This window comes from Melospiza melodia, chromosome 7, assembly GCF_035770615.1.
Source record: "Melospiza melodia melodia isolate bMelMel2 chromosome 7, bMelMel2.pri, whole genome shotgun sequence".
In the NCBI taxonomy this organism is placed as follows: Eukaryota; Metazoa; Chordata; class Aves; order Passeriformes; family Passerellidae; genus Melospiza; species Melospiza melodia.
This window is the reverse complement of record NC_086200.1, coordinates 29,861,639-29,929,922: the sequence shown is the minus strand read 5'-3', so window position 1 is coordinate 29,929,922 and position 68,284 is coordinate 29,861,639. Positions and strand designations below refer to the sequence as shown.

General features: G+C 45.5%; 6 protein-coding genes across 13 annotated transcripts; 4 read left to right on the top strand and 2 right to left on the bottom strand.

The window, feature by feature from the left end:
- Positions 1-12,663: 12,663 nt before the first annotated feature.
- Positions 12,664-24,927, bottom strand: TINCR (TINCR ubiquitin domain containing). 5 transcript variants are annotated; one of them, XM_063161102.1, is made up of 5 exons: positions 24,625-24,927; positions 17,484-17,590; positions 17,172-17,379; positions 15,277-15,386; positions 12,664-14,738 (listed from the first exon to the last, which is right to left on the bottom strand). In XM_063161102.1, exons 1-2 carry the CDS (start codon positions 24,882-24,884, stop codon positions 17,587-17,589), a joined length of 264 nt encoding a protein of 87 aa, XP_063017172.1. In that variant the 5' UTR covers positions 24,885-24,927; the 3' UTR covers positions 12,664-14,738; positions 15,277-15,386; positions 17,172-17,379; positions 17,484-17,586. The 5 variants fall into 5 exon arrangements, 2 of the variants coding, with proteins under 2 accessions (XP_063017172.1, XP_063017171.1); XM_063161101.1 differs by having other exon boundaries at positions 17,172-17,590; XR_010028417.1 differs by lacking the exon at positions 24,625-24,927 and having other exon boundaries at positions 12,664-15,008; positions 15,277-15,403; positions 17,172-17,586.
- A 10,404-nt stretch (positions 24,928-35,331) lies between these two features.
- On the top strand, positions 35,332-43,852 carry TPM4 (tropomyosin 4). Of its 4 annotated transcripts, none has more exons than XM_063161104.1 (9): positions 35,332-35,663; positions 37,600-37,725; positions 40,567-40,700; positions 40,966-41,083; positions 41,507-41,577; positions 41,794-41,869; positions 42,155-42,217; positions 42,303-42,372; positions 43,494-43,852. In XM_063161104.1, the coding sequence occupies exons 1-9, from the start codon at positions 35,550-35,552 to the stop codon at positions 43,574-43,576; spliced, it is 855 nt and encodes a 284-aa protein (XP_063017174.1). In that variant the 5' UTR covers positions 35,332-35,549; the 3' UTR covers positions 43,577-43,852. The 4 variants fall into 4 exon arrangements, with proteins under 4 accessions (XP_063017174.1, XP_063017173.1, XP_063017177.1 ...); XM_063161103.1 differs by lacking the exon at positions 43,494-43,852 and adding an exon at positions 42,830-43,046 and having other exon boundaries at positions 35,335-35,663; XM_063161107.1 differs by lacking the exons at positions 35,332-35,663; positions 37,600-37,725 and adding an exon at positions 38,493-38,645.
- Positions 43,853-44,064: 212 nt separating this feature from the next.
- RAB8A (RAB8A, member RAS oncogene family) lies at positions 44,065-52,030 on the top strand. Its single transcript, XM_063161108.1, has 8 exons — positions 44,065-44,224; positions 44,596-44,656; positions 44,841-44,901; positions 45,670-45,747; positions 46,170-46,259; positions 46,851-46,916; positions 47,257-47,307; positions 48,203-52,030. The coding sequence occupies exons 1-8, from the start codon at positions 44,065-44,067 to the stop codon at positions 48,293-48,295; spliced, it is 660 nt and encodes a 219-aa protein (XP_063017178.1). The 3' UTR covers positions 48,296-52,030.
- Positions 52,031-52,192: 162 nt separating this feature from the next.
- Positions 52,193-56,912, bottom strand: CIB3 (calcium and integrin binding family member 3). Its single transcript, XM_063161325.1, has 5 exons — positions 56,632-56,912; positions 54,555-54,654; positions 54,061-54,208; positions 53,130-53,325; positions 52,193-52,653 (listed from the first exon to the last, which is right to left on the bottom strand). Exons 1-5 carry the CDS (start codon positions 56,910-56,912, stop codon positions 52,632-52,634), a joined length of 747 nt encoding a protein of 248 aa, XP_063017395.1. The 3' UTR covers positions 52,193-52,631.
- FAM32A (family with sequence similarity 32 member A) lies at positions 56,881-58,279 on the top strand. Its single transcript, XM_063161100.1, has 4 exons — positions 56,881-56,987; positions 57,109-57,247; positions 57,341-57,394; positions 57,550-58,279. Exons 1-4 carry the CDS (start codon positions 56,911-56,913, stop codon positions 57,616-57,618), a joined length of 339 nt encoding a protein of 112 aa, XP_063017170.1. The 5' UTR covers positions 56,881-56,910; the 3' UTR covers positions 57,619-58,279.
- Positions 58,280-58,821: 542 nt separating this feature from the next.
- AP1M1 (adaptor related protein complex 1 subunit mu 1) lies at positions 58,822-67,171 on the top strand. The gene is made up of 12 exons (XM_063161099.1): positions 58,822-58,926; positions 59,365-59,521; positions 59,888-59,955; positions 60,410-60,540; positions 60,675-60,822; positions 61,202-61,328; positions 61,996-62,138; positions 62,810-62,881; positions 63,141-63,299; positions 63,912-64,037; positions 64,244-64,319; positions 65,069-67,171. Exons 1-12 carry the CDS (start codon positions 58,885-58,887, stop codon positions 65,089-65,091), a joined length of 1,272 nt encoding a protein of 423 aa, XP_063017169.1. The 5' UTR covers positions 58,822-58,884; the 3' UTR covers positions 65,092-67,171.
- The last annotated feature ends 1,113 nt before the right edge of the window (positions 67,172-68,284 follow it).

Here is a 68,284-nt window from a genome sequence, read left to right as displayed (position 1 = left end):
TTAGTTATAAATGGTGGTGGGTGGTGGGGATGGAACAGCCTTGGAAACGTTATTTTTGTTTTAAATTTATTTCAGTGTTTATTTGGTTTGAACATTGGCATTAACGTGATCTCCCCTGGCTGGAGGGATGCACAACCACGTGCACACAGAGATGCCACGTGTGTCAGGGCAAAAATTACAGCAGAGAAGGTGGAAAAGGTGGGATCAGGTCTGCAATTCACTGCACAGGGCAGGGGCTGCTGATTGTGTAAACTGTGCTCACTGTGCCCAGCTGGAATAATCCCTGAATCCATGGAATCCCTAAATCCACCCAGCACTGCAGGCTCAGGAAAGCACAAAAAATGTGTAAGGAAAATTTTATAACTGACCCCATCCTGATGTCTCCTTTCCTCATCCACTCACCTTTGTCCCTTTGGATTTTATTTATTTTTACCATTGGCATTAATGTGATCTCCCCTGGCTGGAGGGATGTGCACACAGAGATGCCACGTGTGTCAGGGCAGAATCACAGCAGAGAAGGTGGAAAAAGTGGGATCAGCTCAGCAATTCACTGCACAGGACACTGCACACTGCTGATTGTCTAAATTGTGTTCCATGTGCCCAGCTAGAATAATCCCTGAATCCACAGCAGGCTCAAGAAAGCACAAAAATGTGTAAGAAAAGCTTTTTTAACTGATGTTTCTTTTCCTGATCCACTCACCTTTGTCCCTTTGCCCTCATGGCTTTGCACTGCCAGAGGGCAGGGTTAGATTGGATATCAGAAATTGGATATCAGGAAGGAATTCTTGGCAGCGAGGGTGGGCAGGCCCTGGCACAGGTGCCCAGAGCAGCTGTGGCTGCCCCTGCATCCCTGGAATGTCCAAGGACGGGGCTGGGAGCACCTGGGACAGTGAAGGTGTCCCTGCCATGGCTGGAGTGGAACAAGATGAGCTTTAAAATCCCTTCCAACCCAAACCCAATTCCATTATCTTTACCCCTGAAGTCACATTTGCCCTTCAAAAGGCAAAATGAGCGTTTGATCTGTGTGACAATCCCTGCCTGAGGAATGGGAGCAGAGAAGCAGCAGAGGTTTCCATCAGTAGAAAGGGGTGCTAAGGTGCTGGAAGGTATCAAACATCAGGTTATACAGCACCTGTGGAGCCTCTGCTCCATCCCCAAAGCTGCACCCACAGCTTGCAGTGCAGTTCCCTTCCCAAACCCAGCCCCAAAGCTGTCCAGGGGCTGCCCCCTGTGCCATCCATCCCCTCTGATGGACCCCAGCACACCCAGACTCTGTTCCAGGTGTCTTAATCAAGTCTTAATTCCCATTTAGGCTCCTTCTCCCAACACCTGATGTTCCAATGGACCCTTCAGAGGGACTGGGTTGGGTTCAGCTCCTAAAACCCCATCACAGCAGCTGAGAAGCATTTTCCCTCCTCTCCTTTCCCCCACAGGGCAGCCAGCAGCTGGCTCAAGGCTCCAGGGTTAATGTCCTTTGCCAACACTTATCTGGCCTAATAGAACTGGGGATATTGCTATCACTCACAGATATTTCAAATCCTTCCTCTTAATCCTGACAGGCTCTTGCCCTTAATAACTTCAGTGGGACTTTTGCCAGAGCAAAGACTGTCAAGTCAGATTCCCAAATTAAATGGAAAGCAAAGCAGGAAGGGAAGTTCAAGGTGAGGGTTTTTTTTTTTCCTTTGTGCTTTTAAGGATGTTCATAGCTGGAAACTGGGGTTTTTTCCTTGTGATTATCTAAATGATGGATGAGTCAAACGTCCTGAGAAATGATTCCAGATCCAGACACAAATGACAGAGGATGAACTGAGCAAAGCCATCAGAGGCTGAGAAAAGACAGAGAAAGAAGACTTGGAGAGATGATAGGGAAATAAAACACTCAGTGGAAAGAAGGAGGTTTCAGAGGAGAGCAGGGATCATGTGCTGTGTGATGCTTACACACAGAAAGAGTTTATACATTTTTAATTAATGGTTATTTAAATACACTGTAATAATCACTTGGGTCAGACGACAAGTTGCTGTAGCCACAATATCTTGGGTGGGAGCTCTTTAAATTCTTTGGAAACTTTTAGCACAGATTATCCCAGTTTTCTTTTAAAATGAGAGGAATATTTCTGTACTCTGCCCATGGCACAAAACCTGGAAAATACGAAGATGAGAGCCAAAAAGCAAATAAAAGCCTGGCTGTTGTTTTAGGATATTCTGTGCTTGCTGGGGATGCTCCTGTGCTGGAGAGGGAAGAGCTCTGATGGATGCCACGGGGCTCAAGCCCTGCTGCTGAGCTCAGGAGCAGCAAGAGCAGGAGATCTGAGCCGCTCTTAGGAAGAATTAAGAGTTAAAGAATTAAATTCTGCACGTTTTTATGAGTGCATTAGGGCTGTGGGATCCCTCTGGGCACCAGAAACAGGAGGGCTCTTTCTCTTCCACAGGTGAAGTTTGACCCTGGCAGCTCAAACCCCTCTCACTCCAATCCAGCCCTGAACTCTTTGTTTCCTCCCAGGGTGCAGAAATTCAGCTTTTCACCCAAGGAAGGAACTGATGTCACCACTGGAAAATCTGTGACATCCCTGGGAGGGTCTGTGTGGCCACAGCAGGGCACTCTGCAGCAATCAGGGTCTTGCCAATAAAAACAGGAGCTGAGCTGCTTTTGGAGTGGCTGTGACCTGGATTTACTCCCCAAGAGATTGCACAGCCACTGCTTCCATTGGAAACTACATAAAATCTGTAAATATTCAGTTAGCCTAACTTAGATCTCAATTATACCTGAAGCCCATAAATCAGGGTGTGGGGTTTTTGGTTTTGTTTGTTTGTTTGTTTGAATTGGCTTTTTGCAAATGCAGCCAAAATCCTGCTATTATTTATTTAGATTCATCTGGGAGTTTACCGATTTGCAGTGATTTTCCAATACAAATATTTTTCAAAGAAAAAGGTTTCCCCCTCTTCTCTGTAAATATTCTGTATCTGGCCTTGTGAGAAAAAGATGTTTCAGCCCAAGTAGGAAAAAAATAAAAATCTATAAGCATTTTATAGAACTCATCAAATCCAACTTTAGTTTCGTTTTACTGAGAATCAGGACTTTCTGTTCTCTTCAGTATCTATGGGAAGGTCAATATCACTCCTGTAAAATCAGCAGCAGCAAGGTTTTCTATTTGGCCATGTCCACTCTCCATGGAAAGTCAATAGAGACACTCAGAGCAATTCCTGAACAGAAGAATAGAGATCGAAAGGGAATTTTTGAGAGGTTGAGCTGTGAACTGAAACAGAATCGAATTCCTGAAAGGCTTGACCCAGCCCCTGCTGAGAAATAGGAAATTGCTCAGAGGAATGGGAAATTTCAGCAGAAACAGGAGCTGGACTTCCCTGAGAGAAAAACCAGGATTTGGAGGAGTCCCAAAAGGCCCAGACAGAGCAGATGCCATCTCCTCACCTGCTCTGCCACCCTCACCTGCTCCATTTGGATCACAGCAGGCCCTGGAGAAAGCAGAGATTCCTCCATGAATGGAGTGGGAGGTTTGGCTCAGCAGCACCACGGAATGGTGATAATCCCTCATCCCAATCCTGTGGTTTATCAGACACCCATGGGGGCAATGCCTTGCTGGCAATGCCATGGTGGCAATGCCAGGGACATGTGGTGGCAGGTGGAGCTCTCAGCTCAGGGGCTCTCAGTGGAAGTTCTGCAGGGAGAGCAGAGCTGGCACCACACAGGTGTGAAAAACAGGTTCCCTCTCCTGTGAAAATGTAAAAAGTTTAATAAAGAAGAATAGGACATGAGGACCATAAGGCAAAGGTTATTACAGCCACTGTCACCTTTGGGGATACCTCTTAAATACCCTTCCCTTTAATATTTGTGAAAAGCATATATAATATATAATATATAATATATAATATATAATATATAATATATAATATATAATATATAATATATAATATATAATATATAATATATAATATATAATATATGGTATATAATATAGTGTATAGTATATGTTGTATATAGTATATTTTATATAGTATGTACTATATAGTATGTTACATATTATATTATATTATATTATATTATATTATATTATATTATATTATATTATATTATATTATATTATATTATATTATATTATATTATATTATATTATATTATATTATATTATATTATATTATATTATATTATATTTCGCTCTGCTCTGCCTGGCACCCACTCTGCAGCCAGGAAAGACAAATCTCATCAAGGCTGGACACAAATCCAGCCATGTCTGCAGCTGCCAACGCCAAGAGCCCCCCTGGAACAACAGCAAAAATCCAATATGGGCAGATGGAAGTGGCTGAAGGAAGCTGCTCACGTCTAGAGGCTCCAGAGGGAAATGCTGCTTCCCTCCCTCCAGCCCCTCCATTTCAGTGCTGCCACTTGGCTCAGATAATTCACTTTTAATAGCCTGCTTACAAATGAGATTGTGAAGGAAGCACGTGGCTGAGAGCAGGGATTTCTGAGTCACATTCTCATTTCCCCCTCGTGCCTCCTAGGCCTTTAATAAACTACAAAGAGACATTAAGAAAACACTAAGAACTCTTTATCTGCTGAGATTTGGGAACTGGTACAGCAAGCAGGCAATAATGGGTTCCGTGTATCTGCAACACAGCCCAGAGGCAGGGGCTGAGCAGGGGGGACAGGGAGCTCAGCTGCTCAGGACAGAGCCTGCCCACATGAGGAGCTGCAGGGGGATGAAGGCAGTGCTGGAACGTGGTTTCCCAGCCCCTCAGGAAGATTTCAGCTCCTCATCCCCCTTGGGAAAGCCAAGGGGGAATTAAGGAGCTGTGCTTGGTGCTTTGAGCATCACCCCCAAGATGTACCTGTGCCACTGGGGCCAGGTGAAATCGCAGCGAAAAGGGGCCACATCCAACCCCTGCCTGCAACAGCTCAGCAGACATCTGAAAATCAGAGGGAAACAACAGGCAAATGTCCCCCCAAGGCAAAGAAATCAATGCCAAAATCAAGTTGGAGTTGAGAACACACACACAGAACTAATTACAGAAAGGGAGCTGAGCTGGAGAGGATGAAAGTCCTTGCTGAAGGAAACGGCTCAAGCAGGTAAATGGAGCAGTTGGCCTCAATGGCTTGGGTTATTTATTTTATTTTTTCTCTTTCTCCATGTAGGTCAGGTGTCTTCCTGAGGGGGTTTCTCTTAACCTCCCTCTTAGGATCTCAATTACACACTCAACACAGATTAACAACAACAGCAGATAATAGAACAGTTAGAGAAAAGAACCTCAGAGGAAAACATAGTGCACTTAGACCAGAACAAATAGGAAGGGTTCAGGAGAAGGAAAATCAATGTGGCTGATATTTATTACACTCTTTATGGAGGGAGATGGGACTCAACCAGAGCCCATTTAGAGTTCTGTTCCACTTGGATTTTGCCATAAACCAAAGTAATGAGTCCAGCTCTTCATTACACTTTTTTTGCCCAGCACATTTTAATTAGGGTTAAGAAAATACACAGGGAAGGGGGGAAAAAAGACAAGTAAAAGTAAGGACAAAGAAAAAAAGTGATAAAAATCTCCAGCTAATTCATAATTTACTATCAGTGCTGCTCAGGCTTCAGCTGGATGTTCCAAAAGCAACATTCCCTTTCATTTGGATTGGGTAGTTTCTCTTCAAACAGCCTTTTTATGCCACACATGAAGAGAAAACAAACAACCAGGAGAAAGGGAAATAAAGAAGGCAAACAATGCAATATGTATGGAACCTAACACAACATAGAATCCCACACTGAGTCACCCATAAAATGAGTTTTCTCTGCTTGAGCCATCCAGTTCCATGACTGACTTTGCCTGGACTCAGTGGGGATTGAAGGTGTTGGAATCAGACTGTGGTCAAGGAATTAATATCTGATTTTAGGTGGGTCCTACTTCAAGTACAGCTCAAATTCAAATTATTTCACTTGTGACAGAGAGAAGGAAGAGAGAGTAGGTGAAATAATAGCTAGTGCTAGCTAAGATAAGCCAGGCAAGACAAAATATTAATTCTGATTCTGTTAGCACACCAAACAGAGAGAGATGTAATTCCATCCACCTGTCCACACCAGAGAACATCCCTGTCACCCACGACGCATAATTCAGGGGGTGATAAATCATTAAAACCAGGAAGAAATGGTAACACTGTGCTGTTAGATGCCACTGATAGCAAGCCTGTCCGAGGAAGGGAGATCTCAGAGTGAGTGGCTCCCACGGCTGTGCAGCTGGAGCTGTGGGCTGGCTCTGGAGCTCTCAGGGTCTCACTGAGAGTGGGGAACTTTTCCAGCACCAGGCTGGATATTCCCCATTCAGCTCACCCTGTCCCGTGCCCATCCCTCTTGGCAAAGATGAAAGTTTGACCAGAAAGTCTCACAGATATGCGTGCTTAGCAGAAATATTTTTGGATATGGAATCTGAAGAGGGGACAGAGATGGAAGCAAGTTTTGATATAGAAGAAAAGAATTGCTGAGCCAGTCTCACTGGATAACCAAGGAGGCAAAGGCTGTGTTAGTTAGAAGGGGTTTTATGGATTAGAGCAAAGGATAAACCCACCCCAAACAAGATGTTTTTACCAAGCAGAAAGACAGGCAAAGCAAATGTTGCAAGTTGAAAAAAGGTCTCAGAATTTTCCACTGCAAGAAAACTGAAAAATATCTTCTAGCTTAAACTGTGATGTACTAACTTTTAGTGATTGGAGAACAGTAACATGAATATGGTAATTACATTAGTTATGATGGGATATAGATAAAAGTTAAGGTATAGATTGGCTCTGCTGTGTTAAGATGCTCAGCAAAGAAAAGTGTAAAATGCATTTGTAGCCAAAATAAAAGTAAATAATTAATTATAACAAAAATAAAAGTATATAATGGATTGTAACCAAAAGAAAAGCATAGAATGCATTACAACAAAAATAAAAGTATATAATGGATTGTAACCAAAAGAAAAGTATAGAATGCATTACAACAAAAATAAAAGTATATAATGGATTGTAACCAAAAGAAAAGTATAGAATGCATTATAACAAAAATAAAAGTATCCAATGCATTGTAACCAAAACCAAAGGGTCTCCAGGCCTGCCTGCAGCTGGAGCTCACAGCTGTGGGCACAGCTCTGTCACCCACAAGCCTGGACTGCTGGAACTCTGGGATGGAATAAACTGCATTTTGGATACAATAAACTGCATTTAGGATACAATACACTGCATTTAGGATACAATAAACTGCATTTTGGAGAGCCCCTGGAGTCCCACATCCCTCGTTTCGGCTCTCACCCCTCCCCTTGCTCCAGAGATGGCTCAGAGCTGGAGCTGTGCCCTGCTGGGCTCTGCCAGGCCCTGGCTGTGTCACCCTGAGCAATCACCAGGGCCAGACACAGCCCCTGCCTATCAGATGGCTCCTACAGGTGTTCTCATTAACCTCATTAGCTAATGAGCCAAGCCAGGCTGCAGATGAGACTCCCTTGGAGTCCTGGAACACGAGGGTTTCTCCTCCAGCCCTCAGTGCTCCATCCAACACCAGCAAAAGTCTCTTCCTGAGGCTTGCCAGCACAGCAAGGGCTGAGAGGAAATTGGGCTGGGCTCGGTGCTTGGAAAGCAGAGGTTCTGCAGGTGAAACACGAGGGGTTCAAATCAGGATGGAGATGAAACTGTTCCCCACTCTGTGAAATCAGTGCATTTTGGAAAAAGGGCACAGCCAGTTTATGGAGCATCCCCGGCTTGACATTTCCCCCTGCTGCTCCAATCACTTTGGGCTACCCTGAAGAAGTATAATCACCACCAGACACAAAAGAAAGCCAGGGGGGAAAAAAAACCCTCCTGGCTCAGGGAAGTAGGGAAACCTGGGACTCAAGCTGTGTCCTTGCAGGAGCTGGAGAAAGCTGCAGCTTTCTGCAGCCACCTGGAGCTTAATTGCCACTTAAAGGAATTATCTTCTGCCTTTATCCCTCAGAAAAAAAAAAACAAAAAAACAATTATTTGTAGGGAGCAGACAGACAGGGAAGCGCATTGGAAATTGCTGTGTAGACCAGCTTCCTCTCCTTTCCCCTCGCTCAAAGTGACAGAAAATAGAAACAATAATTCAGTCACCAGGAAGAAGGAGGGCTGGGAAGAGCATGAGCTTCCAGAAGCTGGAATAGGAAAGGCCACTTGCATCTCCTGGTCTCATGTTCCTTCCTCAGCTGTTCCATGGCCTGGCCCTGCACCTCAGCAAGGGCACCCTCCTGTGTCCTTTCCCAGCGGCATTATCACAATCAATCACAATTAACCACAATTAATCACAATCAATCACAATCAATCACAATTAATCACAATTAATCACAATTAATCACAATTAATCACAATCAATCACAATCAATCACAATTAATCACAATTAATCACAATCAATCACAATCAATCACAATCAATGTGTGACATTGCTCACGGGGTCTCAGGTTGAGGGAATAGATGAGGATCTGACTCCATGTTTCAGAAGGGCTTGATTTATTATTTTATGATGTATATTACATTAAAACTATACTGAAAGAATAGAAGAAAGGATTTCATCAGAAGGCTGGCTAAGAATAGAAAAAGAAAGAATGATAACAAAGGTTTGTGTCTCGGACAGAGAGTCCAAGCCAGCTGACTGTGATTGGCCATTAATTACAGACAACCACATGAGACCAATCCCAGATGCACCTGTTGCATTAACAGCAGATAATCAATGTTTGCATTTTGTTCCTGAGGCCTCTCAGCTTCTCAGGAGGAAAAAAGTTATCAACTATTACAAACTCTAAAATAACAATTCAATGTTATAATACTTAATAATTATATATTTTAATATATATTAATTATGTACTTAATGTAATTAATTCCTAAGTATTATCAATTTCTTTTTGACAATTATTATTACCAAGGCTTCAGTTCAACCATTTTCCCCTTTTTTCTCCTTTTATTCCCCATGTTAGTGTCTCATCAGTCTATGGGTTGTTCTCCTTACTCCCACATCTGCCTCGTGTCCCTGTCTCTTCTTGATCTGAGCACATCTGTACACACCAATCCAAAAAACATCATCTCATTTGCTTTTAGAAGCACTAAAATAATTTAAAATAATCCAGATTCTTCCACAGCACCACATTACCCAGTTTGCTATCAGCAAAACTTCCTATTTAATTTTTTTTTAAACTTTCCACAGTGGAACGTTTTAATTCAAACCACCCAGCATTTCCTGCACACGCCCTGGGAGGCAGAGCAGGAAATCAGTGGGAGAGGCTTCAAATTAACAGCATTAAAAGGGATTGATAGAAGAAAAGCACTGGGTCAGGAAGACTTGTTCTAGGCATCCATATCCCAAAGAATGAGCTTGTATTTTAGAAAAATCAATTTGTAAAATTTTTGGGGGTTTTTTTTAGGAAATAATATCTTTTCTGCAGTAACTACTCCCCTGGTCAAAAAGCTTCATTTCCTAGCAGTTTCTTTCTTTCATTTTCTTGCCCCTGATCCTCAGCTTGGGTAAATCAGGCAATAGAGATGCATCTGTTTATGTGAGCTAAAGATCTGGCCCAAACCTCAGTCTACATCACAAATAACATTCAAAGAGATTCTTGGCAAATGAAGAAGGGAAAAATAAAAGTCTTTTTGTACTGTGAAATTTCCCAGGAATAAAACAAAAGCGCAGTCAAAACTATTCAAATGACATTTCAGGAGATCAGTCACAGTATCCATTAATGCATTTCTTTTTGACAAAAGCAGCTTGCAAATTTACTCTGGCTTTACAGGCTAACCTGTTCCATTGCCACCATGGGCAAACCTGATTCCTGCTGTAAGCCCCAGCTCAGTGCTCAGAGTCTGTGAGGAAATGGACAGAATTCTTCCCTACTAATAGGGTTTAATTAGGATAATGAGTTAAATAAGAATCTTATCAAGGTTGTATCAGCTCTTGGAGGCACGTTACATGCATATGCAAGCAAGTCAAGCATATACCCAGCAAAAATCACTCTGTTTTTTCAGAACATCAGATCAGAATCAAGTGTAGGGTCTCACAAGCGTACTGGAATAAAACAGTGCCATTCCCTGGGGGAAGCAGCTCTGAAATCAATGTGACTCAGTAAATCTCTGTACAGCACAGTCAGTCCTCAGCATTTACAGCTGAATCTTGTAGCTACAAGCTTGGGCCTGATTCCCCACTGCATGGTGCGAGCAGTAAATTATAATTATTCCCACTTTTAAGCTCCTTGCCCAAAGAGTTTTACTCCTATAAGCACAAAAAAAAAAACCTGCCCCCCATCTTATTGTATTGCTGGAGCAGAAAATGCCTCTGCAGTTGTGATTGTCCCTTGACTGTGCTTGGTGGCCCCATTACATCCACCTCAATATCAGCTTTGTTCTCGTGTGCACTTGGATCATTTGCAGGCAGTGAGTAAAGAGCAGTGATGCAGCTGAGAGTCTCCAAGGAGGCTGGAAAATTGACTTTAGCTGGTTCTCCAGCTTTGTGGATATTTGCAGTGCAGTGCAAGCCCGGTGGAGCAGAGACAGAGGGGAGACACAGGGACAGGGACAGGAGTCCCAGCCTTTGGGGTTTCCCTCTTTTGGGGAAAAGAAGGAAACCAAAATGGTTTTGTCAGGATCTGACCGCCCTGAGCTCAGCAGGAGAAGTTTAAGTGACTCTAAACCCAAGCTCAGCACTTCATACTCATCATTTAGATTCTGCAAATGCTGGTGAGAGCAAGGCTTATTTGTTGATGCCTGTTTGCAGGGGTTTATTTGTTTGAAAAGGCTAATCAGCCAACTGCTTAAATATAAAGGGAAAAGGGAGAAAATATTCAAAGCTATTCAGATGACGTGCCATGGTTTGAGTTTTGATGTCAGTGTGCAGCCAACTGACAAATGCTGAGCCACAGTCTGGTGCAAATCCAGATGAATTCCACTGGAATCAACAGACTTCCTTCCAATTTATTCTGATGTAACAGAGACCATGATATTTCCATTCAGATTTACATTAGATTTGTTTCCTGTTTTCCATAATTCAGTCAGTTTCCATTGTGCACAAAAGCAGCTTGGGCCAGATCTTGATTTTATTTGCATCAGATGAAAACAGTTGTTTCAAATGGAGCTACACTGAATTTATAATTGCATAAATAAGAGCAGAATCTGATCTATCCCAAGAGAGAATTTCCCAGGGCGTTGCTGTGTGAGAACACTCCTGTGGTGATCAGGTGCTTTGCCATTGATTCCAATGGAGAAATTCCATCTAAATCCTGCATGAAGCCTTGAGCTTGAGCTGCTTTGCACACCCAAGGCCTAGAAATCCCTCTTTTCTCCAGAAGATCAACCAAAAAGCCAACACCTCCATCAACTCATGGCCTGACACACAAACACCATGGATGGCCTGAGGAGAGCATCAGGATGGAAAGAAATCCTGGCAGAAATCCTCCTCCAGAGATAGATTTCATTTCTCACACACATTATTTATAACCCACGTTGACTTTTTGCTTCCTGCTGAGTTTCCTCCCTTGAGGCCCTTCTGAGTCCCCTTGTTCCAGTGTAATTGGAATTTTAGGAGCAGTTGCAGTTGTTCCCTGGCAGATCAGACTGCCTGTGTCAGCAGCCACACTACCAGTAACAGATTGGGTTATTAGTAATAACCAATAAGAGTGCTATTCCCAGCAACATGTGTAATCAAGTGGATTTACTCCTCCCCATTGAAGCTGCTTATTCCGCTGCTTGCAGGAAAATAAGGCCATTTAAAGTCATTTATGGTGGTTGCAAAGGCTTTTCTGAGTAGATATACAAGTTATGTTGCCATAGCTTCCAGGAGGAGCTTGAACTCAGCTCATCCATCTGCCTTCACCACGCCTCACACTCGTTCCTTGCTGAGTTTCCATGAGATGTGCAAATTCTCATTCTCAGCTCGGGGTATTCCATGATTCATCATCAATCAATCAATCAATCAATGCCTGCATTGTTCTCACCCTGGATCTCTCAGGTAGGGCACAAACTCAGGTAACCCTGAAGCACTGACCTGCAGCTCTAACAACACAGATATTCCACCTCAAGGGTGAGAAAACCTTCAGCTTCATTCTCTGTTCCCCACGGCCTGGGGAAATGCAAAGCAGATCTGCAGTAAAAGCAGTTTTATCAACAAAATATCACTTTACTTGCCATTTGACATGAACAAATACCTCTTCCACTTGGCTTTTCAGGCTCCTGCGTGTTTAATCCCACAGTAAATTTAGATTCCGTTACAAATCTAAATATTTCTCTTCATTTACAGCATTTAGCACCAAACATGGGAAAAAACAGTGACAAGAACAAGAACAACAGCAACGACACCAGTGGCAGCACCACAGCCACAAGGCCATCGGGATTAGGAGCACATTTTGTGGCAGATTGAAATTTCAGCACCTCAGCCCCTGTGCAGAGATTGGAAATTACCCCGTGGGTTTGGCCCGTGGTGTATGAAACAGAAAAACAAAAAAAAACAAGGCAATCATTGAATTTCCAGAGTGGGTGGAATCTGTCTGTTAGGTTTGCACACACACACACTATCAGGGCTGCCAGTGCCTAAAGGCAGCCTGATATCGAGTTTGTGCCTATAAAACACAACAGACTCTCCCCTCCTGATCCCTCACAGAGCAGGAGCAGAGCTGAAGCCATCACACCATAACAAAGGCTGGCAAAACTGTTTATTTATAGGGGATGTTGTTCCCCACAGCTTTTATTCCTCGGTGTGATTTGCATTACAACTGGATCCTAATTGTCCAGCCAGGTATACACTTTATATACAGATATATACAATATATATATTAGTATACACTTTATATATTACAGAAAGTTTATTAATATATTTTTATTAAGAAATTCAGAGACTACTTCACTACAGGTTGACTTAATTGGTTTTTTTTTTACTTAAAACACTATAACTATTGGTTAATAAAGAAACTCCTTATTGGTAAACAAATATTTATAACACATTTCACATGTTTACAGTACTAGGTGCAGCAAGTGAAGATAAGAATTGTTTCTCATTCTTTTCTCTGATCTTCTGAGACTTTTCACAGAATGATGCCTGGGAAAGTTGTGTTTGTGTGCACCATTGTTAGAAGACTTCCACCTGCCAGGAAAGTGAAATATCCTCCACAGAATATTTCTTTAAGCCCCTTGAAGAACCTGGGGCTTGCCTGCCCAGCTCTCCCAGCTGCTTGCTTGCAGAATGTAGATTTTTCTATATGAAAAATATAGAAGAAACAGCTCCCCTCAAATCAGAAATGCAAAGTTCACCCTCATATTTTAGGCACATCCTCTGTCACATTGACCTGCACTCCTCTGACCTGAGCTGGGCTTGCAGAAGCAAAGTTGTTGTTGCTACTCCTGGTGTAGCTCAGAGATCTCTTGGGGTCCATGTTTATTACATGAGTTGTTACTATTAATATTTTTTTGTTATGAGGAAACATTAGAGTAAAAATAATGTATGTAGTGACAAGAAAGAAATTGATAATAATAATAATTATCAAGAAGAAATTGATAATACTTAGGAATTAATTAGGTTATGTACATAATTAATATATATTAAAATATATAATTATTAAGTATTATAACATTGAATTGTTGTTTTAGAGTTTGTAATAGTTGATAATTTTTTTCCTCCTGAGAAGCTGAGAGGCCTCAGGAACAAAATGCAAACATTGATTATCTGCTGCTGTGGAATGCAACAGGTACATCTGTGATTGGTCTCATGTGGTTGTTGCTAATTAATGGCCAATCACAGTCAGCTGGCCATTTGTTATCATTCTTTCTTTTTCTATCCTTAACCAGCCTTCTGATGAAATCCATTCTTCTATTTTTTTAGTATAGTTTTAATGTAATATATATCATAAAATAATAAATCAAGCCTTCTGAAACATGGAGTTAGATCCTCATCTCTTCCCTCATCCTTGGGCCCCTGTGAACACCCTCACAGAGAACATTTCCAGTGTTGTATTGCACTCACATTCCAGGGGAAAATGCCACCAGGCTGGGGGGACAATGGGGGACAATGGCCCAGAGCTGCCCCTGTGCCCTGCAAGGGAATGAGCAGCAGCTGGAGAGGGTCTGCGAGGGTTCTGGGGGAGGGAAATCCAAAATGAAGGGGCCCAAAGGACAGGGACAGCCTGCCTGAGACCCTGGCAGCTCAGCCACCGTGCTGAATTCCCCTGGATGCAGAAAAACCCGTGGTATTCCCAGAGCTGCCAGCGCAGACTCATTGATCAGCAGGCAGGGCAGGAAATTCAATGTTGTGGGTGAATTAAAGCCAGACTGCACAAGCTGCATCTGTTCCCCCGTTCCCTCTGGATACAACGCTGATGGAACTTTAAAAAGCAAATTTAGCCAGGAAAGCTGCCAGGCTGATGGGCCTGTGAGCTGAACCATTTGATGCACGCCTGTCTCAGGTGCAGGAGGAGCACAGAGGAGCCACTGAGACACGTCCCAACCTGAGATGCCTGCCTGGAGCTCAGCTGCTGCTGGGGATGACCTGCCTGGGCTTGTCTTCTGCTCAGCAGGAGGAGGAGGAGCTGCTCTGGCTGCAGCTCCAAGGAGGAGGAGGTGGACAGCAGTCCAATATTTGGGTATTCCCACGTCTGTGATGCTCCATCAGCAGCAGGATCCCAGAGTTCAGCAGTCCCGGGCACAGAGCAGCACTGTGAGGGTGCAAACTTCTCCATCCTGCAGCACACACCTTCCTAACACACCTCCAGTGCTGCTCCTTGGGCTCGTCCACACCTGTGTTCACAGACAAGGGAAACATCCATTTCACAGCAGCTCTCACTGGCAGCATCCTTCCTGGTGCCCAGGCAGCTCCCCACAGCAGCAGAGTTAATTTGGTCATTACAGATATCCCCCTGAGCTGCACAGAGCCTTCCAGAGCTGCCCAGAGCTGCCAGCCACAGGCAGGAGGTGTCAGAGTAGAGCCTGGAGCTAATCCAGCTCAGGCCAGCTTGCCTTTTCTGCAGAAAGGCAAAACTCCAAGGAGCCTGGCTGGTTTGGAAGGACCTAGGAAAGCAAGGAGAGACAGGACACCTCAAATAAAACTTATTTTTCATCTAGGTGTGTCCAGAAGAGGATTGGAAGCATCCCTCTGCCCATTTGGTGATCCAGCCTTCTTGGCCAGACTCAATTAAACCCCCAACATCTAAATTCCACTTTAAAAAGTGGCTTCCACCTACTCAGAGCACAGCCCCTGTTCCCAAGTGTCCTGCACTGGGTTGTGGCACAGAGGAAAAAAGCAGAAATACCTCAAATAGATCCAGTTGGTTTTTACCTCTTTTTATGCTGGTCCTGTGGCTCTTTCTAGGTGGTTTTTGCCTACTCCTTGCCACGTGATGAGATGCATCATTTGAAGGACAGCAACCCAAACCAGCTCTTCCTGCTCTGAAGAAAGGCAGCAACTGCACTTAGAATGAAAGATTGTCAGGCAGATTTGAGGCGTCAGTCAAAGCCTATCTCTGAAAAAAACATTAGTCCAGGCAGCTCCCCACACCAGCACAGTTAATTTAGTCTTCCCAGATATCCCCCTGAGCTGCAGAAAGGTTCCAGAGCTGACCAGAGCTGCCAGCTGCAGGCAGGAGGTGTTAGAGGAGATATTGGACCTAATTCAGCTCAGGTCAGTTTGCCTTTTGCAGAGTAAAAGACTGTGATTATCAAGCAAATCCTGTCTCCCAGGCTTTGTGAAGCAAACTGAACCTTTTACTGGATGAGGGGCACAGATTTAGAACTCTGTTGTTCAGGTCGTCCCATCTCCAGCGGCACACATCCACTTTAATATTATTATTCTAATTTTAATTATTATTTATGGCTGCACACAGGGCTGTGTGAGGCACTTCCCAAGCACTCAGGAAAGTACTGGCTCTGCTCCAGGAAATTCATTATTTCAGGACAGACAGACATGCAGAGGCACTGCATGGTCCAGTGGCAGAACTGCTGACCCAACAGTCAGTACCTGCCTTGCTGGTTGACCTTGGAAAACTCACATTCCTTCTTCCCACACTTGGTCCCATCCCACCCTTTGTCCATCCCATTTGCTTTAAAAAAAATGTTCAGCTGGGACTGTGTTCATGTTTTTGTCTCAGAATCTCTTTCTGTGCAAGTTCTTAGGGGGGTTGTTTTTGTTCTTTGGGGAAAAAAAAAAGAAAATTAAAAATTCTGTTTTCCATAGAATTTTCCCAAATGCTTGTGTGGGGAAAAAAAAAAAAAAAGCATCAAGTGTTTTCTCATGGCCAAAAAACCCCAGAAAATTCAGATTTGGCAAGTTTGCTAACAGTTGCCAGTCACTGGAATTTTCTGGGGAAAGCACTGTAGAGATGAGTGAAACATCCATTTTCTTTTCCTGAAAATAAGTTTGAACCTAAAAATCAACTTGTCCTGTGAGTAAGGAACTGGGGAAACCCGTTCTTCCGCTGATTTGTATTACAACTGCTTTTTATTTCTTCCTTTCTTGGTGCTCCCAGCTTACTGCAACATCCTCGGGGCCCCTGATGCCCTCCAGACCTTCCCAGCAAAATCTTGGCTGTTCCAGCAGGTTTTTTTTGCTTTGCAGGGGCTGGTTTGAAGCTGGGCAGGAACTGGTTGACCATCATATCTAAATGCCAGCTGGTCACCTGGCTGCTGCATCCCAAACCAGGCGGGGAGCCAGAGGTGGAATTACCTCTCCTTCAATAGAATATTAACTTAAATGTCTCTCCTCTACCCAGCTGCTGTTTGCTCATGAAAATTGCAGGAATCCTGGGTCTGTGAGACCTCTCCTTTTCCATCAGGTTGGGCTGAATCAGGTCAGCTGGTTCAGGAGTTATTGCAGCAGGGGAAAGCAGGGGACCAGCTGCACATAGAAGAACACGAGGAGGGTCATTGCTGCATAAACCTGGCTCTAAAATGAGGCAGTTTTGGGGTACCTGTGGGTCTCCCTGAGCTCAGGTGAGTGGTGGCTGTAGCAGAAATCAGCCTTTGGAGAGGCTGCCAGGCTCCAGGACTGTCTCTAGTGCACTCACCACTTTTTGCTGTGCAAAGCCTGTAACCTGGAAATGGGGCTCCACTGTGCACAGAGTGTTCTGGAGCCCAGACAGTCCATAACCTGAGTTATTTACACCTGGATGGACAGGCTGAAAGGGAAAAATCATTATTCCACATATAGGAAAACAAAAGCCAAGAGCAGCAACTTACTGCAGAATCCTGAGGAGGAGTCAGGAGGAGGCTCAGATGTCCCATGTCCCATCTGGGGCCCTAAGCAAAGCCCACCTCAGCTCCATTGCCCAGAAATTCCCTTTTCCTGGGCATTTCACTGATTCGCTGCTCTCAGGAGCTGAGTCAGTCTCACCACACTCCTCCTCCGTTGGCAGCTGGGTCCACATGGCACGCTGATGAGGGAACACTGTTGGTTGTTTTGTTTGGGTTAATTATTCATGGGCACCATGCTGGAAACACTCGGAGCTGCTTTCTGAACGGTCCTTGAGCTGGCTTGCAGGAGGGACTTACCAACACTGGTGGCCAGGCTGCCTTTCCATGGGCCAGCTCTCTTCCATCTGCTTCCTTCAGCCCTTGTCACACTCCCTCATGGCTTGGGCTCTGCTCTTTGGCATTATCTGAGTAAAGAAAGAGGCAAATACTTGGAGATGCAATCAAAAATGGCATTTCACCAAGCAGGCACTGACCCTGACGTGTGGAGGATGTAAAGCTCACCCTCTGGCTGGTTTTGGTCTTCAATCACACTAAATAACTCAGAATAAGCCACTTGCAGGGTTTCCAACCCGTTTATCCTTCCACAGAAGATGCCTTCACCCTCCTTCAGATAATCCACAACTGTCTGGAAGCCTTTTTCTCACAAGCAAGGCTCTCCCTCTTTAGTGCCTGCCCCTGGAAATCCATTTTTCATCTTAGAACAAGGGTGGTCTGTAGCTTTAGGAGCACTTTGAGAATGTTTGCAGCAAGACAGAGCTTGAACTGCTCTCAACACATTCACCCTCAGGCATTAGCACTGAAGGCAGCTTTCAGGGGCTGTGGGTCTATCAACATCTTCTGACAGGGGTCCAGACCCTCCACAGAAGGCCTAAACTTAGCAAAGTAGAATTATTTTCTGTTATTCTTCTGAAAACCCTTAGAAATCACCCAGTGCTATCCCCTGGGGTCTCCAGAACAGAACCTAAAGCTCTTCCAAGTTTGTTGGGGCTGGGATTTGCTTGGAGGGCTCATTATCTCGCCTTGGACTGCAACTAAGAGCAGGGCTGAGTCTTTTGACTCCTGTGAATTGCTGTTTGCAATTATGTTTTCATTTTATGACCAGAAACTGAGCCTGTGCTGCAAATATTTCATCAGATCTTAGAGAATTTCAAAGTCTGTGGGATGGGAGTTTTTGGCTGTGTTCTAGCAAAGGATCAGTCTAGTGAGGCTGAGATCAATCTCTGGTTGGGTTTTCTGTAAAACACAGAGCAGGATTCATATTTCAGCACTTTCTTTTTCACTTGAAATTTCAGGGGGTTTTGACAGCCAAGGGTTTGCTGTGAGCCCACCCTGTAGCATATCTGTCCCATAAAACACCATGACAGAGGAGGGGGGATTTATCCCAACTGGGCAAAACCCTCACCTGAAATAAATCAGCACAACCACAGAGCAGTCCAGTGAGCTGGGCCACATCACACCAGAAAGAAACCCACGTCAGGATGTGCTTCCCATTCATTAACTCTTTGCCTAGAACCCCCTGGGGATGTGTCAGCTCAGCTTCATCTGCTGCAACCCCATGCAACTGCACAGGGAGGAATCCAAGCCCTGTGCACCACGTTCTCCATCACTGCAACCCTGTGTTTTTGTCAAATGAGCTTCTTGGGCTGAACAACGAGTAAATGAGCTAAACACAGGTGTGACTCTCTGACCTGGGTGCTGTGAGGTGCCAGCAGAGGTAACTGCACTAATGCTGTCAGAACTTAAAAATCACTTAACTGAGGACACCAGGAGAGAGCTTGGCCCGTGAATAACACACATAAATACCAGAGATGCAGCCAGCCCCCCACCTGGCTGTTGCCTCAGTAACACATCCCTGGGAGGATATTTTTAAGCCAGTATTATTTATCTGGTAGGTGGAAGCAGGCCCGTTAAGGCCACACCAGGTCAGCATATGTCTAAGCATGCACTGAAGAACTTAATTAGTTCTCCCTGAGTAGAGAGACTCCCAGCGCTATTTAGAGGATCGTTATCCCACCGTGAGGTGCCTCAGAGCCTGCTGCCAGGCCTCAGCTTAACAGGGCAAGGCTGGAAGAGCTGGATGGGGGTGAAGAGTCTCCCCCTCCATGCTGAGGAGTAATTGCTGAGCGGCCGCAGGAGCGGGAGGGTCAGTGCAAAGAGCAGGCATCACAAAAGCACTCTGAAACTCGGAGTAAAAAACTTATTTCAGGGTCGAATTGCGTAGACCCCATTACTTTTTTTTGCTGTTTCTAGAGGTCCAACATCACTTGCTGTGCTTGGTGACTGTGTCCCAGGCAATTCCAGGGACAGGACAGTGATGTAGGTGTGCAGTGAGCCACTGCTGAGTGCTGTCTTTATGTCCTTACGTCACCACAGAGCCAAACTCCATAGGCAGGAGTTCAGCACCAGCTAAACTGGACCCCGTGCAAGTGGCTCAGTCACAGTTTTCATTTACAGTTCCAAAAAATCAGATAGTCTAAACAATGCCAAGAAGGGAATGCAATGGGCTCCCTGAGGATGGATGGGTTTGTTATTCTGGCAGGAGGTAAAATATCCATCCTGGAGCGAATGGACCTTTGGAAAACCAGACTGAGCAGCCTCTGGAGGATAAAACAGCTTCCCAAGCATGTCAAAGCTTCTGTAAGGACTGGCACTCACAGGGGACACTGAGGCTGGATTGCAGGAGAGGGAGGAACCTGGACATGCTTATTTTGACCTGAGAGTGGCTGCGATACACAACGTGGGACCTTGGTGTGCTCTTGGAGCTGTCAGGAGTTTTTCCTGGATGAGTTGTTATGGTAACTGGGCTAATGCCCTGAGATAGATGCTTTCAGGTGGCTCCAGGCCAGAAAATCAACACCAATAGATTCCAGATAATAGACTTCTGCTGCACTCAGCGCTGGCGTCGACTTTATTTAACCTGTTCACCAACGACTTCCTGAACTCCACTCTCCAGGCAGGCCATGGATGATGAGAAAAGCTGCCTGGCCTCAATGAACCCCAGCTTCCAAAAGGCTGAGGGGACCCATGTCCTGCATGGCTGAGTCTGTGCCAGTAAATCAAATGTGCCTGGGACGTTCTCCTGCCTTTAGAGCACAGCTGGCACAGAATGGCCAAGGATTTCCTATTAAATTCTCACTCTGCAAATCTGTGTGGACACATCCAGGCATCCCATAAGGAGCAGTCCCTGGCCCATGCTGGATCCTGAAATCCACCTGGACTGAGCCAAAAATTGCATTGTAACAGAGAGAAGTCCAGGCACTGCTTAATTTATCAGCACAGACCTTGCCTGGGTGACTGCTAGAGGAGCCTGGAACCAAGAGCAAAGGCTCTGTCAGTGTGCTTGTGCTTACACCACACACAGACCCAGCTGGAACTGCACATCCCCAGGAGCAGGCAGTGAGAGGCACAGTGGGCATGTCTGGGGATTGCTCTGGATCAGCCACTGACATCCTCTGCTTGAAACAGCTCATGGGTTACACAGAGGATTCACCAGTTCAAGGGAGTATTCCTCCACCTCCCACTGAACACCCAAACACAGCCAAGAAACGATCAGCAAGGAGCAGCTGATTCCCTGTGCCCACTACCCAGCCCAGGTCAGGCTGTGCCACTAATCACACACTCTGGGCCAGAAGGCTGAGAGGCCAAAAGCCCCAACTTGACTGAAACTGCTTCTTTTGTACCCTGATCCCATACAGGTGGACCTGACTGGCCACTTAATCAACACATTTCACATGACTGGCGACAAGACGCGTGACAATTAACAAGACACCATTTGTAAACAGCCTTATGGGCAAAACAGCTTATTACAAAGCGCCAGATTTTCTAGAATTCTTTCTCTCCAGCTCCCTGAAGTCTCCCAGGTTGATTCATGGGAAAACTTATCTGCCTTTGTCTCTCTCTCTGACCAGACTATTGCGTCCACCTCCAGGGGTGCCCCGTTCAGTGGTGCTCCAACACCAGCAAGGAGCCAGAAAAGAGCTCCAAGGAGTTCCAAGGAGTTCCAAGGAGCTCCAAGGAGCTCCAAGGAGTTCCAAGGAGTTCCAAGGAGCTCCAAGGAGTTCCAAGGAGCTTCAAGGAGTTTCAAGGAGCCCCAAGGAGTTCCAAGGAGTTCCAAGGAGTTCCAAAGAGTTCCAAGGAGTTCCAAGGAGTTCCAAGGAGTTCCAAGGAGCCCCAAGGAGTTCCAAGGAGCTCCAAGGAGTTCCAAGGAGTTCCAAGGAGTTCCAAGGAGCTCGCTGCACCTGACAAAATTGAGGAAGAGTCATGCCAGCCTCAGAACTCCCACGTCACCACCAGACCAGCTGAGCAGCTCCCTGGCCCTGCCTCCAGAGCCAGCCAAACGGGTTCTGCCGTGGTGTGGCCCACAGTGCCAGCACTGAGCACGCCTTGGGCGTTTGGGACAGCCCATTGCATGCCCAGGGATGCTTTTGTACCATGCTGGGTGGTTCTGCTCATGCCAAGACACACTGCTGGTCTCCTGTTGGGCACTGATGGCTTCAACACCACATGCTGGCCCATGGCCACTGAGCTGGGGCATTTCTCTGCTTGTTCATTCCCATTTCAACTGTTGCTTTGCTTGTTTCACCCACTGGCAAACCATGTTATTGTAATGTGTCACTCTGTAGGGCAGAAACTGGTTTTGAGTGAGTTCTTTTCTCAGGCTCCACTGCAACAGGACTGCAATTTCAGTCAGCACAGCAGTAGTGTGATTAACAGGCTCTGCACAAAGGGGAATTGCATCCTAGGTGGATGTGGTATTTGCAGCTCTGGCCAGCCCATGTGTTTTCCCAGGGCGAGAGGTCATGTTGACTGATCTCCAAAACGGCTTGCTCCAACTTTTAAACATTAAGGTCTAAATAAATTTTCAGCATTAGCTGGTATGCTGATCCCTTTCCTGCCAAGCTACCGCCTTAAGTGAATTTTTATGACTAAGTTACAAACCCCAGAAAGTACGAGCAAGAAGTGGAATTGCTGACTTGGCCTTTGCTAAATGCCAATTATCTACAAAGGCATTAGGCAGGGAGGGGAGGATGAAAAACAGGGTCATTTTCATGTTTTCTCTGGTTCAAAGCAAACTGTCCCGTGAGCCCACTGCAGGAACACACAGCATGCAGAGTGACCATTAATATTTATAGGCACGACACTGAGCTGCAGACCTTGGCAATCACAGCAACTCCACTTCTGGGATGAATAGTGCTCTGTTGGGCTGGTACCTCGGTGCACAAGAGCAAGGAGGAGACATCAAGATTTTCAGGGAGAACTGAAGAAGTAGCTGGGCAGGGATCCATACTTCACTGAGTTGGTGAAACACTAAAAACAACTCTTAAATCCTCAGGACTGCTGGCCAAATGCAGCACCATGTTTTCACTATCCTCTCTGCTCCTAGACAATCCCAACAGAACAGAGCTACTCTTGTAATAGTCCCCATGGTTATTCACTGCTTATTGCCCAGCTGATACAGACCACTGTATTTCCAAAGCCACTATTGGTGCAACATGGATTTATAATACCTAAAGATCTGCCTGAGTGATCTTGAGACTCAAACTGGTGCTGTAATCTCAGTTACAATGCAGCCTTCTCCCACTTCATATTTCCTAAGTCCCAGTGGCAGCGAGAGACAGGCATCTAAAATCCTCTAAACCTCTCTGTGCTGAACACCTGGCAAGGTGCTGAGTCACAGCCTGCCCTCAGCCCCACATCTCAGAAAAATCTCGGGGAACTATCCTCCCATAGCTCAGCCACCCCATGAACCTTTAGAGAAACTTGTCCCCAGTATCTGGACATTTATAAAAATGCCTTTGGGAGTGGGTGAGGTTGGCACAACCCAATAATCCTTTATGTCAAAAAAAAAAAATCAAGGGGATATGACTTCAGGTAGACACTGGGCACTCCCCACATTGCAGCCAGGCCTGGAAAAGCAATAGGAGATTTGCCAAGGGCGCCAGTTTAGGAACCAGGTAAGTTAGCAGGAAATCCATGGAGAAAAATATTAGAAATACCACTTTGTTTTTAATGTACTCACAAAAATTGAGCTGGGACTTGGAGCAACAGGCTCTAGATTTTCAAAAATGGCCAGTGACTGCAGCTGTGCCCTCGGGACTCGGCACACCAGGGCAGGATCTCCTGGTGAGTTTTGCATTGCTGCAGCATGTGGGAAGGTGCACAGCACCTTATGGAAAGGTTTCCTTTTTATGGAAACCAGGCATCTACCAAACAAGCATGAGTATGTGCACTCCATCAACTCAGACCCTCCAAATCCTTTTTTGCTTTCAAAAATTCAGACTGTAAAAAGTAGGAAAATAAATACTGGAAACAACAACAAATAGAAGTGCTTCTGCCATTAAAAACCAGGTGAAAAGGAGGAGCTGAGCCAAGTTAATCAGAGAACTGAAATGAGATGTTGGAGAAAAGGGCCGTGGGTGACTTGGGGCTTGCAGTTAGCTGAGTGATGTGAAATCTCCTGTGTCTGGCTGAGCTCTGAAAGGAAATGCTTTATTAAATCTTCTTTGTGTGAGATTTCAAGCTGCCTCTGGACTGGAAAATAGGACCATTGCAGTGTGTGGGATATAATCAGGAACTCAAGTCTTTAGTGCAGAGTTTTCTGCAGAGGAAACTCTGATCAGCATAGACACATAACTCAGAGGGCTCAGGATTTAGAAAGATGAATTAGACACCACATGCCCACAACATACCTCTTCAGCCCAGTATCCCCAAAATGCTCCACAGAATTAATCATGCTGGCAGCAACAACCCAGCATTAGGAAAGACAGTGCAGGTGGGCATAAATTCACCACACTGAATCAAAACTGTCCTGTGGGCCAGTGAGTCCAAGGTCCATTATCTCAGCTTTCATCCCCACTAGAACACAGTGCTTGCTGTGATTGATCTGCCATGCCCTGGCTCTCCTGGGAGTCTCCAGGCTCACTGTACTTTCTGCTGTGATTCAGACACATTTTGGGCAGCTGCAGCCCTTGCCATCCCTGTCCACACTGCTCGTGCTCTGCTGTAAGCTGGCAGCACCCCTCCTGTCACAAGGACCGTGCCGCCCCCAAAAACCTGCAGAAAGCATTTCCTACAGAGAAGCAGGGAGACACAGGCACAACAGGACAAGAAAGAGGTTCCCAAACACTCTCCCACGTCTCACAACCTCCCCTGCCTTTTTCTTGTCATGTTTCTCTCTCTGTGCTTGGCTGCATATCCAGGAAAACGAGACCTGACCAGAGACAGGACAGGCAGCAGCAACCTCCCATGAGCTGCTTATTCCACAGCACATGTCTGGATTTGAAGAGCCTGGGGCCTCAATCCTGCTGGAAATGGCAGGATCTGAGTTCCTGGTCTGCTTTCTACAAACCCTGACAATAAACTGTCCCAAGGGGCTGAGACACATCGAGCATTCCCCTTCCTCTGCACCACCCCCAGGGCAGACGAGCTCCTCGCCTACCTTTTATTGCTGACAAGGAGCAGGACAGAACCATTCTGGATATTGGCTTCCTTGAGGGTCTCATGCTCCTCGAGCTGCCTGGAGTTGTAATAAAACGTCTTCTTCCAGGAGGTGATGCCCTCCCGGACCAGGAGAGCCCGCAAGTCCATCACGGTGTCCCTGGGCCGCACCGTCAGGGGCATCATCAGGTCCTCATCGGCCAGGTGCACCTTGATGTGGTACCTCTTCCACCGGGACAGGCTCCTGCGCAGCGTGTCCATCCTCCCCAGCTCAGCAGGGCCTCTGTGGCAGAGCAGAGCATCGGAGGACGTGGCTCTGAGGAGGACTGGCTGCTGCAAACAGCTTAAAAACGTCCTGCCAAACCTGTTCCTCCCAGTTGCCACGCTGCGTGCTTCACATTCCAGGGAAGAGCTCACCTGGCTCCATGAGCCTGCCGGCTGGGAAACGTCTCCATGAATCATTTCCACACACCCCTAAATCCCAGGGTAATTACAGCGTCTTCACCAAGTGCTCTTCATTCCAATGGCTGGCAGAGGACTTTTAAAGGCAGAATCCCACAGACATTAGAAACGTGGGTGCATGTGAGAAATGAATGGGTTTAGCAACCTCGTGTCTCCTGCTCTACAAAGCTGCCAGCTGGGGAGAAGATCAGTTAGCAAAGCAGGCATTTAGCAACCTCACAGCTATTTAACATGGCCACTTTAATGAAGAGAAGTACAGCTGCATGGTGACAAATTCCTCACAGAGGAGAGCCACAGCAACCTGATGAGCCAGAGCCTGGCTGTGTGCACAACTCTCGTGTTGCAGGGCAGAATCCCCCAGGAGATTTGCACTGTTACTGCTCCCCAACAATCTGGGACCCTCCAGAAGGGCAGGACTCATTCACTCCTCATCATACATCTGATGTTGGCTCACATGAGCTCCTCTGATGGTTCATTGTCTTGATTTCCTTTCAGACCGCTGTCTAATTGCAGGGCTGGGTATCCTGTGCAGCAGTGGGGCAGCACATGGGGCTGCAGGCACAACCAGGTGGCACAGAGGCCTCGAAGTGCCAAGAGGAACCAGCCACACTTTGGGAAATCCAATGGCACCTCTGAGAGGAAGGAGTTGATGTCAGCCACAGGCTGTAATTGAGTGATACTGCAAGGCAGACTCTGGCAGTCACAAGATGATACTTCAGAGCAAACACTATGAAGATAAGGAAGCCTTTCTTGCTCTTTTTGAGAAAAAGATCAAGTCACCCTCTTATCTAGTAGGTAACTTTTCTGCAGCCCATATTACAGGCTTTAATTCCCTCGTCCATTCTTCTCAACACAGACCAGTATTTTCAGACCAAAGTACTGCAAGACTGTTGAGTTCAGGGTCTGCTCTTCACTAAAAAGGAGCTGCTCTTGCCCAGCAGATAACAAAACAGTCTGATTTTCAGATAAAGCAGCAGTCAGCTCCCATTGAGAATGAGAGAAGTGCCCACTCTCCCATGGGGGAACAAGGAGGTTTCCACCTTTCCTCCTCACCTCCCTTTTCCTTCCCCAGCACAGGAACAGCAGCAAATATCTTCACTAGCACCACAACCACGGGCAGTGGAGATTTCCCTGTGCAGCTGAGAAGAACTGAAGCTTCCATTGCAGCATTCCTTTTCAGCTTGGGTCATTCCAAAGGTATGATTGCTTTGGTGGGGCCTGGGATTCTTGGGTCCTTGCTGTGCCACTGAGTCGCTGCAAAGGCGTGAGATGAGTCATGTCGTGCCTTGGTGTTTGTGTTTGCTCACCTCGTGACTGCAGGATGCTGTAACACATGTTCATTAAGCACCTTGTGAGAAACAGGAACTGCGTTTAGCGCTGTCATGGCTTGGGAGCATTCAAGGATGCCTGGATTTACAAATATGCCAATAACCTTGAAGACAGAACATCGCTACCCCTGTTGGAGATGGAGATGAGGGATAAAGCTGTTAAAGCCAAGAAAAGGCAAAAGGTCAGGCTCTGGTCCCCATATCCAGGTACCTCAGTGAGGGGTCTCATTTTCAGACACCTGCAGAACCCCTCAAGCCCAGGGCCGGGTAATTCCTTCCCCATCGGGGTGACATTCACTCAGGGAGCCAAAGTCATCCCTGGTGTAAAGCCAGAGTCTCGGGGGTAAAGCAAGGGTCTGATCCAGCTCCCAGAGCCATCCAAGGGCAGCCTCTCATTGACAGCAGCCAGACCTGGCACGGGCCCCAGCCTCACCGTGCTCTGATGGCTCTGGCCAACAGAATGTGCCCAGCGAGTGCCAAGGGGAGCATAAGGCATTCTCACTTCAGCAGAGCCTGTCTGGTGTCAGCGAGTCCATCAGCTCCATCCTTCAGCATACGTGACAGCCTGACAGTTGCCAAATACCTCCCTCAGACACCTTTCAGACAGATCCTGTTTATTTTTAGGACAGCTCTTTCCCATCAAGGCTCGGATGCAAATCGTTATAGAAAAAGGGGGGATGGTGGCAGGAAGAAAGCAGCTATTATTTTTATTTCTTTGCCTATGATGTGGTTGCAAACTTGCCTCATGTCCCCCCCATCTGCCCACACTGGGACCCTTCATTTTATGAAAAGGGATGATATGCTGGCCTGTGAAAGCAGCATAAGGAGAAGCACAGCAGTGAAGTCAGCTTATGAAATATTGAAGCAATGAAATCCTCACGGAACACGTGAATGCCTAATGCCAGTTTCAATTAATTCTGGATTTTTCATTAAACCACTATTAAAAGCAAAAGGACAGCAGAAATAAGGGAAATTGACTTGAGCAGTATATTAAATACCTTAGTTTTGCTTGAGGATGTTTTATTATCTGTCCAAAGCAATTATTTCTCCAGCTCCTGATGGTTTGTAGGCTAAACAGAGGTACAGGATAAAGTTCTAGATGGTCTTTCCTTAAAATTATTTTAATTTCTGTCCCCTACCATGCACCTGGCAGCCTGTCTCTGGTGATGTCTCTGGTATGTCATGTCTGCAGGATAAGACATGGAGTTCTGGGAATCTGTAATATAGTGTCACTCTGGCATTATTTACAAATCAAATAAAAACTTGTTGACTTAAGCTTTTCCCCATATTGAAGGCAAACAAAAGACATGCAAATATTCCGAGACATTCATTAGGAAAGCCTGAAAAGCAATTTAAAACCCAGGTGGGCTGTGATTTTTTTTATGGACAGAAGAAATAAAGCAACAGCATTTATAAAATGTCACTTCTTCTGTTCTCAGAGCTTCCTTACTCCATTGACTAGAGCAAAAGAGAAACACCTGCCTGAATTAGGTGCTTTGTTAAGATGTCTCAAGATGGTTGAGATGATCTTGGGCCTTACAACTTCTTCTCATCATGACAGAATAGAGACATTCATTCCTAGGCAGGTGGATTTTGGTGGGGTTGGTGGTTTGACAGTGGCTGTTTTACTGCTTGCTGTGCTGCTCTCCTTGAAAAGGGCAATAGAGAAGTGAGATGCTGCTCAATAAGAAAATAAAGGTTTTGATAAGGAAATAAAGGTTTCAATATAGAAATAAAGGTTTCTTTATTTTCTGGTAGCAATCACAGGGAAACTGAAACATCGGGGAGAAATCTGATTGCCCTGGAAGAACCTGTAAGTCTGAGGAAATCAAAGTGCTGCCATTGTGCCAATGCAGACCCTTTGCTGTTCCCTGAAGCCCTGTGATCCCAGGACCTGTGGTCAGCAGTGCTGAACACTCAGGACTCTCCTCTGATGTCTCTTTGGGGATATGTTGTGTTTGGAAGCAGAGAGAGAGCAAGGGATGAAGCACGAGAGGCTGCTCAGGCTGACCAGACTCTACCCACACTTCTATAACACTAAAGGGGTACTAAAGGGTACTAAAGAGGGGCTTCTTGTCAGATTCCCAAAAGACTCACATTCTCAACCCAAACACCGCTCTCCTGCTCCATCAACCACAGGTGCAGAGTGAGCACTGTGAGCTCTGACACCCAAACTCTGGGGAGCAGGAGGTTGGGAAAGGTTCACTCATAGAATAAATGGCTGTGCAGGCTTAACAGTGCTAAAACAAGGTTATAATCCAGTCCAACATGCAGCTGTCACCTGATCATTCAGTGCCTCAGATATCTCAGGTGATGGGGCACTTAAGGCAGTGGTATTTATATTTTTGTAGTACCAGAGGCCCCAGCTAGAGCTGTACCACCACGTGCCAAGATGAGTAAGGCCCTTCCTATCACTCAGTGCTTCTCCCCTCCTGAGATGTGCTTGGTTATGAAATGGCTGGGCTCACTCTACATGTCAAGTTACATCTCCAGCAAATGAACAAAGAGATAATAAATGATTAATAAAAGCTTTGAGAAATGAGTAATTAAATGCAACAGCTTTTTAAAGAGTCCAACGGATAAGGACCAAATATGTAAGCCCAAGTGATAAGGCTTTCTCCTGATCCAACTTATCTGCAGCACACTGCAAGAGGGCTTAGGAACACTGGTAACTTCTTGTGCACCAGGAAAAAAAGAGCCTTTCTGTGATAGAGGAGCACTTCTCCTGGGGATTAAGACAAAATCCTCTTTGTTTAGACATTTTAAATCCAGACAAGCTGGAAGGTGCTTACTTTAATGTGTGGGGTATGACTGTCAAGCAGAGCCCCAAGCTCCCATCCTTGCCTGGCATGGGGGAAAGTGTCAACATCTTCCTGCCCTGTTCTAAGCCACGGTCAGGAGCTCTCCATCTGCTCCACCAGTAAAATAGATTATTTTTTTAAAGATGGGACTGTCATTCTTTCTGCTGCAAATGAGGATTTCTGCCAGTAACACAACTGAAGTCACCAAGTAAAGCAGATCCTGCTGCAAGTACCCAAATCAGATTCCAAAAGGCCCCACAACTGCTCTGGCCAGCTGCCCAGCAAAAAAAATATTGCACTACTGGGAGTTGGTGGACTGTTTGGCATGGAATTGAACTTCAAACAGGCTCCAGAAAAACAAAAAAAAAAAAGGTATTTATATTTAGTTTTGAAGGGAAAACCTGCCTGGGTTTGGAACACAAATGAACCTGCAAGTTTTCTGAGCAAAAGTTGGATGTGAGTTGGTGACATTTTCTGGTGGAAAAGGCAATGTGAAGGAAAAAAAAAAAATCCTGGTAATGCACATGTTAAATGAACCAGTCAAGTGCAGACAATGGAAAAGCTGAAAAATTGATATGGAGGAAAGCATTTTGTGGTGGTAGCTATTTCTCACTTCTTTATAACTTCCCAGATGGGAGATTCATGACCCTCAGAAGAAGTCTGTATCCTTGGGCTTTGGCCTGAGGCAGCCCATGACTCACTCACCCCAGAGGGTTGGCTATAAGCTGAGAAGCAAGCAAGACAACAAAATGGTGGTGGAAACAGCAAAACAAAAGACAAATGAGTTAACGGATGGAAGAGCAAAAAAAAAACCCCAAACGCCTGCGCACAAAGGAGGGCCTGGATGGAGAGAGAGAGAAGGTTTGTGCCACTGAGGACTCAGAGGCAGCCAGCTCCTTTTCTTTTAGGCAAAACAAATTCAGGTGCCTCAGTCTCCCAAAGTGAGATGGGCAGAAATAGAAGATCTGAGGCTCTGTGAGCCATTCCAGCTGCAGCAGCATCATTTTCCAGAGGCTCAGGGAAGCAGAGGGAGGATCTGTGGATCTGCATTGCCATCTAACGGCAAGGCAGAGCTTGAAGCATTGGCTGGGGCCCAGCAACGGGCTGGAACACTAAAAACAAGGAGGAGATGGCCCTCAGGGATAGTCCCGTGCTCTAAATGCAAATCCTGCCTCTGCAGCTGAAAGGTCTCACCGGTGAACACCAGTCCAGAGAAAAGCAGGGCAGCCAAAATCTTCTGGTAAATGCTGCTGATTCCTTCTTTTCTAGGATCCTCTCCATTCTGTATTAGCCAGAAATATTAGCATGGGTTCAGGGTGGCATTTGCTTTCTTCTGCTGTTCTCCTAATGCTGGCAGTGAGGCTTCCCAAGCAGGTGTGTATTTCAGGTATCGAGTGTATTCTACCATCCTGTTCAAAACAGTGCAAAATTCATTATCTCAGGTGTTCCAAGATCCTGCTGGGAAATGCAGGTAACTGGGATTATTAAAGAAAAGAGGTAGATTTTGCTTGGATCGAGGCACAGGAAAAGCAGATTTACTATTTTCATCACACTCAGCCCAGTGTTCATCCATGGTCAGTAATGGATATTTAATAGGAATGTATTTCAGGCTGGTACTGGCACACACACCGAGATGGGTGGAGGGAGAACCCACAGAGCAAAAAAATTCACTGAGATGTGAGGGTTTACACATTGTGTCATTTAAGAGGAAATGTCAGGAAAAGACAAGTTTGATATTCAGTCTAGTGCCACCTTTTCTACTGATGCACCATGTTATATAGTTCCTACAACAGAAAATTTACAAGAGTAGATTGTTAGGAGATACTCATGGTAGTAAAATTTGGTAAAGGGTTGACAACAGCTTCTTTCTTCTGCTTTGAATTGCTTCTACCCTTGAAACATGCAGCTCTGTATATGAGGAGTTGGAGCTCAATCCGTGGGAAAGAGAGGAAGATCTTCTATGACCAAAGTTTGGAGCAGAGAAGGAGCTGCAGGAGAAACTGAGGGATATAAAGTGTCTGGTTTTCCTAGCTAGGGAAATGGGCCATGTTGTGGGTCTCAGCAAACTGCTGGGCCACAAAAAAAGGAGTAGGGATTGACAGCAGAGAAAATGTTGAGACCTGCCAGACTTCGGGCCACTGGTCTGACCACCCCCAGTCTGCTCAGATGCCTGCTGTGACAAGCTTCCCATGCAGCCTGCTGCCAAAGGAATGAGCACACTCTCCAACAATCCAACTTCATTTCCTTCTGGTATCCTCTCATATTTACACACCGACCTTGCCAAGCTTTGCTCAGCCCAAACAATCCCTCAGAAAGAAAAGGAAAAACAAAGGAACTCTTACAGCCTGCAAAGCACCTTCCGGCCTGCCTGAAACAAATAATTAAAAAAAAAGAAATGGTTCAGAGTGCTCTTCTTTCTCTCTTGGTTGCTCACTGTTTCCCAAGCTAATGAAAACCAGAGGCTGTGGGACTGACAGGATTATCATCACTGAATTCTCCAGGTGTTTCTCTCCAGTTCGTGAAGCAGGGAAGGGAAGAAGGGCATGTACCTGGTTGAAGAGCTGCAGAGGGTGACATGTTTCTTGATGTTCCTTTCTAAATGTGGCTCTGAGTCATGCAACAGTGTTGATTAGAAAAATTATCTTCCTGCAGTTGAAGTAGAAAGGAAAAAGAATCTTGTTTGGTGTTTGCTTCCCTAGCTCTGAATCCAAGCCTGCCTGAGCCTGTGGCAGAAAGGGGGCTGGTGAGCTGACTGGAAAACCACTTGTGCTTTTCTCAATCATAGAAATTATGAAGAGGCTGAGAGAGCTACCATAGGAACAGTTCAAAATGCACACCTAAGGGTACAAGCAGCTGTTGTCCCAAGGAGCAGCACGCACAGCCTTATATCAGCCTCCATTCCACAAGTTCCTACATGTGCTGGGTCAAACAGGGCTAACACAGTCCTTCCCACTCCATTGCCCTCTCTTGTATCTTCAAACTACACCCCAAAACTTGTTCCTGTGAGTCAGAGATGCTGTGGCACATCCAGCCTCATGGCATGCAGGACCATGAGGTGAAACAGCTCTGAAGGCAGGATGGCATGACTGAGGGAAAGGAGCCCTGAAGGAGCCATAAAACACAAACAGCAGAGTGTGAGCTGGACCGTGGGGCTGCAGCCAGCTGAGAAAAGTTATTAAAGGTGTATCTTGTCCCCAAGAAATCTGGTGGGGGTCCCAAAGATGCATCTTGTCCCAAAGAAACCTGGTGGGGGTCCCAAAGATGCATCTTGTCCCAAAGAAACCTGGTGGGGGTCCCAAAGATGCATTTTGTCCCCAAGAAATCTTGTGGGGGTCCCAAAGAAGTATCTTGTCCTCAGGAAATCTGATGGTGGTCCCAAAGATGCATCTTGTCCCCAGGAAATCTGGTAGGGTCCCAAAGATGCATCTTGTCCCCAGGAAATCCGGTGGGGGTCCCAAAGATGCATCTTGTCCCCAGGAAATCTGGTGGTGGTCCCAAAGATGCATCTTGTGCCCAGGAAATCCGGTGGGGGTCCCAAAGATGCATCTTGTGCCCAGGAAATCTGGTGGGGGTCCTGCACTCCCCTGTGCCCAGCCTTGCTCAGCTCTCAGGGTTTTCACCCCAAACCCCTGAGGAGCCTCTGCTGCCCTCCACCAGCAAACTCCCACACAAGAGGGCGAGGAGAAGGGCAAATGACTGTGACTAACATGGTTTATGGGGCTGCCATGTCATTTCTCAAGGTTTGGAAACACTGATAACACAGCGCTTCACCCCTACGCCTTAAACCCGCTCCGGACTGAGGTCCTGTGTGATTTCACCTTCCACTGCTCAAATCACAGAATAGCTTAAAAGTCAGTGGAATTGGACTTAAAAAAAAACATGCCCGGGGACCACCTTGCTGCAGAGGTACCTGGAAAAAACACATTTAATTTTGTGAGGTGTTCAGAGGGATACAGGCACATACCAAGTGCCAGCACTGGTTTCCAAGCAAACACTGAACCTAGAGCTGTTAAAAAATCCGATTTTTATTTTTAATATTCAAACAAAAACAAACAAACAAAGAAGAAGACAAAGAAAGGGTAAAACAAGCACACAAAAGAAGCAGATCCCCCGCTGCCGCTGACGGTGCCGGGCCGGGCGGGGCAGGCCCATCCCCACAGCCCGCCGGGAGCCGCAGTCCGGGCCGCCGCCATCTTGGCGCCGCCTCAGCACCGCCCCTGAGGGCTCCCGGCAGCCATCTTGGGGCGCGGGGCGGGCTGGGTTTTCGTAAAATTAATTCCTTTTGATTTAAACAACCACAAGTCGTTGTCGTGTTTTAACCCCAGCTGGCTGCCGAGGACCACGTAGCCACTCATTTGCTCGCCCACGAGCGGAATCAGAGAGAATCAGAAGGGTAAAAGCTGGAGAACTCCTGGGTTGAAAGAAAGTTTAATAGGGAAAACAAAGGAGAAAAGGGCCCCATCTCATGGAATGGTGACATGGGAAGACAAATGCCATCACTCCAAAAGTCCCCCATTTGTGCCTCCTTCTCCCCGTTCATGTCCTGAGTGATGTCAGATGGTCTGGAATATCCTGGCTGTGTCCCCTCCAATATCTCAGGCACCCCCAGGCCCCTCCCCAGCTTGGTCCTGTAAGAGGCAGGAAAGGCCTTGGCTCTGTGCAAGCTCAGCAATAACAAAAGCATCACTATATTCTCAACCCTGTGCTCACAACAAATCCAAAACACAGCCCCGTACCAGCCACTGGGAAGGAAATTAACTCTATCACAGCCACAAGCATTGTGCTGGTGTCAGCTTTGTGTCCACTGTAGCATCATATTTAGCTCAATAAAGGGCCGATTTTCCCTTAAAAGTCTCTCCCAAAGGCCTTTCAGTGCTGTGCCAGCTGAGCCCCAGAGGATGGGGAAGCTCTGGGTCCTGTGCCATGTCCGGGTGCCCTCATGGCTGGGATGCTTGGGCAGAGGGGCTGTGAGTGAGGGGCTGCCGAGAGCACAGCACGGCAGAACTGGGCAGGGAAGGGACACCGTGGGGTCAGCGGGACCTGGATCGGGAAAGAACCAGGGTGGACATCAAGAAAAGGTTCTTCTTTCCCCAGAGGGTGGTTGGGCACTGGACATATTCCTCAGGGAACGGGCCCAAGGCTGCCAGACCTCCACAAGTGTTTGGGCAACGCTCTCAGGCACAGGGTGGGATTGTTGGGCTACCTGTGCACAGCCAGGAGTTGGAGTCTGTGACCCATCTCAGTATATTCCATGGCTCTGTGCAGGTGCCAGGGCAGCAAAGTCAGAAAGTGCTGCCAGGCTGCCCTGGAAGGTGCCGTACATCCGAAGATCAGAACATAAGAGCAGTCAGGACAAGGCTGTATGCGGCTCTGAGGCTCAGCAAGAAGGGTGAAGGGATGGAATGGTTTTGGGGACGTGTTTAATCAAGCTGCAAAAGGAAGCAGAGCTCATTCTGGGGCTGTTGGATGCTCTCTCTGTCACTGGAGATACTCCTGCTCACCCCAGAGCCTGCTCTTCCCTTCACACAGCAGAAGGAATAATTTACAGTGCTCATCAGACTGCAACTTCAGGTGTTGTTCAGTTCCCCAAGTGAGGGAAATTTCAAGGACAGGCACTCAAACTCACTGAGTTTGCCTTGAGCCTGAACTTGACATCTAAATTTGAGTTCTGCTATGCGTTGTACTATCACACATTATAGCTAGTTCCTTAACACCAGCGCTTATTTTTACAGCAAAAAACTCTGCTGTCTCATATCCTGCATCTTTTTATAACTTAAATTTAGCCACCTCTTAGGCATAGATTTGTTAAAAAATATTTATTTATTTTATGTCTGGATTTATTTTGGAGTAACGTAAAGAGATCCTTCCCTCGATCAGCCTCATGCCTTTTTTCCAGGAAGGCAGGCCATCCCCAAGATCTGCTGGGTTGGTTAATTGCTCTGCACACACAAAGGGGAGCTAATCAGCTTCTCTTCAAGCATGTGTTCATATGTCAACACTTGTGCTTCTGTCAGAAGCTTAAAAATGGAAACAGTTTTCTCTTTAAGAAAACAGGACCCAAATAAGGAGATGGAGTGGTGAAGATTCCTCTAGTGAGTCTGTTCCAGCTCATTCCTTAGAAAGGCTGTGGATGGAGCACCGGAGAAGGGGCCAATAGATCTGGGTTTTGTCCAGGGGGCTCTGGCTTTAAAGCTCTCTAAAACCACTTGTAGCTCATTTTCCCTGTGACTTGCCTGGGTACAACTTCTTTCTCTGTCCAAGCTGTTAAAAATCTAAAATTTTAATCATAAGATTCTTTTAGTTGCGTGACAGATCCAGCCTGTCCTTGAGCAAAAATGGAAGCTATCAAGAAAAAGATGCAGATGTTGAAGTTGGACAAGGAGAATGCCATTGACAGAGCAGAGCAGGCTGAGACGGATAAGAAGGCAGCTGAGGACAAATGCAAGCAGGTAAGAGGAAACAAAATCACTGGCTTTGTGTGTGCTGTGGAAATAAGTGTAACAAAATAGCGTGTGGCAATGTTCTGATTCAGAAAGCAAAATAATTTGAAGTTGGTTTTCTGTTAATCTTCTTTTGAAGTTTTTTGCCTTTTTGTTATGCTTCTACAGCCAGGACTAGGCTGTAACTTCTCAGCCATCTCAGTCTTTCCAAAATTAACATCATCCACAGATTATTAACAGTACTTTGTCTAAGTTTTCTTGAATCTTACATTATTCTCCTAAATTTCTCATGCTTTGATTCCATGCAAAAGGCCTTTACATATTTAAAATCAAAGCTGTAAACCCTGACACCTGTAAGACTAGTGCTAATAGAGTCGGCTGTGTCTAAACATTAATTAAGCCTCTCCTTGAAATGAATTAATAAAGTTCACTTCAAGTTTTTGGTGCAGAGAGTGCCCCTTAGAGGTACCAGCTGAGACTCAACAGGAGATAGGTTCTCTTATTTTTTGTGTCAAGAATAATGGAAAATATCTTAATTTGAATGCTGTTCTTTTAACTGAATTCTAACAATAACATTTTCATATTCTTTTGCTTTTCAATGTCTTTATTCTGGTGTCTGTCTCCTATTTGAGCTTTAGTATTTTCAGAATGATCTTGAAATGTTAGCTGAGTGCATTCAAGTTTTTACAGCACTTCTTGTAAAAGTACCACATATTTCCCTTTTGTGTTCCCTCAATCTGCTGCATCTTCCACACTGCTCTATGTTATAAGCATTCATCTGGCCTAATATTTCTTCTTCCTTAGAAAAACAAATCTTTGATCTTATTCCTCTTTTCTGAATTGTCTCAAAATTTTCAGCTTCTTTTTTAATGTGGGCACAATACTCAAATAGTTACTTTATTATTCATGCACAAAGTCAGCATCTGCTTCATGCTGCTCAGTGTCCCTCTGTCAGAACACCCGAGCAAGGTTTGCAGCTCTCTCACACTCTCTGGTTATTCTCTGCAACACACCAACATTCCAGAACAGCACACTCCCAAAAATGTCTTTAAAACTATCAGTGGAACTAAAATGAAGGAACTACACCAAAACACAAACTGTTTTCATAGAGTAAACTTCTGTGAAGGTGGAGCTAAATGGATAAATCACTGTCTGAACAGGCTGAGCTGATTTGTGTCGCAAATGAAAGGATGGAGCAGATGGGTTTGCAGGCCCACCCTTATCAGCAGCAGGCCTCTGATAACGTGAATTCTTCGGGGAGCATGAGACAGTTTATCACTAACCAGCCTCCCAGCAGGTTTTAAATAGCACAATTCTAGTGAACAATATGGATTTATATGGTATGGAGGAGTCTGAGCCTCATATCGTGTCGGGCCACAGTTGGGGAATAATCCAGGCTGGAAGGGACCTCCCGAGGTCAGCGAGTCCCACCCCGAGCAGGGCCAGCCCTGGTCCCTCCCACACCCAGAGTCTGGGCTGAAGTGTCCTGAAGCACACACAAAGATCATTCATTCTTTTCAGCTGTACAGAAATGGAATAGTTTCCTGAAAAATCACCAGGTAATAGTGTTACAACAAACACTAAAATGACACAATTTAAAAACATCTATAATCATGCTACAAAATTGCTGCATGGTGTGAAAAAAAAAAAAAAAAAAAAAGTGAGGTGAGAAAGGGCTTATAAATTCTGAATTAAACCAGATGCTGTGTGTGTGGTGCAGGCAGTGTTGTTCAAGGATGACACGTTTTTAATGACTCTTCCCTGGCAATTGCTCCCAGTCATTCTCAGACTACTGTCACCAGCAGAACTTTGTTTGATCTGGTCTTTTGTGGCTTTTTGTATGCTGTAATGGGTTAAAACTAATAGTAAAGAGTAGTTTTATCATATTAAACTGTAACTGATACTACATCAGTATGCTCACTTTGGGGATTTTTTCTCTTGGAAGGTAGAGGATGAGCTGGTAGCTCTGCAGAAGAAGCTGAAAGGAACTGAAGATGAACTGGATAAATACTCAGAGGCTCTTAAAGATGCCCAGGAAAAACTGGAGCAGGCTGAGAAGAAGGCCACTGATGTACGTACCCATGCCAGTAACTCTGCTCGCTGTATTTTCTACGCACTTCACTGGTTGTTTGCATTTCTGCCGGGGGATAGAAAGGCGGGATTGCAGTTTTAGAGGGTGCAGGGTTTCAGTCTCCTCTCCCCTCTGCTAAAGGGAGTGGGGCTGTTCTGCACCGAGCCCATTTGAGCCTCCAGGGGTACCCGGAGGGGACTTCGGGGCCCTGCTGGCAATTCTTAGGGAAAGGAGAAATCTCCTTTGACAGAACTAAACAAAATGGTGCCTTTTGAGGAAAAGCGGGACAGCAGCAGGATTATGCCGTGGCATAAAGCTGCCCTTTGCCTTCATCCCGGCACCAGGGCTAAAGGCCAGTCCAGGCTCCGCGCCACACCCGCGCCGTCGTGGCAGCGGCGTGAAAACCTCGCCTTTTGGGGGGCCGGGGAGCGCGGCTGCGGGGCGGCATCCCCCGGGCCGAACCGGGCCGGGCCGAGCGGGGCGGGGCTGCATCCCCCAGGCCAGGCCGAACCGGGCCGAGCGGGGCGGCATCCCCCAGGCCGAGTGGGGCGGGGCGGGGCGGGGCGGCATCCCCCGGAGCGGAACGAGCCGGGCAGCATCCCCCGAGCCGAACCGGGTCGATCCGAGCGGGGCGGCCCCGGACGCGCCCGTCCCGTCCCGGCCGAGCCCGCGCCGCTCCTCAGGCTACGTCACCACCTCCACCTCCAGGCGCGTGACGTCAGCGGGCCATTGAAAGGCGCGGGCCCGCCACGTGCAGCACCTCCGCGCCCAGCCCGCCGCCCGCGCCCATGGCCGCGCCGAGCTCCCTGGAAGCCGTCAAGAGGAAGATCCAGTGCCTGCAGCAACAGGCGGATGAGGCGGAGGACCGCGCGCAGGTCCTCCAGCGGGAGCTGGACCTGGAACGGGACCTGCGGGAGAAAGTGAGACCGCCCGGGCTGCCTGCTCGCCTCTCTCGGTCGCTCTCTCCCGGGCTGCTCCTTCCTTCCTGTCTCTGGCTCTCTCTCGCTGGGGCGCGCCCGGCTCTCCCCCGCTGCGGGAGGACGGCTTGGCCGCCGGCTGCCTCCATCCCCGGGCTGTCCCCGCTCCGCTCCGCACTCACCGCCCGCGCTGCCGCAGCGCCGCGCCCGCCCCGGCCCGGCCCGAGCCGCGCGGAACCGGGCGCGGCGGCCGCGGCTCCTCGCCCGCCGCTTATCGCGCTTTGGGGCCCGTTCCTGCGGAAAAGGCGCTCGAGCACCGATCGGCACTGGGGAGCGGTTGAGCGTTTAGTAGGAAATGGCTGTTTAATTAGGCAAAAGCGCTGCATGACACGGAGCGGGGAGTTCCCGCCTCTCGGCGCCGCACCGCTGGCTTCAGCACAGCTGGGAAATGTCCGAACTGCTGAAAAATAACTTTCCGTCGTGGTTTTCACAGAGAAACGCGAAAATCTCCGCTAGCGTGCGGCTCTCCCGGGGTTGGACAGCTGGTTTCACTTAGATTTGTGTGCGATCAGCCTTCCCGGCATCTTCCTGCTATTTTATCACATGTCAGCGAGTTAGTTTTACCGTATAAGGACTGCGGGCTGCTGCTGGGAGAGGTGGAGCCAGGCTCACCCCAGATTCCCAGTGGCCCCGGCTCCATAACTTTGGAATCTTGCTGAATTAAAAAGTGACTTAAAAGCGCCCTGTCTAGTGGAAGGAGTTGCTGCCGCAGAACAGATGCCAGTTTTGTACATGATCGATGCCTTGTGTATAAATCGGGAAGTTAAACACTGCACTGGGTAAAAACAGATGAAACGTTGGATAATTTATGACTAGAGGAATCCTGGGTCAGCTTCCATTTGGATCAGCCACTGAACTCCTTTCCAAGATGGCTCAGAAGTGAATGGAAACCACTTCCTCCAGCTTAGGAGTGGTCAGTGACCAAATTTGCTAAGCTGCAGAAAAACGCTTTTCTTTTTTTTTTTTTTTTTCCAAAGTGTTTTAACATAAAGCATAAAACATTCGCCCCTCCAGGGTCTATATTCTGTAAAAGTGAGGGGAAAAAAAAGTTAATCTTGTATATGGCAATCCTCCTCAGAATGGGGGACAAAACAGTGCACAATTCTGGCAGTTACTAAGCAGGGTTCCATTTTCCTTCAAAAACAAGCAATTAAAGGAGCTGAATCTTAATAAACACATATTTATGGACAGCAGTTTGTCCATGTTATCTGTATCGAGCATTTCTCCCATCAATCTCTTCCATTTATTAACTAGTCTATTTTTTATACACTAATGGTGTTCCAATTACTGTGCAGTTTGTTCAATAATACACAAACAGATCTTATTACTGAGAAATGCATCCTGCCTAATTCCTTAAGTACTGCAGGAAGCAAAATTAACTTATTTTAAGAATCTATCTAATTTTGTCCCAAAAAAAGCCTGACTGCCATGCCGAGGCCACTGTCTGTGCCCAGCTGAGCCTGTAGATTCTCCAGCATCCAGGATGGATCAGGACCTGGCTCCAGGGTGTCACTGAAACCAAGGGCACAGAAACCCACGGTGAAGGTTTTGGAACTAAGCCATCATGGAAACGGTTCATTTTTAAAGTTTGGATAGATGCAGCCCTGTGAAGTGCTCCAAAAATACCCCGACCCAGCAGTCCTGTAGAGTTCCTTTTTGTGTGGCAGGAATGATAAGTGCCATTAAAAAAAAGAAAGAACAAGCACACACTCCATACCTTGACATTCCTGAGATGCCGGAGTTTAAGCAAACAAAAAGCAGCGGCAGAAGGGCCCCTGAGCTGCCCTGCAGCCCCAGGAGATGCTGCTGTGGCTTTAGGGACACTGAGGGCTGTGTAACCCTGCTCTGGGCATTGTTCACACAGGCTGAGGGCGAGGTGGCAGCTCTGAACAGACGCATCCAGCTCGTGGAAGAGGAGTTGGACCGTGCCCAGGAGCGACTGGCCACAGCCCTGCAGAAACTGGAGGAGGCTGAGAAAGCAGCAGATGAGAGCGAGAGGTACGCTCCTTTTTTATTTTCTGGTGTTAAACAAAATGAATGTATATAAATGAAATACTCCTGTGTAATTTAGTATCTGCATGTGCTGCTGCAGGTCAGAGACTTGAAACTTTCTTACAAGCCAGATTGGGTAATTCCATTACCCTTGATAACCACTGTGGTCATAACGGGCCATTTTTAGGTTACAAATATCAAATTGCACTTTGTGAAGTTGGGATACAAGTGCCAAAATGCTTCTACATTAAAAATGCTTTGACTTCTGCAGAGGAATGAAGGTTATTGAGAACAGAGCAATGAAAGATGAAGAGAAAATGGAAATTCAGGAAATGCAGTTGAAGGAGGCCAAGCACATTGCTGAAGAAGCCGACCGCAAGTATGAGGAGGTAAAAGGGAGAAGGAAATGGTGAAATGTACAGGAGAGCCATGAGCAATAACAACACTGCTCTTCAGTTTTGTCCCTCTGTTCAGTTGGCACTGGCTGATGCCTCAGCCTTGGAACACTGCCAGCAAAGAGGAATTTTAATAGTGATTTGCAGCATCCTCAGTACCCAATGCTAAAAATACTGCAAAATCCAACTGGGGAGGGCTGTTACATCTGTGGCTGGATGCTTCAGCCTAATTTCCTCACTCCAGAGGAAGCAGGAGCAGAGTACTTCTGAGTGCCTGTTGAAATCTGTAAAGAGTGTCCCAGCCTGTAGCAGGGGATGGAAATGGATGATTTTGAGGTCCCTCCCAGCCTCCCCAGCCCTGTGCTGTGATTCTGTGAGCTGCACACTGACTGATAACTGGCTGTTCTCTTTTTACAGGTTGCCCGTAAACTGGTTATTCTGGAGGGTGAACTGGAAAGAGCTGAGGAGCGTGCAGAGGTGTCTGAAGTGTGAGTAACTGTTCAGAATATAGGAAATATCAACACTGCATTGCATTAAAAGTAATCTCCTGATAGGCAGGCATGTAGTTAGTACTCATAGAAAAGTTTATTTGCACACTATATACCTGGTTTTCTTCTTCCAGACTTAATTACTTCCTCCCTTCCTCCCTCCTCCAAATCATAACAGGAACACTAATAATTCATACTTCTATTTTCCCTTTCTAGTAAGTGTAGTGACCTTGAAGAGGAGTTAAAGAACGTCACAAACAACCTGAAATCTTTGGAAGCTCAATCTGAAAAGGTTGGTTCTTTCAGTAAACTAAAGGATATGGGCAAAGCCAAAACTTGTAAATAGAATTCATAGAAATAAACCAGAAATACAAAGCAAATGAGAGGTTTTACCTGCCTGCCTGTGGATACCACTCCATCAGTTCTGCCCAAACAATGCTGAAGCTCTGCAGGAGAGCATGGAAATGGTTTTTGCAGCTGTTTTAAAAGGAAGAGTGCTTATAAATAGGTCAGAGTTTTATAAACATTTATTATTGTTGCTACAACTTCCCTTCAAGAGCATTTATTGTTTTCACAGTACTCGGAAAAAGAAGATAAATATGAAGAAGAAATCAAGATTCTCTCTGACAAGCTGAAAGAAGTAAGTTTGGCCATCCCCAAGCTGGATGCATCTTTGGGCATAATCTTTCTAGGAGCACCCAGTGATGCTATTTCACCTTTTTTAGGCTGAAACTCGTGCAGAATTTGCAGAGAGAACTGTTGCCAAACTGGAAAAGTCTATTGATGACCTGGAAGGTATGGAATGAGTCAAATTTCTTTAAAAGTGATCAGTTTCAAATCAGATGACAAATTCTATGAGTGGGTGGTGGATTTAGTGGGAAAGAACAGCAGCATATTGGTAGATGGGTGTGACGTGTCCACTGGTGGAAGTTCTCCTGAAAAAGGTTTTCTTCCATAAAGTTGGTAACAATTCCCTGATTTTGGCCAACTGACAGATGGAGGGACTCAAGGGCTCACCATACTTAATCTGTTTGCTTGAAAACAGTTATGGGATTACAAAAAGTTCACATAGGAGGAACTTCTGACCAGGCAGCTTTGTGGGTGTTTTGCTTTCCTTCTGATACTCAACTACTCTGTTTTCTTCTTTTGTTTTCCTCCCAACTGCTTTGGCTGCTGTTGCCTTTTGCCTCTCCGCTCTCCTCCTGTGGCCTCTCCTCCTCCCTGCATTTCTTGCTGCCCTGGTGCCTGACAGATGAGCTCTACGCTCAGAAGCTCAAGTACAAAGCCATCAGCGAGGAGCTCGACCATGCCCTCAACGACATGACCTCTTTGTGACGTGCCCCCGTGTGGGGACACGGGGAACTGCCTCTCACTGTGTTCTCTCAAGCTTTTCCTGCCTGCAATCCCTGTCACTCCTGTGCTGCCTGCACCTCTGTGGGAAATGAGCTCAATAAAACGTGATACCTCTACCTGTCACCTTGCAGGGTTTAATTCTGGATAGATCAGCTCAAAGTCACTGGTGATGGCACCAAAAACACATTCAGCTCCTCAGGTGGGGTTGGGCCAGACACGGTCAGGATGGGGCTGCACCTGACAATTGAACGATTGAATTTTGGTGTTCCTTTAGTCAGTGAAAAGCTTTGAGTGTACTCAGTGTCTACTGGTTAAAAACCTCCCAGTCCAAGGAGAACCCAGCAGGATGTGGCCCATAAATGACACATTAAAACACAGCCCTTTCACACTCCATGACAAGTGTCCAAAAACCTCTCTTAAGCACAGCAATTACAAAAAATTGGCCCAGTTTTGATGATAAAGGTGTCTTAAATATGAAGGTAAGCTACCCCAGGTTTTATTTAAAGAGAAAAGGCTGTGAAATAATGTTATTTCAATCTTGTGGTTTTCTTCTTTCTCACCAGAAAAACTCGCTCAAGCCAAAGAGGAGAACCTGGGCTTGCACCAGACACTGGACCAGACACTAAATGAACTGAACTGTATATGAGGGGCTCAGAGCTGCCAGCAGCCACGGGAGCCAGCCCTGGCCCTGCCCCGCCCCTCTCCTTTCTCTCTCTGTATCCTGGAAAAGCCAATTAAGTTATGACCGGCACAGCCACCCCGTGGCTCCGGGGAGCCCCGCCGGGCCGGGCCGGGCCGGGCGTGGCCGTGCCCTGGCTGTTCTCACGGTTCCCTGCTCCTCCCCTGTACCCCCGGTAGAAGCTGCACCCGAGCGGCGGCGCCGCCTCCGCTGCCGTTTCTTATTAAAGGATTTCTCACAGTACCGAGGCCTCTTGGGGGTTTTTGTGTCGCTCGGGGGTGTGACGTCACGGTGCGGGCAGGTACGGGAGTGACGTCACTATGTCACAGCCCAGCCCCGGAAATGACGAAGCACCGGCGGTGGGGCCGACAGCCAATCGCAGCGCTGTTCGCAACCGTGTCAAACGGCCCACCAATGGCGTGCCGGCTCCGTGCGCTCTCCGCCGGGCTGGACCAATGAGCGTGTGGTGGGCGGGGCCGGTGCCCACCAACATGGCGAAGACCTACGACTACCTGTTCAAGCTGCTGCTGATCGGCGACTCGGGCGTGGGCAAGACCTGCGCGCTGTTCCGCTTCTCCGAGGACGCCTTCAACGCCACCTTCATCTCCACCATCGGTGAGCGCCGCCCGCACCGCGCTGTGCTGTGCTGTGCTGTGCTGTGCTGTGTACCGGGGGGGATCGCCCGCGGCACCGGCACCGGCGCGGCTTCGCTGCCGTGGCGGGCCCGGTTCGCTGCTATGCGGGGCCGGGTTGGCTGCCATGCGGGGTCACTTCGCTGCCATGCGGGGTCACTTCACTGCCATGCGGGGCCACTTCACTGCCATGCGGGGCTGGGCTCGCTGCCGTTCCCTGGCGGGATCTCCGTGCGGGGCCGCTCCGGGCAGCGAGCGCTGAGGACGGGACATTGAGCAGCGGAACTGAGGGCAAAGCTGCTGGGTCCGGCCTTCGGCGGGAGCTGTGGGTAAAGGAATTGGTTCTCCTTTCAGGAATCGACTTTAAAATCAGAACGATAGAACTCGATGGCAAGAGAATCAAGCTGCAGATCTGGTAAGGCTCCTCTGCCGCTCCGTGCTGGGCGTGTGGATGCGGTCGGTTCTCATCCGCTTGTGCTGCTCGGTGGTTCATGGGATTTAGAACCCAAAGGGCAGTTTTAAGGCTGGTTTATTTATTTATTTCTGTAAGGCTCGTGGTGGTGCTGGCGGGAGCTGAGGCAGTGTTGTGTGTGTTGCAGGGACACGGCCGGGCAGGAGCGGTTCCGGACCATCACCACCGCCTACTACAGGGGAGCCATGGTAGGGGCACAGCCGGGATCCTGCGCCGGGTAAACGCAGCTGCCTCTGGAGCCCTCCCAGCGTGGGGCTCTGCCAGGCTGCAGCTCACAGCTCTGCTGCTGCTCCGGGTGCTGCTGGAGCTGTGCTGGGATGCTGGATAACACCCTTTGCTTGGCTTAGACTTGGGGTAACTGAGAGGTGTTTTAAAAACTTCAGTTTTCAGTCTCATGAGAAGGGCGAGACAATACAGATGTTACAATTCATGCCATCAGAATCAGAAGCCAACTATTTCCTAATTACAGTACACTATAAGTGTTTCTTGGTTTATCAACTTTTTACCACACTATGTTGTAGATACATTACTAAAACTACCCCTCATAGGTCCCACTACAATATACCTTTCATAATTCTATTCCTCCAGTGTATCTAGTCTTATTTACAAGACCATCTGTTCAAACTTTTTTCTAGTTCCATTTCTCTCTCCACAATATCTGTTCTATTCTATAGTATTTCTAAGTCAGCATTTCTTGTCTCAAAGTTCACACAGGGATGCACACTGTGTGTGACTCCTGTCAGGTCCTGAGAACTCTCTGTAAATCCATTTCCCACATTGGGACGATCTGGGACTTTGCAAAGGCAGCTTCCCTGTGTTTCACTCTATAAATCCATGTCCTGCACACCTTATCTCACTGCCATTAGCTGGGATCCAGTTGTTAAAAATAGCCACTGTTAAACTGCTCCTCTCTGCTATAAACTTTTAACTAATAAACAATTTTTCTTTACCTTTAGGGCATCATGCTAGTGTATGACATCACCAATGAAAAATCTTTTGAAAATATTCGGAACTGGGTGAGGAATATTGAAGAGGTAATTTCTCTTTTTACTCATTACTGACTGTTAAGGTGTAATTTCTTCCTCTGAAAGGAATTAAAGCTGAACTGCTTCGGGAGAGTTACATTTTGTCGTGTGCTGCAGGGCACTTGGAAGATAAGTGGGATGGAAGTCAGTAATAGTTCTGGAATGCCTTGGCTGATGGGGATTTGTTGTTTGGCTGTAGCTCCTGTATTTTTGGGGGCACCAAATGTGCGAATTTCCTGCCACAACAATTGATCCAAGAACTGTCGTGGTGCAGGTGACATGCTGGGAAGAAGGGTTGGAGGGGGCTGGAAATCTGTGGAAGATGCTCAGGACTGGCATCTCTGTGTTGGGTACTCAGTGGGTGCCTCTCCTGCCTGACAATGTGTGTCTGCAAAAGCCAAGCCCAAGTTTCTGCTCTGTGTTTGTCTCAGCACGCCTCTCCTGATGTTGAAAAAATGATCCTGGGGAACAAATGTGATGCAAATGACAAAAGACAGGTGTCTAGAGAGCAAGGGGAGAAGGTGAGTGCTGTGGTTTCCATGTGTTTTGATTTGGGCTTTTCAGAGTGTAAAACCTGCCCTGCTGAGTGTGTGCACGTGGTGCCCCAGGGGTGTCCCTGAGTGACTGAACTGTCCCCAAGCTGCCATGGCAAAGCTTCCCCCACAACCTGTGTTAAGGATTCCTGTCAATTTTCTGGCATGCATGGGACTTCTCTAAAAGGATCTAGAGTTGGACATGGAGAAAACTTGTTTTGGCTGAAAGCCCCTGAGACAAGGTGGATGGGGTTGTCTTTTCTCATCTCAGATGTTACTGAGTCTAGGCAGAGTTTTTCTCTGCACTGTGGTTGTTATGACAGTGACAAGGTATCTATGCAAGAAACAAATAAAAAAGAGCAAGTTAAAATGTGTGCAGAGTGTAAAAGAGCAGAGCAAAGCCAGTGAGAACAGATGCCAGTGGCAGTGGGATTTAGTTCCTCATTTTTGCAGATTGTTCTGTCTGTAAATGCCCAGCTCCACTGGCTGGTGGCAGCAGGGACAGATGCTGTGCCCAGGGCTGTGTTTTGGAGCTGTTCCTGCAATTGTTCAACTAATGTGCAATCTGCTTTTGTTCAGCTTGCTGCAAGTTTCGGGATTAAATTCATGGAGACCAGTGCAAAAGCAAATATAAACATAGAGAATGTGAGTACTGATGCCTTTCTCCTGTATTTGTTTATTCTCTCTGTGCAGAGCAGCAGTGTGGGCAGCTGTCCATGCTGGTGGGGTGCAGAACCCACAGATGGCTTGTTCTGCATTTCCTGCAGCACAGACCCTGCCTGGGGGTGCCACTGTGGCTTTGGGGCTCACAAAGAAGGTTGTGGAGCTGGAGAAGGAGCATTAAAACCTGGAGCAGAGGGAAAAATACTGAAAAGCTAATGTTCTTATGTAGCATGTTAAAACTTGGGAGGGCAGCTTATTGCTATACAAAACTGTTAGAAAGTATTTTATACCCTGTAACACTGAACTGTTTGACTTGTCACAGGCATTTTTCACTCTTGCAAGAGATATCAAAGCAAAAATGGACAAGAAGTTGGTGAGTAACTTTGATTTCATCCATGCTGGATTTAAATAGGAAAAAAAAAAGCAAACCAAAAGCCACATTGCAAGAACTGTTTCACACTGTATAAAAAATGTGTCATAGTCTCTTTTATGAAGGATTCCTGAAAGTTCTAGAAATTTATTTTTAGTTTGTCAAGCTGGGCTTTGATGTTGGCCATCTCTGCATTTCAGGAATTAGCTGTAATGGTTGGGGTTTTCTAAATAAAATTATCTGTTATTTGTTTTATCAAAAGTCAGTTAGGGGTAGAGCAGTTTAATGATACTTCTCACTCTTGCAGTCTGAAAATCATATAAATTAGAGATAGAGGAGGCAGACATCATACTTCAGGGTAGAAACTTCAAACTGTTTAAGAAGAGGTAAAGAATCAATGGTTTTGGATAATCTTTGCATGAATATCCTGGGTTGTGTTTTTACAACAAATAAATGCACAGTGATGTTGGATTGTTCCTTAAGGAATATGAAATTAAGCTAATGAAGGCTCTTCCTCTCTTAGTGATATTTCCACCTTCATGTGACCAGACATAAACTGATGCCATGGGATATCTTGGGTCTTGCTGATGATTCCTAAGCCTTCCAACAAGAGCCAGCCATGCCCTGTAATTTGTTGGGTTTTAGTCTCAGCTGTCTTTGGGTTGATGGAAGCTGAGGCCTAGGCACAGTGTGAGCTGGTTGAAGCCAAAAGCTGCAGATGAAGTTCTCCAGTTTTTTATCGTGGCTGGTGTAAGACTGAGATAAATGAGTGAAGCCTCTTACTGATTGTGGGAAAGGCTCTTGTGTATGTCAGGCTTGGTTAAGAGTGACCAGATAAGTGTGGATGGAAGAATCTGTTAAGGATAAATCAGTAACTGGATATTCTTTCCACCTTCAGGAAGGCAATAGCCCTCAAGGCAGCAACCAGGGAGTCAAAATCACACAAGAGCAGCAAAAGAAAAGCAGCTTTTTCCGATGTGTTCTTCTGTGAGGGACACGGCCTTAATCCGAGCTGGACTGTGCCTGTGCTAAGTGAGGTCTCCTCTTTCTGTGGACTTAGTGCTCCCAACATACCTTGTCACTCTGTGACCATCTGAATAAGAAATGGCTTATTTTGGTAATTGTCTGACTCTTCAGTTTTGGAGATGAAACAAGTTTATTTTTGTCAGATTGCCACTGGGCATGTGTATTGTCTAGCAGAGGAAGAACAGATCACGTGTGACCTGGGATGCAGCACCATTGCTTCAGTCTTCATTCGTATCTGTCATATATGCAGTTTAGAAAGATGAGGTTGTGATCAAAATAAGAAACTTAAATGCCACTGTTAATGAAGTACAGGTGTGCAGTGATGGTACATGAGCTGCACACTGAGCAGTGGCATGAGAACATCCCAGAAATGCACCCAGGTGAGCAGTGCAGGCCGATGCCTTCCCAGGAGGTACCAGGGAGCTTTCTGCAGCTCCACCTCTTTACTGCTACAGAGAAACTCCTTTATCTGCCTGTCTCTTACTCAGCTGTGTTACTCTAGACAATCCACAAGTACAATTGATGTTTTAAAAAAATTCTCCTCAAAGGAATCTATTTTTTTAAGAAAAGAATGTGTGCTGTACATAGAAAGGGTCCTTACCATTGGTAATTCATCCATGTTAGACTTGACTGTGCTTAATTAAGTACTCCAGACATTCAGACATGTTTAACAGGAGCTGATGGCTACACTGAGTCCTGTCCAGATGATCTGTCATCTGTCCTTGGAGCACCAGAGTCAGGCAGGGACACTTACACAAAACCTGTCACCTTACAATGGGTGGCTTTACCACTCTGCAGCTGGGAATGACTCCAGACCTATCATGACAGAGTTGGCAGTTTTAAATCATGACACAGAAATGCACTGCGCTGCTGCCAGTCACGTGTTCCCATGCACACCTGCTCACACATGCAGATCAGTGTTGCACACCAGAACACTTTGTGAGTGAGGCTCTCTTGTGCTGGCTGTTGGTCACTGCAGCATCAGGCTGCTCACAGCTTGTGCCAGAGCACAGCCAGCCCTCCCAGAACAGGCTGTGTCACCATCCCACAAACCCAGGCTAGGACATTGCCACGTGTGCAAGGCCAGGGCCAAGCACAGCTCCTGCAGGGGCTGCAGGGCTGGCTCTGGGTTACACCAACAGGAGGAGACAGCAGGAGCATCAGCGTCCCAGGGACTGCAGGGATGGTGTGCCTGACCAGAGAACACACCAGCTGTGTCCTGCAGCTCCCTGGAACTGAAACAGCCTTTGTTTACATTGACAACTGCACTTAAGGGTAAAATCCAAGTTGATTTTGAAGTTGTGGAATTTACTCACCAGTTTGGTTTTCTTTGAGTTTGTGGTATTGAACTCTGGGCCTCAGAGTAGTGCTAATAAGTGTTGCTGTGGTTAAATATCTGTTGGATTCACAATTAAAACTCTATAAATCTGCAGCATGCAATTGGGCCCAACAGGAACACTGCCTGTTCCAAAATGGAAAAAGATTTCACTCTGTAAGTTGCTGGTTTATAGAAATGCATTTTAGATGCATTTAGATGATCTCTGTCCTGATTAAAGCTTTCCTCTAACCAAAACCTTATGATGGTTTGGTTCTTTGTTTACTTGTGGCTTTTTAGCATGAGGACTTGATGAACATGCCCTGTAGGGGATTTATGCATAGATGTAATTGTAGGATAAAACCATGTTAAGTTACTGAGGAGGCTTCTAGACAGAGTGTAGTTAACACAGACCTGTAGACTGGACAAGCAGCACCTCTGTCTTGAGCTAAGGATGTTTTTTAAAGATTTTTTGTGTGCTTCAAGTAATGATTGAGGCACAACTGGGGTGGTGATAAGACAGGCTGAATTTCCTACATAACTCTGCAACAATTTGCTTCTGGCTTAGTCATAACTGTGGATTGTCTTGCATCTGTATTGTCCTTTATACAGCCAGATGCTGAGCCTGATTTATTTTTCAGAGTGACTGGAAAAATTGGTGTTTATCTGACTTGATACCATGGCTCTGCCATGATGCTGGTTCTTGCCTGTGGACTGTATCAATAACTCATCCCAAGATGGGAAAACAAACCATATTCATTTACAAGTGGGTAAAACCTGAAGGATGGTATTGTGATTTTTCACTCATTTTCTAAACCTGAAGTTACTCTTGCATTTGTATGTGAATACCTTCTGTTTAAACTTATGCTGGTTGTTGCATGTGTTTATGCACCTAATTATGACATTATTTCTTTTGAAATGGTTGGGTTTATGAACAACAACATTATTGCTTGATCTCAGGAAGTCTCATGCAGTTACTGTGACTACAGTCATCACTGTACTTCTCTACACAGACATTAAATCTGTGTAAGCAACAGGAAACCTAAAATGCAAGTGTAAGAGAGGAAAAGGTTAAAGACACTGCACTGCACATGGGCTTAGCTGTGTGTCACTAAACACAGGCAGCAAATCTAGAAGTACAGTGTGTTTCCATCACATCATTCAGTTACTGTGTTTATTAAGTATGAATGTAATGGAAAATGCAATTGTCAGAGAGGTACTCTGTAAATACATACTTAATCTACTTGTGTCTAAGCTTTCTTTAACTAAGGAGGAAAAAATCAGAAATTTGGTACAAAACCTGTAAAACTGAGGAACTGAAGTAGGTCTGCAAAACTAACTGTGCTTACTACACATTCTCAGTGTCTGAATACCACTAAAATGTCAAGTAATTGATTAACATTTGTTTTGTAGAGAAACAAACCCATTTTTGAGCATGTCCTCAAATTCCCTTATTTCAGTGAGTATCATGGAATTCTGTGGTCGACCTTATGTTTGAGGCTGGTTGCAGTACACTGCATAGTTGTCAGAGACCTGTCAGTCAGTCTGTCAATAAATGGTGGAGCTGCTTTTAACACTTATGTAACACCTGTGTTATCTTTGTCCTGTGCTGACAGGCACAGCTCATGTTTCCTGCCATCAGAACCTTCTGCCAGCTTCAGACTTCCAGCCTCAGATTTATAAATCCTATGGATTATTGTAAGTCTCTTTACTGCTGCTGAAAATTCTTTGGTTTCTCCTTTCCTGTGAGATGCTGATCATCTCCCTGATGATTGCTGAGGGGTTTTTGTGGTGGTGTGTTTGGCTGATGATCATGCTCAAAACTGCCATGATTTCTTCTTCTCTTGGACTTGCCAGGGGATTGCACAAACAGCTGTGTGAGGATGGGCTCCTTTGTGCTTGGGGAAGAATGATGACTAACATGTGTCTTCATTTCTAGCTTAACTAAAGATCTGTTCAAAGGAATGTGAGTGGTAACTGCAGCCTGAGTGTTCCAGGCTGCCTTATTCCCATCCTTACTGATCCTGAGTTTCTGTGGTTAATAAAGGTAATTAACTGGCTGGTTAACTGGTTAACTCCAGCCTTTCTGCAGGAATCATCTGCTCTACATTGAGTATGAGTTGGGACTTAAAACTTTGTTTGAAGGGAATTTAACACATCCCAAAATTTGTAAAAATAACTGTAAATTGTATTTTTCCAATGATCACTTTTGGCTGCCACCCTTCCCACATTACAACTGCTTTCTTAAACACTTCTCATTGATTTTCATGTTTGTATTAAAACAAAACTGTTGTTTATTACAGTATGTCTGTTTTTACTCTCTTGTACAGGACCCTAAGCACTGCATAAATAAACTTCTTATGAAAAGACAATTTTACAAACTCAGGTTTTCAGTCCTGTTCATCATTTGTGCACAGGGACCCTGGTGGGTGTGGAAAATAGGGGATTTCTGAAAATGGAGAAGAGGGACAGGACCTGGGGTAGACTTGTCTAAACTGCTGAGTTTTTCACTGTAAATCCTGAACTATGGGAGAATACTTCAGGAACTGATTTATTGGACCGTTTATTAAGACCATAAATTATCAGGAGTTACTTATGTCTTTGAAACTAAAGGGATTTTTTCACTGGTTAAGGCATTTTTGGGTGAATTTTTAGAGGTTATAGTTTGATACAAGTTTCTTTACTTCCTGGTAGTATCTGAACTTTAGGAAAAATATTTCCCTTCTGACTGTCCAGGCCAGGTTTGCTCCAGCTGAGGGTGGGTAGACATTTTGCTAAATTACTGGGAAATCCTGATGGAGAGCTTAATGAATTGTTCCTTTTAAAGAGAAAAATTCAAGATAGTGCTTCAGTGAACCTCTGAGTGGTTCAGTTACCAGAAGTTGTCCTCTCTGCCTCTCTCATCTTGTGCTCTCATGGTAATCTCAGGTGAAGTAATGGTTGTTGTAAGTCCCAGAAGCTCCCCCATCCCCGAGGTTGATGAGATTCAGATTCGAATATGAAAGGTGCTGATAAAAAAAGGAAATCATGATCACTTATGCATCACTGTTTAAAGGGTTTACTACAGTTAATTGTAGGGCTCTGTGATAAACTGGAAACTTTATTTTTTAAAGATGTGGTACATTAAATAAATCCAAGATTTGAGTGCTGGTTTGTGTAAGAAACCACATTAACACTATGTTAAACACTGAGTGAGCAAATCTCATGTATTTATCAATGCAGCCTAAGTGCTAATACTAACTTTTTAAGTTACAAGGACCTTCTATCATGTAAAAAGTACTTTGGAAGTTCAAAAGCAAGTCAAGAAGCCTCCAGGCTTTTTCAAGCATCTCTTTTTGCAGTGTTTGCAGTGGGCAGCTCTGCTAGAACCTGCCACAGAAGAGTGGTGATCTGCAAACACTGAGGAGATATAAACACACACTTCAGAGGCTTCTGACAAGGAAACAGAGAGAATTTTGTGCTAGAAATTCAAAGCAAATATTACCTGAGGAAATCTGGAGCTCGTACAATCATATGCTGAAAGTCTGCCAAGGACAGTTTGCCATCATTGTCCACATCAGCCTCATAAATCACCTTCTCACACACGAGGCTGACTTCTTCTGGGGTCAGTTCATTTCGGGTTAATTTGTTAACAGTTTTCTCTAGGTCTGATTTGCATATGTAATCATCGTTGTTGAAGTCTGACAAAGGAGACAAAGTTAATTTAAAGTGACAAAAGTCAGCATTTTACATGGTGGTTTGCCAAGACCCAATAGAAGGGCTTGGTTCCCAGGCTGTGCTGGATTTTTATCAGTAGAACTCTCAAATCAGAAATGAAGTTACCTCCATCTATTTGTAAAAGAAATGTGTTACAAAATAAAAATCTCTTAATTTCTCCTTTTCATACATCAGGGTAACAACTGTAAGTAGTTTAATGGCCTGAACATAGCCTAGCCATCATTAAATCAATCCAGCAAGATTGTGTTGGTCTGATACATTGTTTGTCTTTAGCTGATCATAAAGTAACTGTAAATACACATTTCAAAAATCTTTACATTTGTCTTTGGAGAAAAAAAGCCTGCAGTGTGCTTCCCTACCTCCTCCATCCCAAATCCACCCTACAGGTTCATGGGGACCCAAATCCCCTGTGCTGTACTTTTCCAAGCAGCCCCTCAGACAGAAATATTTCTTCATGTTTATCAGGTCTTGAAAACTGCAGATAATTTCAAGTTGTAAATTTGGTAGTAAATCTTAATACCAAATAAATTAGAGACAAAAGGATAAAGAAAACCAGAAGTTTTTAGAGGAGCAAGAACAAACATTCAAGTGCAGTTAAATGGAACCTAGAGGTCATCATGCTGACAAAGCAAGGATTTTGCACCCCTACACGAAGCTGCAGGATTTCCCCACTTACTTTTTATGCACGCCTCACTCACCATAAATTTTAAAAGCATAATAAGCTTTCAAGTCTCGGGGAGCCATTTCACTTAGCACAGAAAACATGTCCAGAAAATCATCCAAAGTCATGTTGCCGTCGCCGCGCTCTGAGAACACCTCAGCTATCCGCTGCCGGAATGGGTTGTCCTGGGAAACAGCACAGGAGCAGGGCAAGGTCATCCTTACCAGCATTGATTTCACTGCAGGCAAGGCAAGTGGAGCCAGATTATTCTTGTTGAAACACCTTTTTGGCAATTCCTCCCCTTCCTGCCTCTAAGTTCTTGTCTAACGCTGTGTCAGGAGCAGACACAGCCACACCCAGTTTAACCTTTGTGCTGTGTTTTCTGGGAATTACTAGAAGCTTCCAGAAAGACTTTTCACTCTGATAGCCCAAATTTATTTCCGTGGCAGCCTCCCAGCAATTAGTCCTGGATGAATTATTCAGAAAGGGTAGATGAAGCTGGAATGAGTCACTCGAGTCGTGTGTGGGTACCTTGAGCTCTGGCATGCTGCTGATGAGCTCGTAGGGGAGTGTCACGGCTGGTTTGTCCGAGTAGTCAAGGGGAACGAGCTGCGGGGCCAGGTCTCGGTACCTGTGAAACAGCCTGAGACAGAGAGAAAGCCTTGTTGGCTCTTGGTTTGCTTTTCCACCTCATTTTTCACACTTTGCTTCCATTACCACATGGAGATCAGACACTAAGTAACTGTGTGTTTATATTGGAACAACCATTATTAAAACAAGCGACATAGTGAAAAATACAAAGCTTCATTACAGAACTAAAATGCTTACACAGGACATGCAGCCAAACATTTAGGAAAGGAAAACAAATTCCACCTGATCCTGCCTTTATCAGATCCTTTGGCCAGAAATTAAATAGGGAGTTCAATGAGAAAAACGCATCTTGGAGCAGCAGTGTAATCGTTTACAAGAAAACATGAAGAAAACTTGGCACAATCAGCAAAGTATTCCAGAGAATAACAGTACACTTTGAAGCATCTGTCTGAAAACCCTGTGAGAGAACCGTGCATGTCACTGCCACTAAGACATACCTCATTACATTTATTTCTAATAAATAAAGAGGGACTAGTTCATTAATATAAAATTTAGAATTCTGACTCAGTTTATGAAAACGAAAAAAGCCACAAAAAATGGTCAGATGGCCCCAAAGTACCACTTTAAATTTTAGTAAATCCATTTAAAAATTATTTTAAAAATACATTACCCCATATGTAACCTGCCTTTACAGCAATCTCTGCCCTTTATCCACAACATGCATACAGAAGACTGACCTCAGAATTTCTTTCCTTGTGAAAAATGTGCAGTCCTATGAAATAAGAAAAAGTATAACACAAAATGACAGTTTTTAGCATGCATTGGCCCAAACTTTTCCCATGCAGTGACTTAAATAAAGTTATACTGTAGTTTATGTGTAAGCATTAAAGATTTCTTTTTGGCATACAATTAGGCATATTTTATAACCCTTCCTTTTGCTGTAAAAAATCAAACTATGTTCCTAAAATCTTTGCTGCAATTCAGTACGTCTGCCTACTAATTTTTAAAAGATCTTGTTTTAAAAACCCAACAATACCTTTGCCATTATTCAATGTCCTGCCCAAACAGCCATTTAGTTTGCTTTATACCTGATATGCATCCAGTTGCTCTTGAGTGAAAATGGTTTGCTTGTTGCCCATTTTGAGCCGGGAATACTGACTCTTGTCAATTCTTTCCTCAAAGGCACCTTTAAAGGTCGTCTGGATATTCAGTTATTAAAAGCTGCAACAATGAGGCTCAGGTACAGCAGAGGATCAGGTAACCAACTTCTACAGGCTGCAAAGTATCATAATAGGAGCATTTCATCAAATCTTTAGTCTGGCTGCTTGAGGCTCTTATCCAGCAGCATTCACCCGTCTCCTGTGTGCGCCACGAAGACTCGGGTTACAGGATTTAGCCAAATAAGTAATAGCTGCTCATTAGTGCCCTTTAGCTGCAGGTAGACCCAGTGGACCCTGCTTTTTCATGCCTTCAGATATGGGGAATTAACTGAAAAGTGTTAGTAGTGTTTTCCTTCTTTAAAATTTAACATCAAATGATGGAAATTTGGTAGCCTCTCCTCCTTTCCTTCTCACGTTTTATAGGGTCAGAATTAGAAAGGTTGGAAAAGCCCTTTTAGATCATTAATGCAGCGCTGCCAAAGTCACCACTATACCATGTCCCCAAGTGCCACATCCACATGTTTTTTGAACACTTCCAGAGATGGTGACTTCACCAGTGTCCTAGGCAGCCTGTGCCACTATTTTCCTTTGATGCACACGGTTAAAAACATCCACATTTTGCAAGTCCTGCTTCGGTTCCCCTCACGGAGATAATTTTGGACTGGGCTCACTGCCGGATCCCCTCACGGAGGGGCCGGGCGGGGCTCGTTCCCGGTTCCCCTCATGGAGGGGCCGATCCGCTTCACGGAGGTGCAAGGCGGCTTATGGCTGTCTCTGTTCCCCTCATGGAGGTGCAAGGCGGCTCATGCCAGCCCCGGTCCCCCTCACGGAGGGACGGAGGGGCCGGTTTCCCTCACGGAGGTGCAAGGCGGCTCACGGCAGCCCTGGTTCCCCTCACAAAGGTGGCAAGGCGGCTCACGGCAGCCCCGGTTTCCCTCACAGAGGCGGCAAGGCGGCTCACGGCAGCCCGAGTTCCCCTCACGGAGGTGCAAGGCGGCTCACGGCAGCCCCGATTCCCCTCACGGCAGCCCCGGTTCCCCTCACGGAGCGGCCGGGCGGGACTCGAGCACGGCTCCCGGCCCCGGCCGCGCCGTTGCGGCGGTGCCGGCAGGGGGCGCGGGCGCGGCCGTTCCGCCATGGCGGACTACGAGGCGGTGCAGCGCGGCCCGCTGCGGCTGAAGGGCAGCGGCGGGGCTCTGGGGGCCGGCAAACGGTGAGGGGCGACGGAGGGAACCGGGGGAGAACGGGGGGCGGTGAGGAGGGGCCGGGAGAACGGGGGGCGAGGAGGGGACACACAGCCCCGGGGCTGAGCGCTGACCGGGCGCTCCCCGCAGGAAGAAGAAGAAGGCGAAAGACAAGGCCCAGATCCTGGAGCAGATCGTGAGCAGCAAGAAGCAGGAGGAGGAGAAGAAGCGCGGGCTGGACAAGCGGACCCCGGCGCAGGTGGCCTACGAGAAGATGCAGGAGAAGCGGGTAAGGCTTTAAAAACCCCCGTGAGCCCCGGGGTGAGGCCGCTGAGGGGGCTGCGAGTGCCTGGAGTAACCGGCCCTTCTGTGTCTCCTACAGCAAATGGAGCGGATCCTGAAGAAAGCATCGAAAACCCACAAGCAGCGAGTGGAGGTGAGCAAAACCATCCCGAGTTCCTCAGGCCAGCGTGTTTATTGTTGGGCTGAAGGAGCTGTTCCGCCTTGTCAAACACAAGCCGGGACGCAGGGTAGGTTGTGGTTCAGCTTGGTAATGTCAGCGCCCGTTTTCTGTCTCTTTTCCTCCCGCAGGACTTCAACAGGCACTTGGATACTCTGACTGAGCATTACGACATTCCCAAAGTCAGCTGGACTAAATGACCGGGCTGCTTTTCACGGCTCTGGAGCTGGAGTTGTGTTTTGTTTGTATCAAGCAGGGTTGCCATGTAAACCTGTCTTTTCTCCATATTGTCTAATACATCTTCTGAGCTTTTATGACTTTATACTGTCTTATTTTATAGACTTGTTTTTTAAAACCAAACATGCAGCAGTGTCTCCTCTGAGCTGAGGATCTCTGGTTTATGTTGATGCAGAGGGCTGGTTTTTCTTAGTATTTATAGTGAGATTAGGGCAAAACTAATTGCTGTGAGCCAGATGGAAAACATTTCTTTATTTCTTTGGTTCTAACAGTTCTCCCTCTTTGAGGTGAAGAGTCTGACAGGCTCACATTATTTAAGTTTCTCTATTAAGTTATGTGAATTGTGTAATTACTATCTACCAAGTTCTGTCAGAGGCCACGTTGCAAAATGTGAACTATGTAAAATTGTTTTACGAAAGCATATTCCTTGTTATTTGATCTTTGTATACTTTCAAGCCTAACCAGCAAGAAGGGAGGTTTAATCCATGGAATAGAGAGCAGCCAACAAGTTCTGAGTGATATCCAAGTTTTCATAGCTGATGTGCTGGATTTCTGGGATCCCACTGAGCATCCAGGCTTGTGCAACTCTGAAATAAATAATCAGTGTGTCTCTCGAGTGTGTAATTACTGGCTTGCTGTGCACTGGGTGCTGAATCTGATTTTTGTGGAAAACAGTGTCATTTCTATTTTGAGTATCAACACTATCCTTTCTATCTTGAGTATCAATGGTATCATCTCCATCTTGAGCTCTGAAGGGTCTGCTGCAACTTGTAAATTCTATTTAATTTATTAAAATACTGCTTTCATCCCTTTTTTTTTTTTTTGGTGCTGATATACGCATGAAACGGGGAGTGTGGAGTTTGATTTTAACCCCTCTGAGGGATGATATATATATATATATATAATGATCGAACTCGTAAGGCGCCGCTTAAATCCGAATGAGGTTCCGAGCCCTGGTGCTCAGGGTGTGTCCGGGCCCCACCTCAGCCTGGGCGGGCCGGGACAGCCCCGGGGCCGTGTCAGCGCTACCGGGACAGCCCCGGGGCTGTGTCAGCGCTACCGGGACATTCCCGGGGGAAAACACGCCGGGACTACATAACGAGGCAGCTCTCTCGCGGTGTCCTTCCGCCGCACGGCGCGGATCGCTGCGCGCCGCCGGGCGCGGCCGTGCCGTCACTTCCCGCGGAAGGGGAAGCGGAAGGCGGGCGGGACGCGGCCCGGCCGGGGCGATGTCGGCCAGCGCCGTCTATGTGCTGGACCTGAAGGGGAAGGTGAGGCCCGGAGCCGAGCGGGGGTTCCGCTACCCCGGCAGGGCTGCGGGGACTGCGGGGGTTCCGCTTCCCCTGGGCGGGCACAGCGCAGTGTGGCCTGTAGCCCTTCGCCGGTAGGGCGAGGTGAGGCGGCATCCCCGGTAATTCATCTCTGCCGCTGTTGTAGCTGCTTTGCCTCAGAGGAGTTTGTTTTCGTATCCTAAAATCGTTGTGAGAGTGAGTGCGAACAGGAATAGGGGAAGGATAAGTCTGGAAAACATGACTTTGCACTTAAATGTTGGTATTCGTTCTAATGGGCAGAGCATTTCAGCATTGTGTAAATGCAGAGAGGCTCGAGGGAAGCTGGGTGATTTTACAGGGGCCTTTCAAGCGTTTGTGTCTCTTGCATGAGAACGTCCTTATGGAAGAGAAAAAGGGATTTGGTTGCTTTCTGTATAGGTTCTGATCTGTCGGAATTACCGTGGAGATGTGGACATGTCAGAGGTGGAACATTTTATGCCAATCCTTATGGAAAAGGAAGAAGAGGGGACGCTTTCTCCTATCCTAGCACATGGGGGAGTTCGTTTCATGTGGATTAAACACAACAACCTGTATCGTATCCTTTGTGCTGCACATGTGCTGACCATGCCAGAGGCTGCTAATTTGGGTTTTTTAATGTCAAAATGCAAGTTGGAGAATGGGTGAAGTGGTACAAAAAGCCTATATTCAGTAAAGTTGGTTATATTAAATAAGGGCTTTTTGTGCTTTACATACAGCAGGAAAAGGTCCAGAAGAGTGTTTTAATTTTACTCTAATTAGTGACTTCCTAAATGTTTATCTTCATATCTCCTTAGATCATATCTACTGTTAAGTAGTTAATGCATAATTCCTCTAGGCAACTCTATTTGCCGAAAATTAGGTTTTTTAAAATGAACTTGGTCAACTTTTTTTAAAATGCACATTCCTGAACATCCTTCATCAGTTGTTGCAACTTCTAAGAAAAATGCTTGTGTATCACTGGTGTTTTCATTTTTATATAAAGTAGTTCAGGTGAGTATATTTCAAAAGTAACCTTTGTGTTCTGTCTAGATAGAAATGCATAGAGCTTTCACATTTTTTAAGAACTTCAATAATAGCATTTTTATTTTATATTTGATTGTTTTGTAGAACTACCTGATAAGGGCACTGATATTTTGTAGCTGTGTAGGCAGAGGATGGGGCAGGTGCTGTAATAGTTACACAAGAGCTGAGCACCTGGAGGAGGTTGTGAATTGGTGCATGATCCAAACACAGGATCTGTATTTGGTTCATCTGTACCTGTTGAGAAAAATATTTTCTCCAGAATAAATACTTTTCATAATAGTTTCTTCTGTTTGGAAAGTATGGGGTTGGGGTTGGAACTTTACAAGATTATTATTCTAGATGCAGGAATTCCTTCTGCATGTGCTGTGCTGCCTCATTTAATGTCCTTCTTCTCCCTCTCCCTCCTCTTGTTGCATTTCAGGTTTTTTCTGAATATTTCAAGGAGTTGGAAGAAGAGAGCATTAGGGATAATTTTGTTATTATTTATGAGTTGTTAGATGAGCTTATGGATTTTGGTTATCCCCAAACCACTGATAGTAAAATTTTACAAGAGTAAGTATCACTCAACAGTAACAAAGGAGTGTTTTGACCCTTTTTTCATAGACAAACAAATGTTTCAATGTGTTCTAATGATCAAAAATACTAATTTTCTTTTCTTTTTCCATGCCAATTCTCTGGTTGTGAAGGTACATCACTCAGGAAGGCCACAAACTTGAAACTGGAGCCCCACGCCCGCCTGCCACTGTTACAAATGCTGTTTCATGGAGATCAGAAGGGATAAAATACAGGAAAAATGAGGTGTTCCTGGATGTCATAGAGTCAGTTAACCTTTTGGTGGGTACCTTGTAGTTAAACTTTGTGTGAGAATTGTAGTAGGAAGTGTTAAAAATGGCATTTTCTACAAAAACCTGCAATAGAAAGTGTGACTGTGGAGGGTGTGCTGTGACACTCAAAGCAATGGAACTATTAATTTCCCCCAAGGAAATCCAGTACAAATAATGCTTTAATTGTGTGTATTGCTGATTTTTGGATATGTCCTTTGATCTTCTGCCTGTGCTGCTTCATGTCCCTGATTTAATTCACTCTACTGGATTTATTCCTCATAAGAAACACATCCAAGAAATCCCAGGGCATGGGGATGGGGTGGGAGTGTTTCTGGATGTCACAAGGTCCCCCATCAGAGATGTCTTACCTTCTGTTCATCTTTGTTCAGGTCAGTGCCAACGGGAATGTGCTGCGGAGTGAGATAGTTGGATCCATTAAAATGAGAGTTTTCCTGTCAGGAATGCCAGAGCTGCGCCTTGGGCTGAATGACAAAGTTCTCTTTGATAACACAGGCCGTGAGTGTTATCATCACAATCATCACAGAGTCTTGAGGTTTGGGATCACAGAATCATGGAGATTGGAAAAGCCCTCTAAAATCACAAAGTCCAACTGCTGAGCAGCACCACTGTTAGTGTTCAGCACTAAGCCATGTCCCCAGGTGCCACATCCACAGGGATTTGAACACTTCCAGGGCTGGTGACCCCGCCAGTGCCCTAGGCAGCCTGTGCCAATGCATGGCCATCGTTTCAGTGAAAAAATTTTCCCAAAATATAACCTAAACCTCCAGTGGCACAGCTTGAGGCCATTTCCTCTTGTGCTGTCCTGAGTTGCCTGGGAGCAGAGCCTGACCCCACCTGGCTCCATCCTCCTGTCAGGGAGTCATGGAGAGTGAGAAGTCTCCCCTTGAACCTGCTTTGCTCCAGGCTGAGTCCCCCACAGCTCCCTCAGCTGCTCCCCAGCTCAGTTTCCTTTTCTGGACACACTCCAGCCTCAATCCTGTCCTTGTTGTGAGGGGTCCAGAACTGATCACAGGGTTTGAGGAACCTCAGCAGTGCCCAGCACAGGGGCACAGTCGCTGCCCTGATCCTGGAAATTGGCTAAAAGGAAGGAATGTCAGCAGGCAGCAGCTGTGCTCTGCTGAGATTTGAGCCATGGTTTGTGTGACCTGATGTTTTCTGCTAGGTGGGAAGAGTAAATCAGTAGAACTGGAAGATGTGAAGTTCCACCAGTGCGTTCGTCTCTCTCGCTTTGAGAACGACCGGACAATCTCCTTCATCCCCCCCGATGGAGAGTTTGAGCTCATGTCCTATCGCCTCAACACCCACGTGAGTCTGCATCTCTGCCTTTTGAAATGAGAATGGTTTAGATTGTAGCCACAACAGCTTTCCCTTCTTTTTGTTTTCTCCTAAACCGTGGGGTTTTTGAGTCATCTGTGAATAGCAAAGCTTGGTGCTCACTCCTTCTGGAGGAAGAAGGAAGTTTAGACTTCACTTAGCATTAAATCTCTGTATTTTCAACGGCTGTTGAAACTGTTTTTGAGATACTATTGTTTTTAATCTAACTACATAATGGCAGTGTAATAATTAACTGTGCTTGTTAACAGTATTTATGTCACTTAATTTTATTGGAGCATGCCAGCCATGGTGATAAAGAAAAGTCAAAAAATTCAATCTAGAGAAGGTCTATAGCAAAGAAATAGTTCAGTCCCCAGTGTGTAAAACTATAAAATATTTTCTGATGTAATTGTTTGTTATTAGGGATTAATCTGAGACATACATTTTTAAGCCTATAATTCTTGTACATTTGCTCATTGATATATCAGTGCTTGCTCGTGTGTATAATTATTTCCTAAAAAACCACAGTTCTGTCATTCTGAATACCCCAGGCTGCATTTTCTCTGTGGCTCACATACTGAGTGTAGCTTTAAGGGAAAGCAACATTTTGGTGCCTCTGTCAGAGTAAAACTCAGAGCTGTGCTGTGTTTTTCCACCACCAGGTAAAGCCCCTGATCTGGATTGAATCTGTGATTGAGAAGCATTCCCACAGCCGCATCGAGTACATGATCAAGGTCAGACGTTAAATAATTATGGCTAATTTTAGTCTTCTTTTGTTTGTTGTCAAAGATTGTACATTTTTGTACGAGTATTCAGCATTTCTGTGGGACTTAGACACCTTTGAAGACTTCATTTGTCAGCTATGATCTCAGTTCCAGTTCTGGTTGTCAGCATACAGGTTGGGGTGGAGGGGAGCTGTGTGTCTCACAGCTCTCTGAGCTCACCAGCATCATGGAAATACTTAAACTCTGCTTTTCTGCTTGATTGTTTTAGGCAAAAAGTCAATTTAAGCGTAGGTCAACTGCCAACAATGTGGAGATTCACATCCCAGTTCCAAATGATGCAGACTCGCCAAAGTTTAAAACCACTGTTGGAAGTGTCAAATGGGTTCCAGAGAACAGTGAAATTGTCTGGTCCATTAAATCTTTCCCAGTAAGTGTTATTTTTTACTCTTACCACCAAAGAGTGTAATAATTACTTAACACTGATAGTCCATTCACATTTAAACTCTACTTAAAGCAAATCCTGTTGGTATCAGACAAGTAGCAGTGGACTCTTCCTCTTTTTTCATGGATGAAAGATTGGAATTTGCTAATAGATGTTGTTTATATTTGTTTCACTTGGATATTTTTTCAGAACCCGGGCAGAGAGCAGATTTTTGAGTGATGTCTCTGGGTGGTGTAATCCTTGGCCTGGCTTTAGCAGCAGCTGTTTGAGTTTTGTCAGGCTCTACTTCTTGGGTGGTTCCATGAACATGAGCTCTGTCCACTGCTAATGGTGTGATAGTGCAGCTGTGTGTCACTGTTTAATCTGAATTTTTGAGTATGAGGCTGGAAGAAAATGAATTATGCCTCAGGCTGGATCTGCTTCTTTTTTTCAAAAAGATTTTAAAAATAAAAATACATGTCACTTTGAAGCCCTGGAGAAGAGCTGGAATGAATAGTGGAGTTCAGCAGTTTGACATTAAGAAAACTACTTCTATCATGGCAAGTTTTTATTATTTTTTTTGTTTCAAGAAAATAAACAATTGTCTCTTTTGGATAGGGTGGAAAAGAATACCTGATGAGAGCTCACTTTGGACTTCCAAGTGTTGAAGCTGAAGACAAGGAAGGAAAACCTCCCATTAGTGTAAAGTTTGAGATTCCCTATTTCACCACTTCAGGAATCCAGGTCAGTGTTTGAAAACAGAAATGCTGATAAATTCACATGCTGGGCTCTAACACACGAGGTGTTTCTCATCTTGATGATTCCTGTTCAGTTTTATCCACAAGACAGATTTTTACCCATAAAATGGTTGGGTTTTTTGCTTTTCTTTTTTGCTAAGTGCTGCTTTGTCAGCATGGGAGGCTTTATATCTTACAGATCTTTTTTTGCAGGTTCGTTACTTAAAGATAATTGAGAAGAGTGGCTACCAGGCTCTGCCCTGGGTGAGGTACATCACCCAGAATGGAGGTGAGAGGAGGGAAATATTTTGTTTCTCCAGAATACACCTACTAAATAAAACTCCTATTTTTGAGTACAGACCTATCTAGTTTAGATACACAGTAAATTAAACCACATGTTTCTTTTCTAATCCGTTTTACTGTGTTAATAAAAGACCCACTGGGGTACAGTGGTAATGCTGTTCAAGTATTTTCTAATTGAGCTGGAATTTGGGAAATTTAAAAACAAGCACATCATTAGCAGTGTGCTCACCCATCTCATTCTGCCAGCTTTAAAATGCATAAGACACTGTCTAGTACAAAATACTTGATTTTTAGCAAGCAAAAACGGTGGGGTTTGTTTTTGTTGGGGTTTTTATTTTACAGAATTGTCGAATCCCAGACTGGTTTGGGTGAGAAGGGACCTTAAAGCTCATCTTGTTCCAGCCCTGCCATGTCAGGGTCACCTTCCACTGTCCCAGGTGCTCCCAGCCCTGCCCAGCCTGGCCTTGGACATTTCCAGGGATCCAGGGGCAGCCCCAGCTATGAGGCAGAATTGCAGATATGAGCAAGAATTTATTCCTCTTATCCCATCTAACCCTTCCCTCTTTCACTTGAAGGGTTTTAGTGTTTTATTGATATTTACATCTTCTTTTATTAATATACATTAAACAAGAAGATATTTTATCACTTTATCCCAGCTTGCTGCTCTGCTTTACTCCCTTGAATGAGACAAATTACTAAAATTGGATTTTTGTTGGTTTTTTCTCCCCTTTACAGACTACCAGCTCCGAACACAGTAAAACAACCTCCCAGGCACCACAGACAAGAAACCTTCAGGCCTAGAATTCATGTGCAGAAACTTCTGTGGTCCTGAGAGCTGTGAATGTTGTTGCCAAGGGTCTCGTTTCTGCAATCTTGGATTGACAGAAGAAAGATTGGAAATTTATTGATTTCAATAATGTGTTTGAGCTTTTGAACCATTAGTATTGATTGTGTGAATATTTATTTCATTCTTAGAACATGCTGATCTTGCTGCTAAATGCTAATTACATTAGGAGTAGCAGTTACATTGAGGAGCCAGGAATCCAGAATGAACCTTGGGAATGTCTTGTTGATGCCTTGTCAGTCACAGTTGCAGAATTTCTGGTATTTGTATTTTAGAATCCCTAAAGACATTGGCAGCATTATGCTACAAATTAGGGAGATGATTGTGCAATTAAATGACTGCTGAACACTTCATTGTATTTAGCCCAAGGTATTTATTATTTTTTTTCTGGGCATTTGGGTGCCTTAACTCATTCATAGCTCTGTTAACTTAAAAAAAAAAATTGCAGAACATGAGTTGAAATTATCTGAAGTCAAAAAACGCCGTTAATTTTTTTTTGCATGGTTTCAAAGGAATTAATCTGAGAGAACGGCTTCAAGTGAAAGGTTTGGAAACAAAAATAGGGGTTTGTTAAAGACTAAGTTAACTGAGAACAGGAGTAAATGCCTGTGGGAGCAGGATTGCTGCCTCCAGTCAGCAAAATGCAGGTGAAAGAATTCCAACCTTGTGACACCCCAGGGCCTGCAAACCCTCTGCCAACTGACCAGTATTTGCTTTTTCAAATTCCTGTTCATCGAACAAGTTCCCAATTGTCAGATGTAGGCACAAAGCCTTAGATTAGGTATTAAAAGACCAAAACCCTTCTAGAGGTAATGTGATTTGGTAGGAAGATTGGGTGTTTATGATTATTTTTCCAATTAATAGTAATATACTCCAAGCTCTTCCTGGAAGTTACTGTATAAGAAGAGGCCGACAAAAATCCAGTTGCCATCTTTCTTCCAGCTTGCCTTTTGTGTTAATTTAGGGCAAATATTTCCCCTTTTTTGCTATAGTTTGCTAGAATTCTTTAACTTCATTTGCCCTAAGGAGAGATGTTTTCTTTCTCAGTCCTTTCCGTTTGTAAACAGCTATTACTGTATCTTCCTGGCAGAATGAATAACAGTTTGCAATGTTATTCTTCAAGGTATTATTTTTTTTTACATGCCATTTCATTGTTTTTTTTTCTCAGAAGCTACAATTGGCATGGGTGTACATAGTTATTTTGGGTTTTGGTGAGGTTTTTATTTTCAGGAAAATTGTGACGGTTATCAGTATTTTCTTTACACAACTTTTAGGCTGTTTTAGCTTGAATTTAGTACTCCTGAGAGGTGCTAAACTTACACCATCAAAATCTAAATATCTATGTCTGCAGATGTGATGTGACAATACACTATGTGCAAAATTCTCCACTGGTGGGAGAGTCCAGGAGTGTCCACAAAGAGTGAGAAGGTATTTCAGTCACTGTCCTCACTGAATCCTTGTAGACTGTACATAGCTACACCTGTGTGTAAATCAGCCAAAAATCAGCTCAACTCCCCCCAGGCTGCAGCTGCTGTGACATCACACAAGATTTGCCTCAGGAAATCTCATGTCTGGTGGTGTTTGGCAACAACCACACCCCCAGTTTTTGGCAACCCTGGGTGTGCACAGGTGTATTCTGACTCTGTTTGTCACCCACAAAGCTTGATGTTCAAACAGAATCATCTTGTTTAAGATTTCAGTTCCACTACTCATTTTCATTTGAATAATTAAGCTTATGACTGGACTAAAACTTTTTATATTAAAACTGTAACTGGTTGACAAATCACTTTCTGCTGACTTTATTTTTTCCAAGTGTTTGCTCTAATAATTATGCCTGTAAAATGTGACTCTCCATCTTTGTTTTCCTCTTGGAGTTTGGATCTTGTGGACCAGAACCATGTTTTCTCCTGTTTTGTTGCAGTTTGACTGTTTTGATGATGGGGCATCAGCCATGCTTGTCCAGAAGGTAATAAAGGCAGAAAGTCCTCTTTGAATCAGTTGTATTTTGCCTGATTCTTTTTCAGTTTGATCTACACCAAGTAGTAGCCTCTGATCTCAGAGTATGCTCAGCTCTTACAATGTGAGGCCTGGAAAAGTGGAACAGAACTTTATAAAAGCAGGAAGTGCTGATATTCCTGATTAAAAAAAAAAAAAAATCACTTTTCTATTCTCAGCAAAATCCACCCATGCACCATAAAATTGGTACTCAGAAATCAAAATTCCCCTCCTCCTTTTCATTCACTCGTCGTTACAATGTGGGTGCACAGGCACAAAGACAAAACCAAGGGATGTTATTCCAGCCCAAGGAGGGCAGGTTTGGGTGGGACACTGAGCAGAAACTTCCCTGGAAGTTTCTGGAGCAGCCTGGGACAGTGGAAGGTCCCATTTTAGAATGAGATGTGCTGTAATATCTCTTCCAACACAAACTACCCTGTGATCCTATGAGGAGTTATTTCCCCACAAGTTTTGTTCTCAGACTGCTAAATCTTTATCTCACTGAACTTCGTTCTCTGCCTAATGTGGTGAAATGGAAATATCTCGGCTTGCCACCGTGTTATAGGTAAGTGCCTAATACAAAAGACTTTTAAAAGACAATTTGCATGTTTGAGGTGCCTAATCTGTGTTTTCAGCCTGCTGTGGTTTCATAGCTGTGTTGGCAGCTGGCTGGAGATGAAGCAGAAACCTTCCCTGTCCCTCCCCAGACACAGAGCTGTCACTTTGTCACTTTGCACCATTTAATTATCCTTGATTAGATAATTGTCTCTCCAGGTGCGTCAGCGGCGCTCCCTGTCCTGCAGTTTGATTTCCTGTGCTGGTGTGTGTGTGCAGCTGAACGAGCTGAATGCCCTCACTCTTTGTGCCCTGCCCCTGCCAGCAGATGGCATTCCGAGCCCGCCGCTCCCAGTACAAACCAGTAAGAGCCGTGAGTGAGAACGCTCTGTACCCAACGAGCCTTGATTTCGGCAGCCACGGCTATTTTAGTGACTCCGAGTGCATTAACAACCACCCAAAACATGTAATTAAATTATTTTTTTAGCCTTATGCAGTGTGATTTTTTTTTTTTTTTTTTTTTTGGAGTTGAGCAACTTCGCCATTTAGCTGGATAG

Excerpts from the sequence above, each read along its gene's own strand:
- TINCR (XM_063161101.1), bottom strand. The coding sequence starts at position 24,884 with ATGGACACGCTGCGCAGGAGCCTGTCCCGGTGGAAGAGGTACCACATC.
- TPM4 (XM_063161104.1), top strand. The coding sequence starts at position 35,550 with ATGGAAGCTATCAAGAAAAAGATGCAGATGTTGAAGTTGGACAAGGAG. Across the intron at positions 40,701-40,965 it reads GCAGCAGATGAGAGCGAGAG|AGGAATGAAGGTTATTGAGA; the intron begins GTACGCTCCTTT and ends TGACTTCTGCAG. Across the intron at positions 41,578-41,793 it reads CGTGCAGAGGTGTCTGAAGT|TAAGTGTAGTGACCTTGAAG; the intron begins GTGAGTAACTGT and ends TTCCCTTTCTAG.
- RAB8A (XM_063161108.1), top strand. The coding sequence starts at position 44,065 with ATGAGCGTGTGGTGGGCGGGGCCGGTGCCCACCAACATGGCGAAGACC. Across the intron at positions 44,225-44,595 it reads CACCTTCATCTCCACCATCG|GAATCGACTTTAAAATCAGA; the intron begins GTGAGCGCCGCC and ends TTCTCCTTTCAG. Across the intron at positions 46,260-46,850 it reads CTAGAGAGCAAGGGGAGAAG|CTTGCTGCAAGTTTCGGGAT; the intron begins GTGAGTGCTGTG and ends GCTTTTGTTCAG.
- FAM32A (XM_063161100.1), top strand. The coding sequence starts at position 56,911 with ATGGCGGACTACGAGGCGGTGCAGCGCGGCCCGCTGCGGCTGAAGGGC. Across the intron at positions 56,988-57,108 it reads GCTCTGGGGGCCGGCAAACG|GAAGAAGAAGAAGGCGAAAG; the intron begins GTGAGGGGCGAC and ends CGCTCCCCGCAG. Across the intron at positions 57,248-57,340 it reads AGAAGATGCAGGAGAAGCGG|CAAATGGAGCGGATCCTGAA; the intron begins GTAAGGCTTTAA and ends TGTCTCCTACAG.
- CIB3 (XM_063161325.1), bottom strand. The coding sequence starts at position 56,912 with ATGGCGGAACGGCCGCGCCCGCGCCCCCTGCCGGCACCGCCGCAACGG. Across the intron at positions 54,655-56,631 it reads GTGAGCCGCCTTGCACCTCC|GTACCGAGACCTGGCCCCGC; the intron begins GTGAGGGAAACC and ends GCTGTTTCACAG. Across the intron at positions 53,326-54,060 it reads TTATGCTTTTAAAATTTATG|ACTTCAACAACGATGATTAC; the intron begins GTGAGTGAGGCG and ends CTCCTTTGTCAG.
- AP1M1 (XM_063161099.1), top strand. The coding sequence starts at position 58,885 with ATGTCGGCCAGCGCCGTCTATGTGCTGGACCTGAAGGGGAAG. Across the intron at positions 60,823-61,201 it reads TAGAGTCAGTTAACCTTTTG|GTCAGTGCCAACGGGAATGT; the intron begins GTGGGTACCTTG and ends ATCTTTGTTCAG. Across the intron at positions 64,320-65,068 it reads GTACATCACCCAGAATGGAG|ACTACCAGCTCCGAACACAG; the intron begins GTGAGAGGAGGG and ends TCCCCTTTACAG.